Source organism: Podarcis filfolensis (assembly GCF_964270895.1).
Source record: "Podarcis filfolensis genome assembly, chromosome: 8".
Taxonomy (NCBI): Eukaryota; Metazoa; Chordata; class Lepidosauria; order Squamata; family Lacertidae; genus Podarcis; species Podarcis filfolensis.
In genome coordinates this window covers 76,748,600-76,820,688 of record NC_139611.1, presented here as the reverse complement: position 1 = coordinate 76,820,688, position 72,089 = coordinate 76,748,600, and the positions used below count along the sequence as shown (strand labels likewise).

Here is a 72,089-nt window from a genome sequence, read left to right as displayed (position 1 = left end):
AAGGGAGTTAGCAGTGTAGATCAGCACCATAGAGAGCAAGGACTGCTGGGTTACCAAGAGAAAGTAGGGGAGAGTCAAGTCAAGAGATTATTTCTTGTGATGTCATACAGATAAATTATGTCATGTAGTAAAATAATGAAATATCCCATTCTAACATGGAAGCTGCATTTCAGCAATACACACAAATTGTGGATCTCTCTCTCTCTCTCTCTCTCTCTCTCTCTCTCTCTCCTCTCTCTCCCTCCCTCCCTCTGTGTGTGTGAGGGTAGGGAAACAGAGGGGGGATTTGCAAAGGGAAGAAATTTCCAGATGAAAATGTTGGGCATGATGTCAAAGTGCAGGGAAAGTGCTAAGAAGGTGAATAAGCTCTTCTTTAGTGGGAGAGGTGGAGAAAATATGCCTTAAAAACAGGACAGAATAGTAAAAGTTGCTTTGGAAAGGAAAGGGAAGATGAAAAAGTATGGCCATAGCAGGAAGAAATTAAATACATTTTACAAAGAAAGACACCTTCAAGTCTACTCCTTGGAACAGATCACATCAACCCACTGGTGAGGATCCAGATTCACTACTACTACTCATTGATTGTGGAAATGTGGGGAGCTGAATGTGATTTGAGTGTCAGACAAGGATCCAGGAGGCTAGAGTTCGAATCTTCACTCAGCCACGAAGCTCACTGGGGGATCCCTCGGCTTAACCTACCTCACAGGAAACTTCTGAGGATAAAATAGAGAGGGGAAAACCATGTACACTACCTTGAACTTATTAGAGGAAGTTGCTGCCGATAAATAAATGAATTAGAAAAATAAGAAATTGACAGCAAGTGAAATTGATAGATAGGTTCATCCCTAGTCCAGGATCCTGTCCTAACACTGGCCAGCCCAATGACTATTGGAAGCACACAATCGGGACCACACCACAGCAACACTCTGGCTTACTGTGGGTTCCAGCAACTGTTATTTGAAATATGCTACTTTTGATATTGAAGGTAGTACATAGCCATCATGCTTAGTAGCTTTAGTAGTCTTATTCTCCATCAATTTATTGAATCCTCTTTAAAAGTCATTGAAATAGGTGGCATTCAGTGCCTCTTGTAGAAAATTCCATAGTTTAATTGTGCTCAGATCTAAGCTTGTGACCAAACAGTGGGAAGAAATTGTCTTTAAGTGAGAGTCTGAATGGGAGGGAAAGTTGGCTGTGGGGAAGGGAGGGTACACCTCCCCACTTCTTGCAAATAATTAAACCAGTGTTCTGAACAATGGCTACAAGAGTTTTAATTAATGAGTGTTTTATTCATTTCATTTCATTCTCTTCTATTACACTGCTTATTAAATTGAACACTTTTTATTTTAAAGTTTTATTATACTATCACCTCCTCCTCTGTGTCTCATTAAGCAAACAGGAAAACCAAATTATGATTATGATGATGACAATTCATGAATCTTTTGCTCCTGTCCTCAGCGGTATCTCTGACATGCAAATATAAGTTTAACAGGACTGGAATGACAGATAACAGCAATGCAGAAACAACTTGTAATAATAATGTTATATATACCTGTTCTGCCAGTGTTCTGCGTACAAATATAGGTAAGATTTGCTTGCCGTTTTGTCTTTTGCTGTTGGATTTGACCCAGGTTAAGATATAGGTGAACTTTAATGGATCTATTAGCATATAGAAGTCTATGCTGGAGGAACTCACCTATGAAAAAAGTGAGGTGAAGAAGCTGTGACACTTCAGCTGTAGATGAATTAGAACTCCCATCAGCCTTAGCTAGCCAGGCTACCAGTCAGGGATGACGGGAGATGCAGTCCAACAACATCTGAAGTAAGGAATGAATGGCTTGCATATGAAAATGGGGAATCTAACATCACCTGATCACAAGCAGTGGCTGAATTTGGGTGCTGATCACCAAGCTTGGAGAACTTGATTTGCATCAACCAGAAATCTCTATTGACCCAAACCAGTGAACTCCACTTTAGTTTTGGTTATCAAACTAGGACAAGAAGCCCGCAATATAAGCTGAATATCCCCTTTGCCGTAAATGACATTAAAATTGAGAATCCTTTCACAGATGTATAAAAACTATTCAAAAGCTGAGGAACCAGGAGGGAGAAGAACATGCTTCACACTTGAGGGTTGATTTGATCCCTTTGCTTGTTCCTGATTCACCCATCCCTTCTACCCAGGAGGGAGTGGGTGCCATTTTGTAGTACACCTCAGTGCCAAAATGCCTTGGGGCAATTGTGGGTGGGATGGTGCTTGCTTGACCATCCCTTCCAACATAACTGCTACATTCTTGGAGGGAGAGCGGTAAGGGGGTAGTAAGGTTGGTGCAATGCAAGTGTCTTGCCAAGTGTCTTGTGTTCAACAACAGGAGTTCAGGGAAGCATGTCCCGAACCTGCAAACTGTTAGGATCGACTAGAAGAGAGAGTGCAGTGTATGGCAGATGTATTGTCAGATGTATAGAAAAAGGCATGATTCTTCATGCAACAAATTTGACCTAAAATGAAATTCTGAATAAATTTCAAATTTAATGCATTTTGCAAATTAATTGTTAACATTAAAAGAGAGGCTGGTTCTATGGATTATGGAGGCAAGAAACTACTGCTTATGGTTGAGAGCTGAACACTTAAATGCCTGCAGAAAACCTTTCTTTTCCATTAAGAATACACTGGTTCTTATTGTATCTTTTATGTATTACAACTGAAAAACATTTTTATATCTCTTTCCTTTTACGATACAGCAGTGCACACACATTTAAATAAATAAACAGCATCTCATTTTAGATTGAATAATACTTTCCATATTGATACTTTGAAAAGTCCTGATTCAGGCAACACAGAATATTGGAACAATTATAATGAATGTGCTTTAGGAGCAATAGACGACATTTCCCCCCCCCCCCCAAATTCTGATAGTTCTTTCAAATACTTTTTCATAGATAAACCTGAAGTGCAAATTGGCAATACATGTTTGTCATCCAGTCATTGTTACATGGGCGATTACAGCTTCACTGCAGCGGATGGTAAATTCTTTGAGATGAAGATGCAATGCTGCAACACTGACCTGTGTAACAATGAAACTCTCAGCTGTAAGTTTCTGCATCATTTTAGAATCATTAACATGTTAGGGCTGTGCACTGGGTTTCTCCAAGGCTTGGATCCTTAGTCAATCAGCCGTAAGTTTCTGCATCATTGTAGAATCATTAACATGTTAGGGCTGTGCACTGGATTTGGCCAAGGCTTGGATCCTTAGTCCAGCAGCATTACTCGGAGGACCTGTGCCTTGTTCAAATGGGGTGAGACAGCCCCAGGTGGCTACAAGTTGGGTTCAGCAGCTCAGGACTATTAGGGGCTCTCAAGGTATGGAGAATAAGGCAGGACGGAGAGGCAGGCATGAGGAGAAAACTGTGAAAAAGAGGGACCTACTAGGCAGCTTTGTCTCTGCCTGAGAAGGGATGGATTGCCTTTCTAGTCAGGCCTCTCCTTCTTCCTGTCCCTTTAAGCAGCACCAGGAAGGATCAGATATATAATTGGATACCTAAGCTCCTGAACATCTCATAAATAGTTTATGGTCCCTTCAAGTCCACTTGCCATTGGCTGTTTCAAACATGGACCTTACAACCCATCTATCTTATCCAAGTGTCCTCCTGAATCACCCTTGAGCTAGTTCTTCACTGTCTTTTAATTGGCAAGAACTACCTTGGCCACCAGTTAAAACGGTGCAAAGATAACACCCTACCTTACAGCATTCTCCAAATTTTATTTATTGAATTTATTAAATTTATGTACCACCCTGTACCTGGGTGCCTCAGGGTAGTTCACAGAAACACTCAGATAGCTCATTGCTGAAGAGCGGAAGAGAGACAGAATCTCTGTACAAAAACGGGGAACTAAGAGCCTATATTTTCAGAGAGGCTACACCATAATCAATGGCATGAATACATTCAGAGATTCATACCCACCCCACTTTGGGTAAAGGTCATTCACCTCAGAGACCAATGCTGACTTTGTCCCATGCTCAGCCCTGAACCCAGATTGTTTCTACAGCATGTTTGCATTCAAGAGCACTTGTGGCTGCCCCAGCAAAACTGTAAGTTCCTAGGGTGGATTCCATTTATATAACACAGAGATACAAAAACAGACAAGGACTTAATTAAGATGCTCACTATACATTTGATCTTGGAAGTTCCTGATCGCAACACGCTGGCTGAAAATGGTCTGCAGTGCCCATCCTGCTTCTCCAAAGGAAGGAAAAAGTGTCAAAGTGAGACCACCATCAACTGTCTTGAGAATGAGACCCAATGCGTTGATTTTAGAGGAGCTTTTAAGAAAGGTAACATTGCTATTCAGTCAGTTGGAAAGGCCTAGCCATTGGCTGGGTCACACAGACTCTGTCCTGATCTCCTCTCCCTTCCTCCCTCTCTTTTTCCATTGGACTTTGCTGGAAAAGTGAAAGGGATCATATCTCTTACTGGCTCCACTCTGCACTCTTCCTTATTGTTTGCCTGCCTGGACTTTGCCCTTTAACTTTCATAGGGTCACTTGCTTGTTTAGAAGCATTCACAGAATCATAGAGTTGGAAGGGACCACCAGGGTCATCTAGTCCAACCCCCTGCAATGCAGGAATCTTTTGCTCAACGTGGGGCTCGAACCCACAAGCCTGAGATCAAGAGTCTTACGCTCTACCGACTGAGCTAAGCAGGATTCAGATTCTGATGTTTATATTAAATACCCTCCTGGACAAAAGAGAAAGTGCATTCATTGCTCCACCCCAGTTGCATCTCAGTCTTTCCACCACTGGGATGCAATGTAGGACAAAATGTGTGCCTCTTTCTCAAGAAGCATATTTATTATGTAAAAGAAATGTAATTAAATTTCCTTAAATTCTGTGACCATGAGCAGTATCTGGCTAACTCAGACCATTAGTGCAAGGATTTATAGTTGTGCAACAGAATTTCCACTCTCTTCTACCTGTAGGTGCTCTGTATCCTCCTTAAAAGCTGCTTCAAAATTTAGCAGTTATAATTTAACTACATTCGGAAAAAGATAAATTGCTTTATATGCATTATAACACTGTGACACCAGATGTCGATTTGGAGTCCTATCTTTCTGCATTGGGATTTCATAACGCATTGAACTGAATCACTGTATTCATGTGCCTGGATCCAGCTTTACATGCACACCTCCCTATCAACAGCATTTCTGAGGAATAATGCTCTTTGGAGAGGTGGCAAATTTACTACACCCTTCCTTCCTGAAAAGAAGAGGGGATTGGGAATGAACAGGGGAGGGGTATTTGGGCTGATTTGCCCCAGGAAGGAAGAGGCAGAGTCCAGGCCATTTGAGCTGCCTCTGCCCTACATCCCCGCCCCCATCCTTCTCCTCCCCTTTGCAGCCTGGCCTTTGCTAGTTTCACTTTTGAGGGCTGAGTAAGAATTCTGATAGGAGTTCCTGGTCAGCTTTTGCGACCCCCCCCCCTTTTCTCCCACTTCATGTTAGATGTGTTTAACATGAAAATAGATATGGTAAAATAAAAGAAGGATTCTCTGGGTGCTTAGGTCACAGTTTGAGACAATGAGGGAGCCTCAGTTGGCATCCAACCATCCTGAGAGACAAGGGAGTGCAACTACAGTTTTTTATGTGGCTGCATCACACTGTTGACTCATGCCAGGATCACACACTCAAGGTTCACAAACAAGGGAGGGAGTGTTGTTTTCAAATATTATTGTGTGGCCACAGCATGTGCCTTTTAACAGGCCCAGGAGATAGCAGGGATAGAATTCCTTGCATTTTAATGCAAATCACCTGGCCACAAGAATTTGATTTTGTTAACATAGTTAATTAGGGAAGTTTTCAGAACCTCTAATTTCATTATATTTTATAAAGATAACCTGTTTATTAATAAACCTCAATGTCTTGCGACTCCTTTGGGTATAATGCCATTTTTGTTTACATCTCAGTAATTTTTTTACCTGAATTCCTAATGTTGAAAATTTTGTATATTCATGTTCTGATGAAATTATAGTTTTCAGATTTCTTAAATATACACTTTTTATAACTAACGTGTTAAAATTCTCATTCACCATCTCAGGCACCATCTCCTGTTCCCTTAGTAAAGGACTAAAGTCAACACTTCTTTCCTTTTTTCCAGATACCTTTTTCCCCAACTATTTCACTTTCCAAGGTTGTGCAACAGCAAATTTCTGTGCCATCCGGAAAAATGGAAGAGTTTTTATTGGAATTAGGAGGTTTATTCTTTCAGTTTATGAAGAAAGCTGTTATAATGCTTCACGAATCTCACACCAGCCTGAACAGGAAGGGTAAATCGGACACTGTAGACCTCCTCGTGTATTCCAAAATCCATGGCAATGAGGGGGAATTGGAGGCCTAGTGGTGAAATCTAGGACTCGGGATCTCTTGTTTCTTGCTTGCTTGCTTTTGGTGGAGGTAAAGAGAAACAAGAGCAGAGAAAAGGGAGTCAGAATGTGGGGATTGTGGATTCTAAATACAAAGAACTATTAAAAAATAGTTAAGTTTTATTATGATCATTATAATGCAAAATAAATGGTTATGAAAAATAAAATGCTGGTTCTCAGATCTGTTTCAGATACAAATGCAGTTATTATTTATTGATTTAGCTGAAGAGAATACAAAAATAAAATACATAAAACTGGATAAAAACATGATATACATTGCACAGCTAAAATCATTATTATAATCAGACAATTTGTTAGATAAGAGGTTTCTCCTCTGAAGAATTTAACAGGGCATTTTTTCAGCCAGAGTTCACTGGAGCTCAGCTCTGGCCCCTCTCATGTGGGTCCCATGGGCAAAAGATGTGAGACATAATATACAGATGATAGATTGGGAAGGATTATGGAAAAGTGATATAAAATTTATGGCACTTAAGGAGAGTTGTATGAAAATGATGTACAGATGGTATTTAACTCCGGTTATACTATCAAAAAAGTACAAAAGAAAAGAAAAGAAGTGTTGGAAATGTAAAAAAGCAGGGGGTACATTTTAACATATGTGGTGGCAATGTAAGGTTATACAAAGTTTTGGGGAAATGATTTATAATGAATTGAAAAAAAAAAAGGTTAAAATAACATTTGTTTAAAAACTGGAAGCTAGCTTTCTTTCTTTCTGTCAATTTTTTTAAATTCATTTTGTAACACAAATAAAAAACAAACAGAAAAGACAAACAATACGAACAAATTCTTGTCATATCCTTATTTTTCTAAACATTGTTAAGTGGGTTTCCCCAAGTCCCACCTATCTAGTTTTCATTTTACTTCATCTTTAGCAGTTTACATATATCATAATTTCTAACCATCTTTTTTTTTAATCACACTTAAAATAACTTCACATTTTATCACTTACAAATAATACCCTATCTTCTACTTCTAACCCTATAGCCTATATCCACTTCCAAAGCTATTCTAAGGTTTAAATATTAACATTTTTTTTCAAATATTCCTTAAACTTCTTCCAGTCTTCTTCCACTGTTTCTTCTCTCTGGTCTTGGAGTCTCCCAGTCAGTTCGGCAAGTTCCATATAGTCCATCATCTTCATCTGCCATTCTTTGATAGTTGGTAAATCTTGTTTCTTCCAATTCTTCACTAACAATATTCTCGCAGCTGTTGTGGCATACAGAAAAAAAGTAACATCATTTTTGGGGATTTCACCCCCCACTATACCAAGTAAAAAGGCTTCTAGTTTTTTAATAAATGTGTTTTACAACACTTTTTTCAATTCATTATAAATCCTTTCCCAGAAGTCTTTTATCTTGGGGCATGTCCACCACATGTGGTAAAGGGTTCCTTCTTTTTCTCTACATTTCCAGCATTTATTATCATGAGTATGATACATTTTTGCTAACTTCACTGGTGTTAAATACCATTTGTACATCATTTTCATCAAATTTTCTCTTAATACATTACAAGCTGTAAATTTGATTCCCTTTTTCCACAATTTCTCCCAATCCACCATCATAATATTGTGCCCCACATCCCTGGCCCATTCAATAATTACAGATTTCACTTGTTCATCTTTCATATGCCATTCCAGCAATAAATTATACATCTTAGATAGGTTTTTGTTTTTGTATCTAGGAATTCCGTTTCCAGTTTGGATTTCTCTGTCTGAAAAACAATTTTCTTATCCATTTTAAACACTTCATTTCTCTGGATTTACTGGAACCAATTGTCTACTTTATCTTTCAGCTGATGATAAGGTTTTAATCTAAATGGTCCCCAACTTCCATCAAAATATCATTATACTTTACCACGTATCCACGTATCTTTCATATTCAACCTTTTATGGGTCTTAGCTTCCAATGGAGATATCCACCTGGGTGTTTTCCATTCTAACAAATCCCTATATCTTATCCAAACTTTGTACAAAGATTTTCTAATTATATGATTATATAATTTGTGAGCTTTTATCTTGTCATACCATAAATATGCATGCCAACCAAATACATTATTGAACCCTTCCAAATGTAGAACATTTGTATCTTCCAAAAGCATACATTCTTTCAACCAGCAAAAGGCTGCAGCTTCAAAATAGATCCTTAAATCCGGCAGGGATTTAATATTTTAAACTTAATTCTGGGGTTTTCCCCCTGCCAGATAAATTTAGATAATACATTTTGCCATTCCTTAAAACAATTCAACTTCTCAATGATAGGAAGTACTTGGAACAAAAATAACAACTTAAACAATACATTCATCTTTATCACAGAAATTCTACCCCAAAACCAGAAGCTTTTTTAATAGGTATAACTGGAATGGATATACTGAAAGAATACAAAAATCTGTTTATGTACATAACAACAGCCTCACGGACATAGATAGCCCAACACTGGAAAGAAGAACAAGTTGCAACCAAAAAGGATTGGCAACTTAAATTAATGGCATATGCTGAAATGGCTAAATTAATCGGAAAACTAAGAAATCAAGAAGACAACAAATATATAAAAAAAGAATGAAAAATGTTCATTGCATATTTACAAAAGCATTGTAAGAAAATTAACACAATAACTTGTTTTACAAAAAAAACCACACCACTTGTAATATTAAGGACAATGTTCAAAACTGGGAATAATTAAGGATAAGGAAATTATAGACATGTACAATAGAAGATAATACAAAAGAACCAGGGGAGGGAATGGAGCAAAGTCAAAGGCTCTGAGTTATCCCAAAATACGGTGTGATTGATTATGCAGAGTGAGGCTTTCCTGCCCCCCCCCCACTCTATTTTGTTCAAGTTACCACTGCTGACAGCTTCCAAAAGGAGAAGCTTTGGAAGCTCAAAGATGGTGCAAATGTATTTATTCTGTTACAGATTCAGCTTTTGAGGAGATCCCCATATTTGTGTACCATAACAGATTTGTGGGTTGACTTTGACTTTGTTTCTTTTAAACTGCTTTTTAATTGCCTTTGTTATTTTTAAAAATGGTTTTAAATTGTTTTTATGTGGGGGTTTTTCGGGGGGTGTTATTTGGCTGTTTCTGTATATATAGTGTTTTTATATTTTAATTTTATCTTGTGAAACTCCCTGAGATGTGTGGGTATAGTGCAGTATATAAATTGAATTTAACAACAACAACAGGTTTTGAGGGCTGGGGGAATCAGTGTACCCCCTTTATTGCAACAGAACCTTGATAGAGAGTTGACTGAATTAATAACCAATATATTGTATTTACAAAGTATTTATTCCAACTGAAAAGTATAAACCTAGATATTTAAAGAATTTCACCTGTTCAGTGATGTGCTCCTCAAGTTGCCACTTGTGTTTTTAAACCTATTGCGCATCGAGGTCCCCAAGCCACCCCAATAACTCACACTCCACACATCAATTTTTGTTTAAGGTATTTGGCATGAATTGGCCACAACTTTATTTAAATACACACACGTGAGTGGTTGCTTAGGCATTGGTTAGAACTAGCTGTCCTTGCCCCAGGGACAGAACTGACTTCCGCATTCCAGCGGAAGCCAGTCAGGGAGAACCATATTGGGGAGAAATGAAGCTGGGCATCAGTCCCTCATCTCTCACCCTCATGCCTCCGGGGGCTTGCATGGCCCAAGTCCGATGCCAGGGACTAGGACAAAAGGATGGCAAGCCCCTGGATTCCTTTAATGGAATTCCCTATGCAGCACACCATTGGAGGGGTAGGCACTTACCCCTCCACCAACCACTTTTAACCAATGTCTAACTGCCACTGAGCCTTAGCTCACCGCCAAACCATTCACAAACCCAACCACTCCTTCAACTTGGCCGCCACCGCACACAACCAAACATCATTCCCACGGGGACTGAGATGTACCCCGTCATCCCTAAAGAGTGCCTCAGCCTGAAAATAATATCGGGATGGGAAATCACATCCCAACACCATTCAAACACCTTTTTTGTTACGGCCAAATTAATATGATTCCTGCCTCTTTCGGTGGCGGCTGGGCAACGACTACCCAACCATATGCGCCGTTGCAACAGTTTTGACCAGAATATTTTAACCGTGGGCACAAGGGCCAGCAACTCCCCCAAGTCACTCAGTATTGTGGCACGTAATGAAAAACAAGCGGAGGAAACCAAATCATTTTCACCCAGCTGCACCACAACCGCCATCGGGGGACCTTCCACTCACACAAGCCTCTGCATCAATGGCAGAAATTCTGCCCACTGCATTCCCCGTCTGGACAGCCAGGACAGCTGCACATGTTGAGGAAGGCCGAGTCCTGGTCCCACTCCAGACTCTGATGCTAGCCCAATGCACTATGCTGTGCCCCACCATCCAGACACGAACAGTTGCTAAACCTGCAGGGTAAAACAAGCAACGAAAATATAAGAATTCAACAAGAATGACAAACATAACCCTTGAACGCATCAGATTTCCAATGACGCAAATCCTTGATTCTGGCCACTGACATGCCCCAATGGACAGCCGTTGTGGCGGCGCCAATGCGAAACGAATGGGGAGCAAAGCCCGAGGCTGAACAGCCACAAGCAGCGATAACTTTCCGCATCACTTCAGCAAATTGATGCCTTGCCAAGGGCAACCCATTCTCATGTCTAAACAATGGACCATCCCCTGGAGCCCTAACGGCCAAATATTTCCTCATATCCTTGACGGGGCAAGGGCCTGCCTCCCCAATTGCAGGGAGATGAATGACTGCACCCCTGCCTAACTGGTCTGTTTCTGAATTCCTAATTTTGAGCCTCAACTCCGAGGAGGACAAACAGACATCCTGCAGAAGCAGGCCCCTTGAACGATTATCCTTAGCAACCTCCAGAACCAATTCACCCACTCTCAAGGCTCTGAAGAAGGATATAGAAAAGGCAGCTGAAAACAGCCGGGCCTCGTACTTAGAGCAGCACACACTCTGCAACTTAGTGCACATCCTGCTCAACAACTTGAATAAGACCGGGTGACGAGCTGTTGGTCGTGGGGTACAAAGTCTACCCCACCCTTCAAGAGCCTTGCGTACGACAAACTTCACACAAGGGTCCTTATTAAAAAAGGATTTACTGAAAAATGCAATAGCCGCTGCTTGAATTCTGAGCGTTTTAGCCACCCTGCCCATCTGAAAGAGGTGTGCCAAGTATCGCAGCACCTGAGACATGGAGGCAGGAGATCCACTTTCCCTCCTGGCCAACCGCCCTGTAAATGACAAGAGGACACAACATGTGAGGAAGCTGAACCCGACATCGGTTCCACCTGAGATCAGGTGAATGTACTCCGACAAGTGGAGGAGGCCATGGGGCCTCTCCTCCCCACTGCTCTGCTAACAGCACCACTCACTGTCCGAGAACAGGCTCGTAAGGCAGGTACGTCAGGGGACTGGGGCAACTGGGAATCCCCCAATAGCCCCCCGGACAATAACGCCTCTCCCCCTTCTCCACTAGATGATGATGAAACTGGAGAAGATGTGCCTGCTGGACGAGAGGGCCCTCCTGAAGAGGGAGGCTGAGAGGAGCAACGTTGAAGGAAACCGTCCATTTCAGCCGCAAAGCGAGATAAGACTGCTGGGTCACCGGACATGCTTGCCTCCAGAGACTGGATGCGACCCACTGGCTGACTTGGGGTGGGTGACGGAAGGGCCTGGGACAGGCCTCTGATAGGCCGCTTTGAAGCAGTGGAAGGCGCAGGCCGGGCTGAGGCCTTCTTTGGAGCCATGCCTGCTAAATCGTAAACAAAACAAAATAAATACAGAATTACTCACGCTCAATGAGGATTGATGTTATTGGTAATAAAAGAACAATATTATCCTGTTGCAAACACTGCCAACACAATAGAACAGCACTACACAACCATTGTAATACCAATTAGCGCCACAGGGTGGCCTCTACTGAGGCTAATAAATTATAAGTCACACTTCTGCAGAATGGCCAGCAGAGGCCCCCACCAGGCCCGAAGCAGTTGAAAGTTGTTGTTTAGTCGTTTAGTTGTGTCTGACTCTTCGTGACCCCATGGACCAGAGAACGCCAGGCACTCCTGTCTACCAGTGCCTCCCGCAGTTTGCTCAGACTCATGTATGTGGCTTCAAGAACACTGTTGAAAGTACAGAACTGTAAAGAAGCCGCAATACCACTCTGAGCCACTAGAGGGGGCACCACCACAGTAACCAGCCAAAAAGGTGCAATACCTAAGGCTGGCCACTAGAGGGCCACCAGAAGTCAATAGGCCAAATGGCACTCCTGAAAATTTTGCCCAGTCACGGTAGTAGAAAATGGTGGGCGCTCCTGACTGCACGCAGAGCGAACAGCTCTCCCCACAGGGGAGCCCCCCCCCCAGGACCAGGAGATCCCATTAGTGCGAAGGCGGGCAAGCTCAGGCCGGGGGAAGCGCAGAAGCACTAAAAATCCCCCCCCCCCGCACAACCGAAGAGCGGTGTGCTAGGGGGAAGGCAGCCTCACTCGCACCTCCTCCGTACCTCAGGAGGCGTGAAAATGCTTTTTATAGGGCCGCGGCTGAGCACAGCCACGGCCAGCGGCCCCGAGAAGTATAACCACCCCCCGAGGGCGGCAGAAGCCGCAAGAGCAAGGTGGAAGGGGCAGTGGCGTAGCGTGGGGGGTGCAGGGGGGGCGGGCCGCACCGGGCGCAACATCTGGGGTTAGGGCAAATCCATGGGTTAGGGGGCGCAAATTACTTGTCTTGCCCCGGGTGCTGACAACCCACGCTACGCCACTGGGAAGGGGGGAAAGCGGGCCAAAGCCCCCGCAAGCCCTCCGATGGCACCCGGACACTCAGCACCACCAAGGATCGCTCCCCAACCGGCGGGAGAAACCATGGGGCGCCGCCAAGGCCACAACAGGCCGCCACAAGCTTCCCCTCCCCACAAGCCCAAACAGGCGCTCCTCTGCTCCCCGTGCCGCCGGCGAAGCTGCAGAAAGGCTGCGAGGCGGCAGCGGAAGCTTCCCCCCTCCGATCAGGCAGCCGAGGGTGCAGAACGGCTCTCCCAAAGCGGATCGGGGCCCTGTGGGGTGGTGGCTGCCCCAGGGCCGGGGGGGTGGGGGGGGACCCCACCCTCAGGCCCAACTGTCCACTTCTTAGTGATTCAACAAATTATAAAAGAAATGGGGGTATAAAAGAAAAAGGAGAAATTCGCTAATTGCGGAGGGGAGGCGGAAGGGAAAGCGACGGGAAGGAGAAAAGGAACAGGCTTTAAGAAGGGGACTTAGGAGGGAGCCGAATAGGATAATAAAAATGTTTTGAGCAAGCTCAATGTTAATACAACCGTCTCCAAGGCTTCCGACACAGGCTCAGAGTCTGATCCGGTGCACGCAGCCCAAGAGAACGCCCCAGGCTGCGTGCCCTGTATTTAAGACCTCTGACCCCTCCCACCATTTAGCAACATAACAATCTCCCCAGCAACACTCCTTGCCCAATCACAGCTCGTGGCCAATTTAACCCAACAACAGTGGGGTGGCCTTCAGGCCCCCACCGCAACACGTGCTCTCTGTTATGGAGAACACGCTTTGGCAAAAATCAAAACATTAACTTTTAGGTTTTATTGTATTATAAAGTCTTTTTTTCCCCAGATGAATACTTCAGAATGCAGAAGAATATATATAGCAGACAGGATGGCTGAAAGTTACAGGATCCTTGGGGTAATCATGGTGAAGCTTCAGTATCAGGATTCAGGTTCAGTTTTCCAGTCAATGGAGTATCGTTTCTCGACACAACATGCTCATCTCTCCTGACATTGAAGTGCAGGCCAGGGGCATGGCAACTGGTCTATCAGTCTCTCCTGGTTGCCTTCAGACAGGATGAAATAGAAAGAGCACCCCCGCCCTTTCCACTGACTGAGCAGTCTGGCAGGATACATTGGTCATGCATGCAACAGGCACCAGTAGTATAGGGATACTAAAAGGACCCCTGGCCGTTAAGTCCAGTCACGGACGACTCTTGGATTGCAGCGCTCATCTTGCTTTACTGGCCGAGGGAGCCGACGTTTGTCCACAGAAAGCTTCTGGGTCATGTGGTCAGCATGACTAAGCCACTTCTGGCAAACCAGAGCAGTGCACAGTACGCCGTTTACCTTCCTGCCAGAGCGGTACCTATTTATCTACTTGCACTTTGACGTGCTTTTGAACTTCTAGGTTGGCAGGAGCAGGGACTGAACAATGGGAGCTCGACCCATCTCGGGGATTCGAACAGCCGACCTTCTCATCGGCAAGCCCTAGGCTCTGTGGTTTACTACAGATGTTACAGATACAGAAGGATACTACTTCCTGTCAATTGCTTATGTCCTGCTCCTCCTGACTTTGATTGATGATGTCATATGACACGCCACCCCAAAACTCCCATCCCAGAAGTGCCGGCTTCAAGGCCCACTTGGGGGAGGGGACTTAGGTGCTTGGTAAGCGTGTGCAGGTACAAGCAGTGACAAGAAAGATCTGTGGAGGATGGGGTGAATCTTCCTGGATACAGGCAATTGGAGTCGGAAAGTCATAGGGTTGATCTGGTCCACAACTTAAAATGGGCCCAATCTCTGTGGGTCCAGTTTCCTGCATCTGCCCTTCTGGGGCAAATAATGTGTCCACAGCCAAACCTGATCTTCCACATTAATTGGGTGCCTGGCTGTCAGTATGCTTTTGACAACCTGGCACAGACCAAACACTCTTTTAGCAAACTCTGTATTGCTGACAGTTTTTCTACAGTCTTCTGCTGCTGGAACAGACACAGTGTCAGTTGGGGTTGAGAAGGTTGCGAGGATAGTATCTATAACTTACAACATCACAGAGGCTGAATCCCACAGAGTTCCTTAAAAAGATTGCATCCAATATGAAAAAAGAGTTTTGTCTTACATTATAGAAATATAGGATTTCTGGGAAAGCATCCCCTCTCTATTTCCATAGGTTCCTGCTCCTCACTGGGCCAGTCCTTCCCAGTTGGAATCCTTCGGCACCCTTCCTTGGCCCATAAATCCCTCCAAGTCAGCTTCTTCTTCCGAAGGTCACCTGCTGGTTCATTCTTCCTTGGCTTTAGGTCACTCCGGCATTATGAGGGCCTTCCTGAGGATATACTTCTTCCATGCACAGATGGCTTCTTCCTTGACAGATGGCTTCTGGCCAGGCTAAACAATACAGAAGTGTGGGAGCAGTGTACTGGTTGGGAAAGCCCCTTGTTTCTGGTCTGAAAAAAGCAGCAAAAGAAGGTGCTTCAGGCAGGAGGTGTGAGGACTCTGACAGGATTCTAGAGTCCAACAGCCTTCTTCCCAAAGCCTGGTAATCAGTAACTAGGCTTTGGGAAAGAGCCCTCATGTCCCCAGGAGCTGCTTAGGTGGCCCTTCTCTGCTGGCAGGGAGAAATCAGGACACCTTCAAATCAAGGCATAACTCATGAGAGCTTAATGTATTCCATGGCCATTCCGGCCAAATTGGGACTTTTGAGGGGTGTGCATTCGAATCAGATTTAAAATATCTGCCTCCAAGGTGAATGGACTCTTGAACTGTATGAAGAATATCTTCCACTATGATCTGCAACAACTGGTTTTAAGAGGCTTAAAGGCTCTCATGCTGGAGGGAAGTTAGCTATCATGACTACATTTAAAAAGAAAAATATTGAAAAGCTACAAAACTGACAGTTCAAACTTGAATGGTGCCATGGTTGCAAGCGGGATCCAGGTTCACCTGATTTCTGGGAAGAGCATGTGTGTGACATGCTAATTGTTGATTACTTTGTGCCTCATTAGAATTAGGTTGTTTCCATCTCAGTTTTATTATAAAGCCTGAGGGAGGAACACATTTATTTAAAGTACCTGTTTACTGACAGCGTAGGTGTGGTTAGACTGGAAGAGGCATCTGGCTGAATCCCACAGAGTTCCTTAAAAAGATTGCATCCAATATGAAAAAAGAGCTTCGCGTTACAACATAAAAAGTATAGGATTTCTGGAAAAGCATGCATTCTCTATTTCCATAAATTCCTGCTTCTCACTGGACCAGTCCTTCCCAGTTGGGGTCCTTGGGCACCTATCCTTGGCCCATAAATCCCTCCAAGTCAGCTTCTTCTTCCATAGGTTGCCTACTTGGCTTTTGATTACTCTGACATTATGTGGGCCTCCCTGAGGATATGCCTCTTTTCACAGTTGGTTTCGACTAGTGCCCAGGCTGAACAATACAGAGGTGTGGGAGCAGTGCAATGGTTGGGAAAGCCCCTTCTTTCTGGTATGAATGAAGCAGCAGAAGGAGGCACTTGTACGGATTCTGACAGGAGGACTCCGACATCGTCCTACAGTCTAACAGTATTCTTCCCAAAGCCTGGTAAATAGTAACTAGACTTTGAGAAGGAGCCCTCATTCCCCAGGAACTGCTTCCGTGGCCCTTCTCTGCTGGCAGGGAGAAATCAGGACACCCTGGAATCAAGGCACAGCCCATGACAGCTTAATGAATTCCATCGCCATTTTGACCAAATCGGGACAGTTGAGGGGTATGCATTCAAAGCAGCTTGAAAATACCTTTGCCTCCAAGGTGAATGTACTCTTCAACTGTAAGGAGAATATCAGAACATTTACACCTCAAAATGGTCAGAGTAGAAGGCCATAGGATTGGCATAAAAGTCCATTGCCTTTTAAATATGACTTTTTGTATGTTGTGTTTTAAAAAGGCTAAGGTACCTGAACATACAAAGATTGTTAGGCCCAGCCAGTCTCTTCCACCACCTGTTCTAACTTTTTTCTCATTTCACTTAGTTGAGAGATGTGTCCTCTTGTATTGGGGTTAGATGACCTAACCTAACTCTGGTGATTTATATCAGGAAATACCATACTTCCCCATTCCAAACTATTGATTTGAAAGATACACATTTCAGAACCAACTTTTTATTTCACACAATCCTTTATATTTATCATAATAAGCATAATGACACACTATAATAAAGCCCTATAATACACTATAATACACTACAATATACAGCACTATATAAAGCTATGGTTTTCCTGGTAGTGATGTATGGAAGTGAGAACTGGACCATAAAGAAGGCTGATTGCCGAAGAATTGATGCTTTTGAATTATGGTGCTGGAGGAGACTCTTGAGAGTCCCATGGACTGCAAAATCACATCTATCCGTTCTGAAGGAAATCAGCCCTGAGTGCTCACTGGAAGGACAGAACCTGAAGCTGAGGCTCCAATACTTTGACCACCTCATGAGAAGAGAAGACTCCCTGGAAAAGACCCTGATGTTGGGAAAGATGGAGGGCACAAGGAAAAGGGGACGACAGAGGATGAGATGGGTGGACAGTGTTCTCGAAGCTACCAGCATGAGTTTGACCAAACTGCGGGAGGCAGTGAAAGACAGGAGTGCCTGGCGTGCTCTGGTCCATGGGGTCACGAAGAGTCGGATACGACTAAACAACTAAACAACAACAACACAGCCCTTTTTCTCTGTATCCTACTTCCCATTTACCTCCATCAACAGCAAAAAATGAAGAGACAGAGATCCTGAGGCCTGACTCTCACCACTAGGCTTCCAACTCCCCAACTGCACCATTGCTGTGAATTCTTGAATTCACAAGAAGGAGATTTATGCTGAACCATAATTACCCATCAATGTGAGGTTGGTGTGAGATATGTGAAGCATTATAATAGTTATTTCAATTGGAAAAGAGTTTGAGGCAGGGGAGATAAAGGGAAGTGCCAGATAAACCAAAACTCCAAAATATACTTTGAAGAAGTTGCAATACAAAACTATACAGATTTATCTAGGAGGAAGACCCATTGAAATCAGTGACACTTACATCAAGGAAGACAGATATAGAATTGCATTGTAATCCCTTTGAAATAAATGCTTACTACTTCCACCAACAGTGCATAGGAGTGTGTTGAAATCTGTACGCCGCCTCCAATCCTTCCAGCCAAATATATTTATTGGTGAGGGATGGGGTGGAAACTTGAGAAGCACCTTTGGCTATCAAGGAAGGAGTTGCATTGCTCAGTAGGCCTAATATAAATAATGAAGCAAAGAGAAGGACACCCCAAGATAGATAGCTTAGTGATGAATGTGCCTTCTGTGCTGTGTATGGTTAAAAATACCTTGGTTGGTGGTATAGCGGGAAATGAGGATATTGCTCTGTGTCTAAGAGCAGTGGAAAGAGAAGAAGGAAATAGGCAAAAAGCTGTCTTTTAAACACAAGGTGAACATGCTGGATCAGGACAATCACCCATCTAGTCCAGCATCCCAACCGATCCCTGTCGAAAGCCTGCAAGCTGATCAAGACTGTGACAATATTCTGTCCATCAAAAATCCCCAGCACCAATTATTCAAAGGCAAAAGTTCTTTTTACAGTAGAAGTAGAACATAGGCATTGTGGGAAAACATGCCCTCTCTGAATTTATCTAATCCTCTTTTTAAGTCATCTGAGTTGGTGGACATCACTGCAGCCTATTAGTTGCCATATCTTGAAGGGCAAAACGAGCACAGCCAGAGCTGCTGTTAGCCTGCCAGACAGCGAAAGAGGCATAAGGGCCCAGTGGGAGTGGCCTTCCGCCCTCCTGTCATGATAGTCCTGTACCCATGGACATCTGAACAGCCACTCCAAGAAGGATGCTGCTGTACTTCAGGGCTCTTCTTATCTTTTGAAAATGGAGAATGGGATTTGAAGCAGGTATAAACAACTAGCTAGGCTCTATTCAAGACAATGTGGCTAAGGACAGTCATCAGCAAACAGATCAGCTGAGTCAAAGTATCTCCTCCCCCCCCCCAATCTGACACAATTAGAACAAGGAGGAGCATAATATGATTTAATTAGTTCTCAGTAATTATCTTGGAGTCACTGTATTCCATTCAGTGCATACCAGTGTGTCCCTGGCACCTTTCAACAGTCCTGAGCTATGCCTAGCTTTGCCACCTGAGCAGTCACCTGAGCTGTACCTTAAGGCTTTCATTGCAATTTGATTAGTATATTGCTCTGTCCAACTCTGTAAGACTCAACTTCAAGTAAGAGCAAAGAGAGTATATACTTTTATTCATCAAAGACCAAGCAACTCTCCATAGACCTTGGATGTGATAGTATTAGCAGTTTGTGCACATGTCTGTAGCAAATGAGTGCTACAATCAGGCACTAAAGAATATGGTTGGTGGTCTCAGCCATTGTGGGAAGATATTTAAAAATATTATCACAAGCCATTCAAGCACTTAATGTTTGCAGCAGAACAACCAAAGAAACAAATTACAGTATTTGTTCTGCTTTAATGATGGACAAAGTCATATGGCCTCAATGGACTTTTCAGCCTCCTTACAACAAGTTGCTCCCTTTGAACTGTCCATTGTCCTATTGTCCTGCAGTATCCCTACCAGGGGGAACCGACACCTTCCCTGCTGCCCTGCACCAATACATATGGCAGCTGCCTCTTTTGCTAAGAGACAATTGCCTGTATTCTCACTATCCAAAACCTTTTAGTATTTTTTAAGGAGTTTCTGCTTTAAAATTGCTATATAGATACAGCTTTATAAAACTGAGTGGCATGCTGTTAAAATAATAATAATTTTAAAATCCAGATAACTAAAAATAAAAAATAAAAATGAAGAGCTGTAGTTGCCTGGCTGCATAAAAGAACAATGTCTCAGAGGAACAGATTGTAGGACAGAGATAATTGCATAAGGTACAAGTGGATTTTATAGAGTCCAGAGGTGGATGTACTTCTACACCCATTGTGTTAGGAGACTGGGCATAAAGAGAGGAGACAAAAAAATACTGTATCAGATTCAATTGGAGCCACTTTATTAATTATTACTGAAAAACTCTGAACCACATAGGTGGGAAAGACCACATGTGCACAGTATGCAAATCATCTGTTAGGCTCCAATGCTTTTTGGGAGGCCTACCCTGGAGGGAGGACAGGTAAGTGAATCTTCTGGAGGAACTGCAAACCAAATTTGGACAAATTCAGAAAATGAGGGCAGGTGAGGATTTTGTCTAACTCTTGTATGGAAGCGCCCCCCCCCCCCGACTTCCAGCCACTAAATGTGGCTTCCTGAGAAAGGATGGGGAGAAAAGGACTAGATGGACCCCTAGATGGTTAAGTCCAGTTTAATTTCCTTTGGGGTGTGGATCTCATCTATCTGGGTCACCCCAGTCACTCTTTGCCTATTTGGCTCTCAATTGCCTTCACCATTTAAATTGTAAAGTATCTATCTCAGAAAAGTAATCAGAAGCTTCTATCAGCAACTAATGAGATCATAACTAATGAGCCTTGCATTTCAGTATCTCCCTCTTTATCTTTGTAGTGAAAAAACAACTCCCATTCCTGGACCTCACTTTTGTTCCCAAGTGTTCCCTGTGACATGAGTCCATGGCCTATAAATTCCTCCAAGTAAGCCTCTACCTGCGTCAATTCCCTTGTTGATCCATCTCTGCTCTGAGTCTCCTAATCTTTCTAGAATGCTGAAGGCACTCCTGAGTGCATGCCTCCTCTTGGCCCTGCTTTCTGCAGGTAAGATGGGGAACATCTGATGATCTTTAGAGGATACTGAAGAAAACTTGCTTCGTGAGAGGGAAAGGGAGTTAGCAGTGTAGATCAGCACCATAGAGAGCAAGGACTGCTGGGTTACCAAGAGAAAGTAGGGGAGAGTCAAGTCAAGAGATTATTTCTTGTGATGTCATACAGATAAATTATGTCATGTAGTAAAATAATGAAATATCCCATTCTAACATGGAAGCTGCATTTCAGCAATACACACAAAATGTGGATCTCTCTCTCTCTCTCTCTCTCTCTCTCTCTGGGTGTGGGTGTGTGGAGTGGGTGCGGGTGTGGGTGAGTGAGGGTAGGGAAACTGAGGGGGGGGGATTTGCAAAGGGAAGAAATTTCCAGATGAAAATGTTGGGCATGATGTCAAAGTGCAGGGAAAGTGCTAAGAAGGTGAATAAGCTTTTCTTTAGTGAGAGAGATGGAGAAAATATGCCTTAAAAATAGGACAGAATAATAATTCCATTGGAATGGAGCGTAAAAGTTGCTTGGGAAAGGAAAGGGAAGAAGAGAAAGTATGGCCATAGCAGAAAGAAATTAAATACATTTTACAAAGAAAGACACCTTGAAGTCTACTCCTTGGAACAGAGCACATCAACCCACTGGTGAGGTTCCAGATTCACTACTACTACTTGTTGATTGTGGAAATTTGGGGAGTTGAATGTGATTTGAGTGTCAGACAAGTATCCAGGAGGCTAGGGTTTGAATCTTCACTCAGCCATGAAGCTTACTGGGGGATCCTAGACCAGGCACTTTCCGTCAGCTTAACCTACCTCACAGGAATCTTCTGAGGATAAAATGGGGAGGGGAAAACCATGTATACTACCTTGAGCTTCTTAGAGGAAGTTGCTGCAGATAAATAAATGAATTAGAAAAATAAGAAATTGACAGCAAGTGAAATTGATAGATTGGTTCATCCCTAGTCCAGGATCCTGTCCCAACACTGGCCAGGCCAATGACTATGGGAAGCACACAACCGGGACCACACCACAGCAAAACTCTGGCTTACTGTGGGTTCCAGCAACTGTTATTTGAAATATGCTACTTTTGATATTGGAGGTAGTACCATTGTGCTCAGATCTAAGCTTGTGACCAAACAGTGGGAATAAAATGTATTTAAGTGAGAGTCTGGATGGGAGGGAAAGTTGGCTGTGGGAAAGGGAGGGTACACCTCCCCACTTCTTGGAAATAATTAAACCAGTGTTCTGAACAATGACTACAAATGACTACAGGAAATTGCTCTGCATCCAAAGCAATGGACTACAGGAAATTGCTCTAAAAAGCAATGGACTACAGGAAATGAAACAATGACTACAGGAAATTGCTCTGCATCCAAAGCAATGGAAAAAGAAGAAGAAGACAGGCAAAAAAAGAGCACAGCCAGAGCAGTTTCTAGCGTGTCAACTGGGGAGAGAGGCATGAGGCTACAATGGGAGTGAGGTACTGCCCTCCTGTCATAATAGTCCTGTACCCTTGCACAGGAGGGGAGAGACTTCATCAGGCAGGACCTCCTTCCATCTGCCTTGCCCCACCCTCCAGTCTCTGCTTCTCATTTTGTATTGTATTATGTTGTGCACTGTGGTTTGCTGTTGTTTTATTGATTTGAGTTTAGAAATTACTTATTGTAACTGATTGAGTGGATTTCTGTTTAATTTTGAAATGCTGATATTTAATATTATTCTATATTATTTTAATGAATGTTGAATGTTATTTTATTTGCATATTGTATATCGTATTATGCATATTGTCTTATTTATATGATATTAGCCACTCTGAGCCTGGCTTTGGCTGGGGACAGCGGGATACAAATAAAATTTATTATTATTATTATTATTATTATTATTATTATTATTATTATTATCTGATCAGCTGCTCCAAGAAGGATGCTGTAGTATTTCACAGTTCTTCTCATCTTTTGAAAATGGAAGATGGGATTTGAAGCAGGTATAAACAACTAGCTGGGTTCAATTCAAGACAATGTGGCTAAGGACAGTCACCACTAAACAGATCAGATGAGTCAAAGTATCACTCCCTGTCCCAACAATCTGACACAATTAGAATAAGGAGGGACAAAGTTCCATAAATTGATTTAATTAGCTCTCAGTGATGATCTTGGAGCCATTGTATTCTATTCAGTGTGTACCGGTGTGTCCCTGGCACCTTTCAACAGTCTTGAGCTATGTCTAGCTTTGCCAGCTGAGCAGTCACCTGAGCAGTACCTTGAGGCTCTCATTGCACTTTCATTAGTGGCCTGAAAGATCAGAAAAAGTATTTCGCTCCTTCCAACTCAGTAAGACTTCACATCAAGCAAGAGGAAAGACAGAGGCACTGGCTCGGAAAAGACCTTTATCCATGAAGGACCCAGCAACTTCCCATAGACCTTGGATGTGATACTATTAACAGTTTGTGCACATGTCTGTAGCAAATGAGGGCTAGAGGTAGGCACTGAAGAATATGGTTGGCCGTCTTAGCCATTGCTGTTAGTTGTTCTGCTTTAATGATGGGCATAGACAGATGACCTCAACTGACTTGGTAGCCTTCTTTGAACAAGTTGCTCATTTGGAGCTGTCCGTAGTCCTGCAGTATCCCTACCAGGGGGAGTTGACACCTTCCCTGCTGCCCTGCTGCCCTGCACCAATTCATGAGACAGCTGCCTCATTTGCTGACAGATAATCTTCTGTACTCTCACTATCAAAAACCTTTCAGGATTCTTTAAGAAGTTTCTGCTTTAGAATTGCTATGTAGATACAACCTCATAAAACTGAATTGTATGCTTTTAAAATAATAAAAACTTAAAAATTAAGATTACTAAAGAAAAATTGAAGAGCTATAGTAGCCTGGCTGCATAAAACAACAAAGTCTCAGAGGAGCACTGTTTTAGATTCAATGTTCTGCAGCAGATTCAACTTTAGCTACATTATTAATTATTACTAAAAAAACACTGACCACATGCACACAGTATTCAAATAATCAGTTAGGCTCCTGTGCTTTCTGGGAAGTCTACCCTGCAGGGAGGAAGGCTAAGTTAATCCTCTGGAGGAACTGAAAACCAAATTTAGGCAAATTCCGAAAATGTGGGCAGGACAGGATTTTGTCTAACTCTTGTATGGAAGCAGCCCTCCCCAAGACTGCCAGCTGTATACTATAGCCTCCAACTGTGACTTCCTGAGAAAAGACAGTGAGAAAAGGACTCACTACTTGTTAGGTGAACTTTGGGTATCAGGTGAAGGTGATGGTAAAGGAAAATGACCCCTGGACGGTTAACTCCAGTTGAATTTGACTTTGGGGTGCGGCACTCATCTCCACTTTCAGGCCGAGGGAGTTGCTGTTTGCTTGCAGACAGCTTTATGGCCCATGTCGCCAGCATGACTAAATCACTTCTGGTGCATAGAGGACTGTGATGAGTGCCTGAGCGCACATAAACACCATTTACCTTACCTCAGCTGGGGTATCTATTTATCTACTTGCACTGGTATGCTTTTGAACTGCTCATTTGGAGGATTTGGGACAGAGCAAGAGGAGCTCACCCATAGTACTGATTCAAACCGCAGACCTTCTGATCAGTAAGCCATTGAAGTTCATTGGTTTAGGCCTCAGCACCACCTGCATCCCTTTGGGTATTAACCCAACATGTACACCTAGGTCCCACTGCTCCATGTTTTCCCAACATTTTCGTGGCAGGTCAGAATCCCCCGCAAGGAATTAAAGATTGGCAGATGTCTGAAGTGTGCCCTTAACCCCATAAAAGCCATAGAATGCCTAATGTTTTTCACCCCAACCTCATCACCTGCCAAGATGCAGAAGAAGCCAATGGGACCAATTTCTGTCTACTTTCTTTTTTCAGTAGCTCTCCATCTCATCAGCTTTGTTCTTATGTATTTCCTCTGGAGAAAAAATAAAAAGCCTCCCCCAAACAGAATTTCCTTTACTTCCAGATACATATCCTTACATTCTACGTCTGTCTTACTTGTCTTCACATGAAGAGATTGATTCACCACCCCCACTCTTTATCTGTGTGGTGCACTAACAGCTTTTGGGGGTAATTTGGAGCTGAACCAACAATGTCTCTTCCTCAAGTGGCCTGGTACCTCCCACTTGACTGGTTCAGAGAATGGCCATGTTTGTGTAGCTCCCTAATGCAGGAAGCTCCATGGCCACTGATGGCTCCAATCAAGACCTTCCTCATCATTGTGTGGGTGACTAATTCATACCTGGCACTCTCTCAGTCATTGGCACATTCAACTCCTGAAGTCTCACTTCATCCCTTTTATCTTTTGGAAACCACGGCCAAGAAAGCAGGATCAGTTTTACTGCTTAAAGCCTCTATTGCATCCATGTGCACCCACAGCCCTTTCCATATGTATCTATTATCCAGGCTTTTCCTGACGGAGCATCTCCACCCCTGTCATTAAGTCCAGACACTGAGATCCAGCTCTCAGGGCCTTCTGGTGGTTCTCTCACTTTGAGAAGTGAGCTCTGAGGGAAGCAGGCAGAAGGCCTTCTTGGTAGTGGTGCCGACACTTTGCAATGACCTTCCATCAAAAGTCAAGTGGATAAGTAACTATAAAACCTTCAGGTGACATCTGAAGGCAGCCCTGCATAGGGAGATTTTTATTGTTTGATATTTGATTATGTTTCTGTATATGTTTGAACTGACCCAGAGTAGCCAGGGTGACCTAGTCAGATGGGTGGGGTAAAAAAATTTAAAAATTATTATTATTATTATTTAGAGGAAGAAATCTGAGAAGCTTCTATCAACAACTAATGAGATGTTAGAGAAATAATTCAGACAATTCCAAGAGTGAGCTTATATTTTTCGTATGTCCCTCTTCATCTTTGTAATGAACAAACAACTCCAATTCACAGACCTCCCTGAACTATTTGTTCCCAAGTGTTACTTGCAACATGAATCCATGGCCATTAAATATCTCCAAGCAAGCCTCTACCTGCATCAATTCATTTGATGATCCTTCTCTGCTCTGAGTCTCCTATTCTTTCTAGAATGCTGAAGGCACTCCTAAGCGCATGCCTCCTCTTGGCCCCACTTTCTGCAGGTAAGATGGGGGACATCTGATGATCTTTAGAGGACACTGAAGAGAACTTGCTTCTTGAGAGGGAAGGGGAGTTAGGAGTGTAGATCAACACCATAGAGAGCAAGGACTGCAGGGTTACCAAGAGAAAGTAGGGGAGAGTCAAGTCAAGAGATTATTTCTTGTGATGTTATACAGATAAACAATGTCATGTAGAAAAATAATGAAATATTTAACATGAAAGCTGCATTGCAGCAATACAGACAAAATGTGGATCACTCTCTGTGTGTCTGTGTGGTGTGGGGGGGGGGTAGGGACACAGAGGGGGGATTTGCAAAGGCAAGAGATTGCCAGATGAAAATGTTGGGCATGATTTCATAGTGGAGGGAAAGTGCTAAGAAGGTGAATAAGCTTTTCTTTACTGAGAGAGGTAGAGAAATATGCCTTAAAAATAGGATAGAATAATAATTCCACTGGAATGGAGAGAAAAAGTTGCTTAGGAAAGGGAAGGGAAGAAGACAATGTATGGCCATAGCAGGAAGAAATTAAATACATTTTACAAAGAAAGACACCTTCAAGTCTACTCCTTGGAACAGAGCACATCAACCCACTGGTAAGGATCCAGATCCACAACTACTACAGTGGTACCTCGGGATGCGAACAGGATCTGTTCCGGAGCCCCGTTCGCATCCTGAAGTGAACGCAACACGCATCCATGCGTCTGTGCATACGTGGGTCGTATTTTTCCACTTTCGTGTATGCGTGTATCGTCATTTTGACCCCCTGCGCCTGTGTGCGCGGCGAAACCCGGAAGTAACGCACACCGTTACTTCCAGGTCGCCACAGAGTGCAACCCGAAATACTTAACTTGAAGCACATTTATCCCAAGGTATGACTGTACTCATTGATTGTGGAAATGTGGGGCGCTGAATGTGATTTGAGTGCCAGACAAGGATCCAGAAGGCTAGGGTTTGAATCTTCACTCAGCCACAAAGCTCACTGGGGGATCCTAGACCAGGCACTTTCCCTCAGCTTAACCTACCTCACAGGAATCTTCTGAGGATAAAATGGGGAGGGGAAAACCATGTACACTACCTTGAGCTTCTTAGAGGAAGTGGCTGCAGATAAATAAATGAATTCGAAAAATAAGAACTTGACAGCAAGTGAAATTGATAAATTGGTTCATCCCTAGTCCACGATCCTGTCCTAACACTGGGCAGCCCAATGACTATGGGAAGCACACAATCAGGACCACACCACAGCAACACTCTGGCTTACAGTGGGTTCCAGCAACTGTTATTTGGAATATGCTACTTTTGATATTGGAGGTAATACATAGTCATTATGCTTAGTAGCCTTAGTAGTCTTATTCTCCATCATTTTATCGAATCCTCTTTAAAAGTCATTGAAATTGGTGGCATTCAATGCCTCTTGTAGAAAATTCCATAGTTCAATTGTGCTCAGATCTAAGCTTGTGACCAAACAGTGGGAATAAAATGTATTTAAGTGAGAGTCTGGATGGGAGGAAAAGTTGGCTGTGGGAAAGGGAGAGTACACCTCTCCACTTCTTGGAAATAATTCACCCAGCGTTCTGAACAACGGCTACAAGAGTTTTAATTAATGAGTGTTTTACTCATTTCATTTCATTCTCTTCTATTAAAATGCTTATTAAATTGAACACTTTTTAATTTAAAAGATTTAATTCATGATCACCTCTTCCTCTGTGTCTCATTAAGCAAACAGCAAAACGAAATAATGATGATGATGATGATGATGATGATTCATGAATCTTTTCCTCCTGTCCTCAGCGGTATTTCTGGAGTGCAAATATAAATTTAACGGGACTGGAATAACATCTAAAGGCAGTGCAGAAACATCTTGTAATAGTAATGTTATATATACCTGTTCTGCCAGTGTTCTGCGTACAAATATAGGTAAGATTTGCCTGTCTTTTTGTCTTTTCTGTTGGATTTGACCCAGGTTAAGATATAGGTGAACTTTAAGGGCTCTACTGCATATAGAAGTTTATGGTGGGGCAACTCACCTTTGAAGAAATTGAGGTGAGGATGCTGTGGTACTTCAGCTGTAGATGAATTAGAACTCCCATCAGCCTTAGCTAGCCTGGCCACCAGTCAGGCATGATAGGAGATGCAGTCCAGCAACATCAGAAGTAAGGAATGAATGGCTTGCATATGAAAGTGGGGAATCTAACATCACCTGATCACAAGCAGTGGCTGAATTTGGGTGTTGATCGCCAAGCTTGGAGAACTTGATTTGCATCAACCAGAAATCCCTATTGAGCCAAACCAATGAACTCCAGTTTAGTTTTGGTTATCAAACTAGGACAAGAAGCCTGCAAAATAAGCTGAATATCCCCTTTGCCGTAAATGACATTACAATTGAGAATCCTTTCACAGATGTATAAAAACTAGTCAAAAGCTGAGCAACCAGAATGGGAGATGAAGATGCTTCACAAATTCATGGCTCCTTATCCCCCCTCAAGTAATTTTGACAGAATTCTCAGTGATGAAATGATGAGGAAGCAACCAGCATGAAGGAAGTATTCCTGTAGTTCACCTCTTATAAAGGGTTTTAGTTACCCAGCTTGATTCAAAGTGGGTCCCTCCACCTTGATGGTCTTTTGTTCCTACTTCAACCATTGGTTCAGGTTGATTTGATCCTGGTTAACCCACTCCTTCTACCCAGGAGGGAGTGGGTGCCATTTTGTGGTTCATCTCAGTGCCAAAATGTCTTGGGGCAATCCTGGGTGGGATGCTGCTTACTTGACCATCTGTTCCAACATCACTGCTACATTCTTGGAGGGAGAGGGGCAAGGGGGTAGTAAGGTTGGTGTAATGCAAGTGTCTTGCCAAGTGTCTTGTGTTGGGCAACAGGAGCTCAGGGAAGCATGCCCCGAACCTGCAAACTGTTCGGACCTACTAGAAGAGAGAGTGCAGTGTATGGCAGATGTATTGTCAGATGTATAGAAAAAGGCATGATTCTTCATGCAACAAATTTGACCTAAAATGAAATTCTGAATAAATTTCAAATTTAATGCATTTTGCAAATTAATTGTTAACATAAAAAGAGAGGCTGGTTCTATGGATTATGGAGGCAAGAGACTACTACTTGTGGTTGAGAGCTGAACTCTTAAGTGCCTGCAGAAAACCTTTCTTTTCCACCAGACCATTAAGAATACACTAGTTTATTGAAATCTATCTATTTACTTTTAATATTGTATCTTTTATGTATTACAACTGAAAAACATTTGATATCTCTTTCCTTTTACGATATAGCAGTGTGCACAAATTTAAATAAATAAACAGAACCTTGCTTTAGATTGCCAAATTGAATAATACTTCCCATATTGTTACATTGAAAAAGTCCTCATTCCGACAACACAGAAAATTGGAAGCATTATAATGAATGTGCTTTAGGAGCAATGGACCACATTTCCCCCCAGATCCTGATAGTTCTTTCAAATTCTTTTTCACAGTTAAACCTGAAGTGCAAATTGAGAATACTTGTTTGTCATCCAGATATTGTTTCTCAGGCGATTACAGCTTCACTGCAGCGGATGGTAAATTCTTTGAGATGAAGATGCAATGCTGCAACACTGACCTGTGTAACAATGAAACTCTCAGCCGTAAGTTTCTGCATCATTGTAGAATCATTAACATGTTAGGGCTTGTATCCTTAGTCAATCAACAGTACTCAGAGGGACCTTCTAGGCAGCTTTGTCTCTGCCTGAGAAGGGATGGGTTACCTTTCCAGCCAGGCCTCTTCTTCTTCCTGTCCCTTGAAGCAGCACCATGAAGGATCAGATATAAAATTGGATACCTAAGCTCCTGAACAGCCCATAAATAGCTTATGGTCCCTTCAAGTTCACTTTCAATTGGATGTTTCAAATATGGACCTTACAACCAACCTATCTTATCCAAGTGTCCTCCTGAATCACCCTTGAGCTAGTTCTTCTCTGTCCTTTAATTGACAAGTACTACTTAAAGCAGAAGGGATGGGGGTGGGGCTGTGGGTTAAACCACAGAGCCTAGGACTTGCCGATCAGGAGGTCGGTGGTTCGTATCCCCGCAACGGGGTGAGCTCCCGTTGCTTGGTCCCTGCTCCTGCCAACCTAGCAATTCGAAAGCACATCAAAGTGCAAGTAAATAAATAGGTACTGCTCTGGCGGGAAGGTAAATGGCGTTTCCGTCCGCTGCTCTGGTTCTCCAGAAGCAGCTTAGTCATGCTGGCCACATGACCCGGAAGCTGTACGCCGGCTCCCTCAACAAATAAAGCGAGATGAATCATAGAATCATAGAATCATAGAGTTGGAAGAGACCACAAGGGCCATCGAGTCCAACCCCCTGCCAAGCAGGAAACACCATCAGAGCACTCCTGACATATGGTTGTCAAGCCTCTGCTTAAAGACCTCCAAAGAAGGAGACTCCACCACACTCCTTGGCAGCAAATTCCACTGTCGAACAGCTCTTACTGTCAGGAAGTTCTTCCTAATGTTTAGGTGGAATCTTCTTTCTTGTAGTTTGGATCCATTGCTCCGTGTCCGCTTCTCTGGAGCAGCAGAAAACAACCTTTCTCCCTCCTCTATGTGACATCCTTTTATATATTTGAACATGGCTATCATATCACCCCTTAACCTCCTCTTCTCCAGGCTAAACATGCCCAGCTCCCTTAGCCGTTCCTCATAAGGCATCGTTTCCAGGCCTTTGACCATTTTGGTTGCCCTCCTCTGGACACGTTCCAGTTTGTCAATGTCCTTCTTGAACTGTGGTGCCCAGAACTGGACACAGTACTCCAGGTGAGGTCTGACCAGAGCAGAATACAGTGGCACTATTACTTCCCTTGATCTAGATGCTATACTCCTATTGATGCAGCCCAGAATTGCATTGGCTTTTTTAGCTGCCGCGTCACACTGTTGGCTCATGTCAAGTTTGTGGTCAACCAAGACTCCTAGATCCTTTTCACATGTAGTGCTCTCAAGCCAGGTGTCACCCATCTTGTATTTGTGCCTCTCATTTTTTTTGCCCAAGTGCAATACTTTACATTTCTCCCTGTTAAAATTCATCTTGTTTGTTTTGGCCCAGTTCTCTAATCTGTTAAGGTCGTTTTGAAGTGTGATCCTGTCCTCTGGGGTGTTAGCCACCCCTCCCAGTTTGGTGTCATCTGCAAATTTGATCAGGATGCCCTTGAGTCCATCATCCAAGTCGTTGATAAAGATGTTGAATAAGACCGGGCCCAAGACAGAACCCTGTGGCACCCCACTAGTCACTCTTCTCCAGGATGAAGAGGAACCATTGATGAGCACCCTTTGGGTTCGGTCAGTCAGCCAGTTACAAATCCACTGAGTGGTAGCATAGTCAAGACCGCATTTTACCAGCTTCTTTACAAGAATATCATGGGGCACCTTGTCAAATGCCTTGCTGAAATCAAGGTAGGCTACATCCACTGCGTTCCCTTCATCTACCAGGCTTGTAATTCTGTCAAAAAACGAGATCAGGTTAGTCTGACATGACTTATTTTTCAGAAATCCATGCTGACTATTGGTGATCACAGCATTCCTTTCTAGGTGCTCACAGACTGTTTGCTTAATGATCTGCTCCAGAATCTTCCCTGGTATTGATGTCAGACTGACTGGGCGGTAATTATTTGGGTCCTCTCTTTTCCCCTTTTTGAAAATAGGGACAACATTTGCCCTCCTCCAGTCTGCCGGGACTTCGCCTGTTCTCCAGGAATTCTCAAAGATGACTGCCAGTGGTTCTGAAATCACATCTGCCAGTTCTTTTAATACTCTTGGATGCAGTTCATCTGGCCCTGGAGACTTGAATACATCTAGACTAGCCAAGTATTCTTGTACTATCTCCTTAGTTATTCTGGGCTGTGTTTCCTCTGCTGAATCATTTGCTCCAAATTCTTCAGGTCGGGCATTGTTTTCTTTATCGGAGAAGACTGAGGCAAAGAAGGCATTGAGGAGTTCAGCCCTTTCTGTGTCCCCTGTTTGCATTTCACCATCTTCTCCTCTGAGTGACCCCACTGTTTCTTTGTTCTTCCTTTTGCTACGAACATACCCATAAAAGCCTTTTTTGTTGCTTTTAACCTCTCTAGCAAGCCTGAGTTCATTCTGTGCTTTAGCTTTTCTGACTTTGTGTCTACACGTGCTGGCTATTTGTTTGAATTCCTCTTTGGTGGTTTCCCCCCTTTTCCATTTTTTGTACACATCCTTTTTTAATCTTAACTCAGTTAAAAGTTCTTTAGATAGCCACCCTGGCTTCTTTAGGCACCTTCCATGTTTCCGTCTCATTGGTATTGCCTGAAGTTGTGCTTTTACTATCTCCCTCTTAACAAACTCCCAGCCATCATGAACTCCCTTTCCTTTTAGTATTACTGTCCATGGGATCTCACCCAGCACTTCCCTAAGTTTTATGAAGTCGGCCTTCTTAAAGTCGAGAAATTGAGTCCTAGTATGCTTGGCTGCTCCTTTCCGCTGTATAGTAAACTTCAGAAGAGCATGATCACTCGCGCCTAATGATCCTTCCACTTCTACCCCACTAACCAGGTCATCAACATTGGTTAGGACCAGATCTAAAATGGCTGTTCCTCTTGTTGCTTCTCCCACTTTCTGGACAATGAAGTTGTCTGCAAGGCCAGTGAGGAATCTGTTTGACCTTATGCTCTTGGCTGAGTTTGACATCCAACAAATATCCGGGTAATTGAAGTCCCCCATTACTACTATCTCCCTTCCTTTTGCATGCTTGGCCATCTGTTCCAGGAAGGCATCATCTATGTCCTCCGTTTGGCTTGGGGATCTATAGTAAACTCCCACAATGAGGTCACTGTTATTCTTCTCTCCCTTAATTTTGACCCAAATGCTCTCACTTTGGCTTTGAGGTTCTAAATCTTGGATCTCTTCACAGGTATACACATCCCTGACATATAATGCCACTCCTCCTCCTTTCTTGTCTGGTCTGTTTCTCTGAAATAGATTGTATCCCTCCATTATTACATTCCAATCGTGGGACTTATCCCACCAGGTTTCAGTGATTCCTATTATGTCATATTTAGTTTGCTGTACCAAGAGCTCAAGCTCATCTTGTTTATTTCCCATACTTTGCGCATTAGTGTACAGACATTGAAGTCCATTAATCATTCCCCCGTGTCTCTTATTTAAGGATTTTTTCCTCCCACCACTAGGTCTGCGTGCTGTTTGCTCCATTCGGTCTATGACATTTGGATGATCATCTTCATCAATTGATAGACTCCTACCTTCAGGAGCACTGTCTCCCTCCCCCACATTAGTCAGTTTAAAGCCCTCCTGATGAGGTTTCTGAGATTTTTTGCAAAAACATTCCTCCCAACCGTTGTGAGGTGCAGCCCATCGCTTGCCAGAAGTCCATCTTCAAGAAACTGCATTCCGTGATCTAAGAATCCAAACCATTCCTGTTTACACCATTTGCGAAGCCAGTTGTTCACTTCCACTATTTTTCCCTCTCTCCCTGGGCCACGTCGTTCAACTGGGAGGACAGATGAGATGACAATTTGTGCATTTAATTGCTTCAGTTTCCTGCCCAGAGCCTCGTAATCTCTTTTGATCTTCTGGAGGCTATTGCTTGCAGTGTCATTGGTTCCCACATGAACCAAGAGGAAGGGGTATTTGTCAGTGGGTTTTATGATTCCTTGCAGTCGTTCAGTTACATCTTGGATCTTAGCCCCGGGGAGACAGCACACTTCCCGAGACATCTTGTCAGGCCCACAGATCACTGCTTCTGTTCCCCTCAGTAGGGAATCCCCTATCACCACTACACGCCTCCTCTTAGGTCTGGTCGGGGTTCTTCCGTGAGCTGTCCGTTCCAAGGTCGCCTGCACATTCCCTGAGGACTGCCTTTGCTGCTCGTCTTCATATACCTGATCGACTGTAATGAGGGAGAGATCCTCAAATGGAGTCTGCTCTTCGTCTTCCATGCTAGGAGAAAGGACCTCAAAGCGATTGCGTATTTCTAAACAATCAGAGCGAACCCTGGGCCTCCTACTTCTTTGAGTCACGTTTCTCCATATATCTGGCTCCTGTGTTGGTGAACTAGCCTCCTTCTCAGGGGAGTCCCCTGTCTCCTCCTTGGTGGAGACGGTGTGCTCTGTTGCTTCCAAGAAGAGCTCCAGCTCTCTAATTCTTTGGAGCGTAGCTACACGTTCCTCCAGTTGCTGGACTTTGTCTTTTAAGAGGGCAATCAACATGCAATTGCTGCAGGTAAAGCTGCCTGCAACCTTTGGCAAGATGGCAAACATTGCGCAGGAACCACAGGCGACTGCAGCTGTTCCCTCACCCTCCATCTTGAGAAGGTGTCGTTGGGGGTGACTACAGCGGTCCTCCATCATAAAAAGCGTGAAGACAGGACAAATAAATCCCCCCCAAATAAACCTATATCTCCCCCAACAAACGTTTGAGACTAGCTCCCCTAAATCTAAAAGATGGATCAAACTGCGCGCGCCACTAGGCGCGCACCGCTGCCCTACAAGCTCTGACAAGCTCCTCCCACAGCTAATCACCTACCTCAACAGAAGCCCTGCCCCCTCTGACCTTTGCACAGAGAAAGCAGCTAATCAGCCACAAGAAACTCACACAAGAAAACCCTTTTTGTTCCTTCTTCAGCAGCTGCCCTACAAGCTCTGACAAGCTCCTCCCACAGCTAATCACCTACCTCAACAGAAGCCCTGCCCCCTCTGACCTTTGCACAGAGAAAGCAGCTAATCAGCCACAAGAAACTCACACAAGAAAACCCTTTTTGTTCCTTCTTCAGCAGCTGCCCTACAAGCTCTGACAAGCTCCTCCCACAGCTAATCACCTACCTCAACAGAAGCCCTGCCCCCTCTGACCTTTGCACAGAGAAAGCAGCTAATCAGCCACAAGAAACTCACACAAGAAAACCCTTTTTGTTCCTTCTTCAGCAGCTGCCCTACAAGCTCTGACAAGCTCCTCCCACAGCTAATCACCTACCTCAACAGAAGCCCTGCCCCCTCTGACCTTTGCACAGAGAAAGCAGCTAATCAGCCACAAGAAACTCACACAAGAAAACCCTTTTTGTTCCTTCTTCAGCAGCTGCCCTACAAGCTCTGACCCTAGTGGTCACGACTGGCCCTAGTGGTCAGGGGTTCCTTTACCTTTTTATCTAACCCATCAGTTATAATTGTGCAAATATAAGCCCCTACCTTACAGCATTCTCTAACATTTATTTATTGAATTTATTGAATTTAGGAACCACCCTGTACCTGGGTGTCTCAGGGCGGTTCACAGAAACTCTTGGAAGCTCATTGCTGAAGAGCAGAAGAAAGACAGAATCTCTGTACAAAAATGGGGGACTAAGAGCCTATATTTTCAGAGAGGCTACAGCATAATCGATGACATGAATACATTCCGAGAGATTAAAAGGAAAATAAAGTTCACACTCCCCACCCCACTTTGGGTAAAGGTCATTCATCTCAGAGACCAATGGTGACTTTGTCCCATGCTCAGCTCTGAACCCAGATTGTTTCTAGATCATGTTTTCATCCAAGAACACTTGCAGCTGCCCCAGCAAAACTAAGTTCCTAGGCTAGATTCCATTTACATAACACAGAAATACAAAAACAGACAAAGACATTAACATGCTCACTTTACATTTGATCTTGAAAGTTCCTGATCGCAACATGCTGGCTGAAAATGGTCTGAAGTGCCCATCCTGCTTCTCTAAAGGAAAGAAAAAGTGTAAAAGTGAGAAGACCGTCAACTGCCTTGAGAATGAGACCCAATGTGTTGATTTTAGAGGAGCTCTTCATAAAGGTAACATTGCTATTCCGTCAGGGTGAAAAGGCCTAGTCATCGCCTGGGTCACGCAGACTCTGTCCTGATCTCCTTCTGTCCCTTCCTTCCTCTCTTTTTACATTGCACGTTGCTGGAAAAGTGTGTGGGGTCATATCTCTTAGTGGCTGCACTGCACTCTTCCTTAGTGTTTTGCCTGCCTGGACTTTGCCCTTTAACTTTCATAATGCCACTTGCTTGTCTAGAAGCAGGATTCAGATTCTGATGTTTATATTAAATACGCTTCTGGACAAAAGGGGAAAGTGCATTCATTGCTCCACCCCAGTTGCTCTTGATCTTTCTACCACTGGGATGCAGTTCAGGACAAAATGTGTGCCTCTTTCTCAAAAAGCATATTTATTGGGTAAAGAAATGTAACTAAATTTCCTTAAATACTGTGACAATGAGCAGTATCTAGCTAGATGCTCTGTATCCTCCTAAAAGCTACTCGCGATCAACAGTGTTTTTGAGGAATAATTCTCTTTGGAAAGGGACCAGATTTACTACACCCTTCCTTCCTGAAAAGTAGAGGGGATCGGGAATGAACAAAGGAGGGGTATATGGGCTGATTTGCCCCAGGAAGGAAGAGGCAGAGTCCAGGCCATTTGAGCTGCCTCTGCCCTACATTTCCCCCCCTCATCCTTATCCTGCACTTTACAGCCTGGGCTTTGCTAGTTTCACTTTTGAGGGCGGAGTAAGAATTCGGACAGGAGTTCCTGATCGGCTTTTGGAAACCCCCTTTTCCGCCAGTTCATGTTAGATGTGTTTAAACACATATATGGGAAAACAAAAGGAGGATTCTCTGGATGTCACAGTTTGGGACAATGAGGCAGCCTCAGTTGGCATCCAACCATCCTGAGAGACAATGGAATGCAACTCCAGCTTTTTATGTGGCTAGATCACACTGTTGACTCATGCCAGGATCACACACTCAAGGCTCACAAACAAGGGAGGGAGTGTTGTTTTCCAATACTGTTGTGTGGCCACAGCATGTGCCTTTTAACAGGGCCAGGAGATGGCAGAGATAGAATTCCTTGCATTTTAATGCAAATCACCTGACCACAAGAATTTGATTTTGTTAACATATTAATTAGGGGAGTTTATAAAACCTCTAATTTCATAATATATTATAAATAGAACCTGTTTATTAATAAACTTCATGTCTTGAGACTCCTTTGGGTATGATGCCAATCTGAGTCATTTTTTTACTTTAACTCCTAATGTTGAAAATTTTGTACATTCATGTTATGATGGAATTATGTTATTTCTCAGATTTCTTAAATATATACTTTTTAAAACTAACGTGTTAAAATTCTCATTCACCATCACAGGAACCATCTCCTATTCCCTGGGAAAAGGACTAAAGTCAACACTTCTTTTCTTTTTTTCCAGATACCTTCTTTATCACCTTTTTCACTTTCAAAGGTTGTTCAACAACAAATCTTTGTACCATCCGCAAAAATGGAAGATTTCTTATTGCAACTGGGAGATTTGTTCTTACAGTTACCGAAGAAAGCTGTTATAGTGCTTTACGAATCTCAAACCAGCCTGAACAGGAAGGCTAAATGGGACCGTGTAGACCTCCTCCTTGTGTATTCCAAATTCTTTGGCAATGAAGGGAAATTGGAGGCCTGGTGGTGAAATCCAGGACTCGGGATCTCTGTTTCTTTCTTGCTTGCTTTGGTAAAGGAAAACAAGAGCAGAGAAAAGGGGGTCAGAATGCGGGAATTGTGGATTCTAAATACAAGGAACTCTGTAGTGTATGATTAAAAAAAATTCATTATGATCGTTATAATGCAAAATAAATGGTTAAGAAAAATAAAATGCTGGTTCTTGGAACTGTTTCTTTCAGATACAAATGCACTTATTATTTATTGATTTGGCCAAGGACATTACTAAATATAAAATACATAAAACGGGATGAAAACAAAATAATATACATTGCACAGGAAAAGAAATCATTATTAAATTCAGAGGTTTTGTTAGATAAGAGTTTTCTCCTGAAGAATTTAACTTTAGGGTAGGTGCTATTCATGGTGAGCTCTGGCATTTGTAAATCTAGAAAAACAGCACTGATCCCTACAACCCCCCCCCCCCAAATCGTCCTGTCTTTTTATAATTATGGTTAGTTTTAGTTTTTCTTGCATTACCAAGTCTTCTTTCAGATGAATATTTCAGAATGGGGAAGCATATATAGCAGACAGGAAGCTTAAAAGTTACCGAACCCTTGTGGCAGTCATGGTGGAGCATCAGTATCAGGATTCAAGTTCAGTTTTGCAGTCCATGGTTTATCTTTCCTGGACTCAGCCATCTCATCTCTCTCCTGACACTGAGCTACAGGCCATGGGTATGACAACTGGTCTGTATGTCTCTCCTCGTTGCCTTCAGACAGGGTGCCATAAAAAGTGCCCTCCACCCCCGCAAAAAAATTCCACTGACTGAGCGTCATGCAAACAATAGGTATCGGTAGTATAAAGCTATTAGGGGTCTTTACTCCCCCACCCCCAATAAAATGTCTGAGGGAGCTGGTCCCTTCCAAACTTGATGGGCATGGCAACTGGTCTGTCTGTCTCTCCTAGTTGCCTTCAGGCAGGGTGCCATAGACACTCCCTCCCCCTCAAATCCACTGACTGAGCAGCCTTGCAAGATACATTGGTCTTGCATACAACAGGCATCAGTAGTATTTGAATACTACCTCCTGTCAATTGGTTATGCCCCACCCCTCTAGAGTTTGATTGAAGATGTCATATGACACTCTACCTAAAAGGTCCCATTCCAGAAGTCCCACCTCCAAGGGCCACCATGAAATAACTTGGGGGGGGGGTCCACATAACCCTTCTATCTGTGTTGATGGCTCACCACTGCTGCCTTCAGGTAAGCAGGGACCACCCCCTCTTCTAAGGAGGCATTAATCACCTTCCTGACCCGGTCAGCTTTCCCCTTCCTGCTAATTTTCCTCAGACCAGAGGGGCAAGGGGCAATGTCCTTGTTTCTTACCTACTGAAACTCATCCAACACAACAGGGTAGACCATGCTCTGGACATCCCTTGAGATTCATCTGCTGTAACAGAGGAGTCAGGTTTCCAGTGGGTGCAAGCAATTTCATCCTCAAAATGCAAACAAGTCACAGCATTGACAAGTCACAAGCACCCTCCCCAAACCCCAAAGACAGCCCCTCCCCATTTTCGCCTTGGAGCTTTCCTTTTCTCACCCAGCCTCTCACCCTGGGAGATGTCCACTTCTCCACCTCTCCACCTGGTAACTGGCAGCCGGTTGAGTCCCCCCCCCCCACTTGTCAGCACATTAAGCCTTTTATTTTATTTTTTAAACTCAGACCACTGCTTTCATATCATGTGTTTGAGATATGTATTGTAGTAATGCCAAATTCCCAGAATAACAGAATGTCACCACTCTTGCTAACAATACTTCCCTTACCAAATAGGAATAAAAAAAAGTTAGAAGAAGGTCACTTAAGAATTTGGGAACATTTGGGGAAATATGTACACAGAAAACAACAAATCTGACGCAGTCTAACCTAGTATATTTTAACACCACTTTCTGAACCTCAAAGAGATGTGGCAGCGAACAGTGCGTGCACATCCCTTGTGGGTCACATCTTCTACTCTGATCTGCAACAACTGGTATTAAGAGGCTTGATGGCTCTCATGCTGGAGGGAAGATAGCTATCATGACTACATTTAAAAAGAAAAATACTGAAAAGCTACAAAACTGACAGTGCAAACTTGAATGGTCCTATGGTTGCGAGCAGGTTCCAGGTTCACCTGATTTCTGGGAAGAGCATGTGTGTGACATGCTAATTGTTGATTACTTTGTTCCTCATTAGAATTAGGATCTTTCAATCTCAGTTTTATCATAAAGCCCGAGGCAGTAACACATTTATTTAAAGTACCTGTTTACTGAAAGTGTAGGTGTGGTTAGACTGGAAGAGGCATCTGGCTGCTTCCCACAGAGTTCCTTAAAAAGACTGTATCCAAAAGAAAAAAAGAGCTTTGTGTTACAATATAAAAAGTATAGGAATTCTGGGAAAGCATGCATTCTCCATTTCCATAATTTCCCGCTCCTCACTGGACCAGTCCTTCCCAGCTGGAATTCTTGGGCAACCTATCCTTGGCCCATAATTCCCTCAAGTCAGCTTCTTCTTCCATAGGTTACCTGCTTGGCTTTTGATCCCTCTGGCATTATGATGGCTTCCCTGGGGATATGCCTTTTTTCACAGTTGGTTTCGACTAGTGCCCAGGCTGAACAATACAGAGGTGTGGGAGCAGTGCAATGGTTGGGAAAGCCCCTTCTTTCTGGTATGAATGAAGCAGCAGAAAGAGGCGCTTGTGCGGCTTCTGGAAGGAGGCTCTGACATTGTCCTACAGTCCAACAGTATTCTTCCCAAAGCCTGGTAAACAGTAACTAGGCTTTAAGAAGGAGCCCTCATTCCCCAGGAGCTGATTTCATGGCCCTTCTCTGCTGGCAGGGAGAAATCAGGACACCCTGGAATCAAGGCACAGCCAATGACAGCTTACTGAATTCTGTGGCCATCCTGGCCAAATCGGGACTGTTGAGGGGTATGCATTCAAATCAGCTTGAAAATCACTTTGCCTCCAAGATGAATGTACTCTTCAGCTGTAGGGAGAATATTAGAACATTTACAACTCAAAATGGTCATAGTTGGAGGCCATAGGATTGGCGAAAAAGTCCATTGCCTTTTAAAAATGACTTTTTGTATGTTGTTGTTTTAAAAAGGCTAAGATACATGAACATACAAAAATTGTTAGGCCCAGCCTGTCTCTTCTACCACCTGTTCTAACTCTTTTATCATTTCACTTGGTTGAGAGATGTGTCCTCTTGTATTGGGGATAGATGACATATAACCATGCATTCAAAAACTGTCAAAACTGTCAAAGACAGCCACCCAATCTTAAACAACTCCTTACCCACAATAATACTACAACCAGACGTAACACGGACACTGGCACCAGAGCCTGCAATAAACCCAGATGCCAACTTTGCTGCCACATACACCCGGACAACACCATTACTGGCCCCAACAACATCACACATACCATCTCGGGACTATTTAATTGCTCATTGTCTAACATTGTATATGCCATCAAATGCCAACAGTGTCCCTCAGCTCTCTATATTGGACAAACAGGCCAAACCTTACGCCAAAGAATAAATGGACATAAATCGGACATCAAGAATCACAAGACAGAGAAACCAGTAGGAGAACACTTCAATCTCCCAGGACATTCTATACAAGATCTCAAAGTAGCTGTTTTACTACAAAGGAATTTCAGAAATAGACTGGAAAGAGAAGCTGCTGAATTGCAACTCATTACCAAACTTAAAACCATGGAGAGACCTGGTCTGAACAAAGACATTGGATTCTTATCTCATTATACATGACAAAGCCATTTTTCACCTTCTCACCCCTTGCTTTTTCCTGTAAGACCTATTGCAGTCGTTAAGAGTCGTCAACAGGCTCATCACAGCTATCTGCCAATCACCCATTCCCACCACCCTTCTGAGTAATACCCCTCCTCACCTTCTCACTATATAGAAGGATCTGGCAACTTCTGTTTCAGTATCTGAAGAAGTGTGCATGCACACGAAAGCTCATACCAAGAACTAACTTAGTTGGTCTTTAAGGTGCTACTGGAAGGAAAAAAATTTTTTTGTTTTGACTATGGCAGACCAACACGGCTACCTATCTGTAACTGTCAAACCTCTGCTTGCCTTCTGTTTTACATTAAAAACAAAACTCTGATGCTTTCTATCAGGATATACCATACTTCCCCATTCCAAACTATTGATTTGAAAGATACACATTTTAGAACCAACTTTTTATTTCACACAACCCTTTATATGTATCATAATAAGCATAATGACACACTATAATACAGCACTCTTTTCTCTGTGTGCTGCATCCCATTTCCCTCCATCAACAGCAAAAAAGGAAGAGACACGGATCCTGAGGCCTGACTCTCACCACTAGGCTTCCAACTCCCTGTGCACCCCAATGCTGTGAATTCTTGAATTCACAAGAAGGAGATTTATGCTGAACCATAATTACCCATCAATGTGAGGTTAGTGTGAGATATGTGAAGCATTATAATACTTATTTCAATTGGAAAAGAGTTTGAGGCAGGGAAGATAAAGGGAAGTGCCAGGTAAACCAAAACTCCAAAATATACTTTGAAGAAGTTGCAATACAAAACCAGACAGACTTATCTGGGAGTAAGACCCATTGAAATCAGTGACACTTACATCAAGGAAGACAGATACAGAATTGCATTGTAATCCCTTTGAAATAAATGGTTACAACTTCCACCAATAGGGCATAGGAGTTTGCTGAAATCCCTATGCCGCCTCCAATCCTTCCAGCCAAATATATGTATTGGTGAGTGGAAACTTGAGAAGCACATTTGGCTATCAGGGAAGGAGCTGCATTGCTCAGTAGGCCTAATATAAATAATGAAGCAAAGAGAAGGACACCCCAAGATAGACAGTTTAGTGATGAATGTCCTCTGTGCCTTCTGTGCTGTGTATGGTTAAAAATACCTTGGTTGGTGGTATAGCGGGAAATGGGGATATTGTTCTGTGTCCAAGAGCAGTGGAAAGAGAAGAAGGAAATAGGCAAAAAGCTGTCCCTCACCCTTTTAAACACAAGGTGAACATGCTGGATCAGGACAATCACCCATCTAGTCCAGCATCCCAACCGATCCCTGTGGAAAGCCTGCAAGCTGGACAAGACTGTGACAATATTCTGTTCATCAGCAATTCCCAGCACCAATTATTCAGAAGCAGAACTTCTTTTGACAGTGGAAGTAGAACGTAGCCATTGTGGGAAAACATGCCCTCTCTGAATTCATCTTATCCTCTTTTAAAGTCCTCTTTTTAAATCCTGTTTTTAAGCTGGCCACACTGCAGTCTATTAGAGTTGCCATATCTTGGCATATCTCTCTTGCCATATCTCTCAATCACTGGCACATTCAACTCTTGAGGTCTCACTTTGTCCCTTTTATGCTTTGGAAACCATGCCTGAGACAGCAGGATCGTTATACTGGTTAAAACCTCCATTGCATCCACATGTACCCATAGCCCATTTCATTCTTTCGAGCATGCTTGAATGGATCTAGTATCCAGTGTTTTACTGAAGTAGCCTCTCCACCCCCATCATTCAGTCCAGACACTGAGATCTAGCTCTAAGGGAATCCTTACTTCGCTGAGAAAGCCATTTCTGAACTTGAGAGGAGAGGGGGTTGCGGGCCACCCCATCCCACACACGCGGGGGCTGGCCTTCTGCCCCCGCGAGAACAAGGGAATCCTGAAAGCTTATCGAAAACTGAGGAGAGCTTTAACCCCAAAAGGGGGAGTGAAGGAACTGTTGCTGCTGTTGATGTTGATGTTCCTGTTCTGGCTTCAACGGATGTTGCTGACAAGGGGAGTGAGGCTCGGAGTTATAGCACCCGCACTGCTACTGCAAGTGAAGAACAGGCTGTTGCTTTGAACGTTGTCCGTTATTTCAATTGTGGACAGACTGGGTATCTTCAGCGGAATTGTAAGAAGCCACGTCAACAAAAAGGAGCTAAGGGGAGCTCTGCAAAGCCTGAGGCGTCAGGCAAAAGTCGTACCAAGTCCCAGATGAAACCTGCAAAGGCATTGCTGTCAACAAAAGCCACACCAGAAGTGGGAAACACTTTTGTTTTGGACACAGGAGTGACGCAACACATGACGTCGCGCAGAGAACTGTTTTCTACATTTAAGAAGCAAAGCTTCACTGTGAAACAGGCCAATGGCCAGGAGCTGGAAGCGACCGGGTTTGGAACTGTGTATCTTGAAAGTCTGAACTTGACTATCAACAATGTGTATTTGGTTCCTGATTTAAAGTTCAATCTGCTGAGTGTTTCGCAGATCACAAAGAAAGGACTGACTTTGTCCTATGATAGAGAAAGCTGCAAAATCTTCAAAGATGGAGAGCTGTATCTTTCCGCCAGAGAGAAAGATGGACTGCATTTGTTGACTTTTGATCAAAGTGATTGCATAACTTGTAATGCATCTGAATCTAACATGATTTCTCTTGCACGTATGACGAAGGACGTCCAGAAGGCGACCAAAGTTAACAGTGCATTTCAGCGAGTGTATGCTGATGTGATTGGTCCTCTAGCACCATCTAGAGGCAATGCAAGATATTATCTTGTGTGTGTGGATTATTTCACTCATTATGTGTGGATATACATATTGCAGAAACCACAAGAAGCCTTAGAAAGGTTTAAAGAGTTTTGTGACAAGGTTAAGACTGTTCATGATGCTAACATTGATTGTCTTTTCACAGATGAAAAGCCAGTTTTTCTTTTACAGGATTTTCAGGATTTCCTGGATAAGAAAGGGATAAGGCACAAGACTGCTGTTTCTGCAGGAGCATGGAACAAAAGTGTCTGTGTGCAAGTGAACAAAGAATTGCAAAATGGGATGAAGGCGCAATTGCTGAGTTCACATTTGCCACATGAGTATTGGGCGGAATCGCTATTGTGTTTTTGTTACTTGTGGTTGAGAATGGTTTCAAAAGGTTTGGGATGTTCTCCTTTTGAAAAGCTATTCCACAGAAAACCTTCTGTAGCCCATTTTAAGGTTTTGGGATCCCAAGTCAGGACTGAAGCTCCAGGTGGAGTAAAGAATGCCAGAGGCATTTTTGTGGGTTATGAAAAGGGTCTCTACAGAGTAATTTTGTCTGAATCTGGTCAGGTGATTCTCACAAAATTTCTAGAGAGTGCTCCTGAACAGGAGAGAGTAATTGTTCACACATTTCCCACAGAGGACAATTCAGATGATGATGATGATTTTACTGATTACAGTGGTACTGAGAGTGACAGTGATAGCTCAAGGAGCTCAGTTGACACAGTCATTGAGAGGAAATCTCACACAATGGCTAGACCTTCACAGGTGAAGGATGAACCACTGTTTACTATTGGAACTGGTTCTCCAAAGAGTCCTGAGACTGAACCAGTGAGCAGAGAGGATCAGCACCTCATACGCAGGTCTGAGAGACTTACAAAGGGTGTACCACCCAAGAGGTATTCAGAAGAGTTTGCTAACTCAGCTGTTGCATGTGTTACTATTGTTGACAACTCAAGACAGGTTGAAGCTGTGTCTAAGTCAGAGACAAAGACACAACAGGGAGTTGCTAAGTGTAACACTACATTCCCTAGCCAAGGTAATGCAGATGCACTCATTCCTTGGAAGTCAGACAACCAGAGAGGTACACTGGGGAAACCAGTGACGGGTAGTTCCAAGGATGGAACTGAAACAACAGGGGATTGTTATATGTATAACAACTGTTTGTTTTCTTCTCTGGATCAAGCTATGTTCGCAGCGCACATTGATTCATATGGTGGAGTATGTTATGATATGAAAGCAATGCAGCTGCAAAGTGCTAGCTTGAAAAGTAAACATGATGGGAATGTTGGGACTGCCCGTGGGAAACAGAGGGACAGTCAATTCACAGTGCGAAGCACCGGAATTAGCTCAAAGTGTAATATGAGCTCTTCTGTTTGTTCCTGTCCAGGAAGTACAGGAAGTGTTTGTCACTACACTGCTGGAGTTTGAAGAGAGCAGTCATGTTTTTTGTGATGCTGCAAAGACAGAAATAAAGGCATGTAAATACGTTTCTGTCTATCTCTTTCCCCTGCCAGGGGGGGGGGCAGGAAAGAGGGGGTGTGTTCTTCTCACGTTTGAGAAGAATCGCCTATCAAGACCTTGCCTGCGCTTGCTGGGGAATGCAGCCAGGGAGGTCAACAGGGAATCAAGCCGGGTGCCTGGGATTGTTGCCAGTTTCTCCTGATATGGGCTTGAATTCCCAACAAACCCTTCCCGGTCTCCATGCTGGGTAGTCGATAGGAGCCAATGCCTAAGGCCAATACCTTTCAATTCCTGTAATCAATAAAGTTGTGGCCTTTTATGCCCATTAACCTTAAATAATGTGTCCGGTGTCTTCATTTCACATGGGGGGAGGGGATTTGCCACACAAGTGAGGTTAGAGGGAGCTAGGCAGAGGGCCTTCTTGGTACTGGTGACCACATTGTGGAATGACCTCCCCTCAGATGTCATGAAGATAAGTAACTATCAGACCTTTAGAAAACGTCTGAAGGCAGCCCTGTATAGGGAGGTTTCTAATGTTTGATGTTTTATTATGTTTCTGTATATGCTTGAAGGTGCTCAGAGCGGCTAGGGTGACCCAGTCAGATGGGTGGGGTAAAAATAATAAAAATATTATTACTATTAGGATCTCATTTTGTAGCTGGCTTCTGGGCTTTTGCCCTTGCCTATTTGGCTCTCAATTGCTTTCTAGAGTGTCTTCACTAGTTAAATTGTAAATGATCTATATTGAAAAACAAATCTGAGAAATGTCTACCAACAACTAATGAGATCATAGACAATTCCAACAGTGAGCTTTGAATTTCAGTATGTCCTTCCTTATCTTTGTGGTGAACAAACAACACCCATTCCCGGACCTCACTGAACCATTTGTTCCCACGTGTTGCCTGCGACATGAGTTGATGGCCTATAAATTCCTCCAGGTAAGCCTCTGCCTGCATCAATTCCCTTGTTGATCCACCTCTGCTCTGAGTCTCCTAATCTTTCTAGAATGATGGAGGCACTCCTGAGCTCATGTCTCCTCTTGGCCCTGATTTCTCCAGGTAAGTTGGGAAACATTTAATGATCTTTAGTGGACAGTGAGGAGAATTTGCTGCTTGGGAGGTGAAGGAAGTTAGGGGTACAGATCAACACCATAGAAAGCAAGGACTGATGGGTTACCAAGAGAAAGTAGGGGAGAATTAAGTCAAGAGTATTTCTTGTGATGTCATACATATAAATGATGCCATACAGATATAGAATGAAATATCCCATTCTAACATGGAGGCTGCATTTCAACAATACACACAAAATAGTGGATCTCTCTCTCTCTCTCTCTCTCTCTCTCTCTCTCTCTCTCTCTCTCTCTCTGTCTGTGTGTGTGTGTGTGTGTTTATAGATATGTGTGTGTGTGTGTGTCCACACAGACACACAGTTTGGCAATTAAAAAAGAGACAGAAACAACGTACTATTACAAATATTGTATCTGATGGAAAATCTGTGAAAAACCCTGCAGATGTAAGAAAATGTTTTCAGAAATATTTCAAACAGCTGTATAAAAAAGTAAGGAAGATAAATATAAAATTGAGCAATTTCTCAAAGCAAATGAAATGGAAAAAATTCCCAAGGATAAAAGGTTCCTACTTAATGCTATGATTACAAGACAGGAGGTTGAGATAGCAATAAATGAGATACAGCTAGGTAAAGCCCCAGGACCAGGTGGTCTTTCTGCAAAATATTACAAAATTTTGAAAGATTGGTTAATTCAGCCATTAGCAGATGTGTGCAATAAAATTTTAAGAGGGGACAAAGCACCTGAAACCTGGAAAGATGCTTTTATAACCCTGATTCCAAAACCAGATCAAGATAGATCCGATGTAAAAAATAACAGACCGATCTCATTACTTAATGTGGACAATAAAACTTTTGCAAATATATTGGCCAACAGATTGAAAAAGGTTCTAACAGGTTATATTCATAAGGACCAGGCAGGTTTCTTGCTAGGGAGACATATGAAAGATAATATTAGGAATATAATTGATGTATTAGAAAGGTTGGAAGTGAAAAGAAATTGTAAAGCAATGTTAATGTTTATAGATGCTGAAAAGGCCTTTGACAATGTTTCCTGGTTATTTATGGAAAAAAATCTGGAAAGAATAGAGGTTGGACAGGAATTTTTAAACCAGAATCTTCATTTTTATTCTTGGCCTCTTGCCCCACCAGACAAATCTTGCTAGTGTCTTCTGCCAATCCTTAAATTGTTTTAATCCTTTTATCACTGGGATTGATTGGAACAAGAATAACATTCGGGGTAGGACATTCATTTTAATTACTGATGAAGAATATAAGTAAGAAAGGCCTATCTTTTCTAAGATAATTTTTCCTCATTTTATTTCCTCATTATCTAATTCCCCCCCCCCCCAAAAAAAAAAACTTTGGTTTTGCTCTTATTTAGTTTGAATCCTGCTACCTGCCCGAACTCCTGTATCAATTCCAGTGCTTTTATTGCACTGGTTTCTGGGTCCTGTAAAGTTAACACCAAGTCATCAGTAAAGGCTTTTAATTTATATTGCTTGAATCCTACCGTTAGTTTCTGTTTGCTACTGAGCAGCTGCTTGGAGTCACAGGACTCTGTTTACATTCCAGAGACAGTCCAGGCTATCGGAAGTCTCACAGGAGACAGGATATGACGTTAGTGGTTTCCTGATTTAATAGAAGAAAAGAAAAGATAGGCCTTGCTTTTGCAAAAAAAAGTTAAGTATCTGGGTGTGAATTTATCAGTGAAAATTTTGATATTATATAAAGATAATTATGAAAAATTATGGAATGAAATTAAGAGAGATCTTGAGATATAGTCAAATTTAAAACTTTCATTGATGGGCTGAATTTCGGTGGTTAAGATGAGTGTATTGCCAAAGATGCTGTTTTTATTCCAAGCTTTGCCAATCATTGATAATGTTAATTGTTTTAAAGAATGGCAGAAGACACTGTCTAAATTTATCTGGCAGGGGGGAAACCAGATGTATAATCTGTTGTTGGAGTGGCATACAAAGGATGAACAAGTTAAATCAGTAATGATTGACTGGGCAAGAGATGTAGGACATAATATAATGTTGGAGGATTGGGAGAGGTTATGGAAGAAAGGGGTTAAGTTTACTGCATGTATGATGTTAAAAGAAAATATTATGAAAATCATGTATAGGTAGTACTTAACCCCAGTAAAACTAGCAAAGATTTATCATAACAGTGATAATCTGTGCTGAAACTGTAAAGAAAAAGAAGGTATCTTTTTCCATATGTGGGGGACCTGCCCCAAGGTGAAAGACTTCTGGGAGAAGATTTATAATGAATTGGAAAAAAACGTTGAGATATACATTTATTAAGAAACCAGAGGCCTTTCTTCTTGGGATAACAGGTCTGGAATTGCCCAAGAAAGATGTTAAATTATTTTTATATGCCACGAGGGCTGCTCGAATATTACTAGCTAAGAACTGGAAAATACAAGAATTACCAACTGTGGAAGATTGGCAGATGAAGATGGATTTCTTGGAGCTAGCTGACCTTACTGGAAGAATCCACGACCAAAAAGAAGAGGAATACCAAGAAGATTGGAAGAAATTTAAAGACTATTTGAATAAATATTGTAACATAAAAAATTAGAAATCACTTGAAAGTACCAAATAGGCCTAGGATTAAATTAGGATTTATTAAATAAATGGGGTTCAGAAAGTAAGAAAAATGAATAAGTTAGATTAAAAATTGGAAATATTTTGGTTTAAGAATGATATTGGGAAGCTGTTACATAGAGATACATGGAAATTCAGAAGGGAGGGAATGGAGGAAGTCAACCAATATGTAAATAAGTATGGATCTTTAAAGGATTAAGTTTGCTCTTATTGTTTATTTCTTTTATGGTGGTGGATAAGATGTCTATTGTATTGTTTTCTTTTTTTGATGCATTTTCTATTTCTTTTTTCTTTTTTCTTTCTTTTTGTGTTATTTGTTCTGTTATGTGGCATAATTGTGGAAAACTTAATAATTTTTTTTTATAAAAAAATAAATAACCTACCTCACAGGAATCTTCTGGAGATAAAATTGGGAGGGGAGAATCATGTACACAGCCTTGAGCTTCTTGGAGAAAATGGCTGCAGATAAATAAATAAATCTGAAGAATTAGAAATTGAGAGCAAGAGAAATTGATAGATCTATTCATCTCTAGTCTAGGAACCTGTCCTCACACTGGCCAACCCAACCTCTTGGAAATAAGTAAGACAGGTTAACCTCCCAACCTCTTGGAAATTATTAAAACAGTGTTCTGGATGATAGCTTCAAGAGTTTCAATTACTTAGTGTTTTGTTTATTTTATTTCATTCAATTAAAATGCTGATTAAATCAAACCCCTTATAATTTAAAAGTTTTAATTCACTCACACATCCTCCTCTGTGTCTCCTTAAGCAAACAGCAAAACCAAATAATAATAATGTTAATAATAATAATAATAATCCATGAAGTAATATTTTCTTCCTGTCGTCAGCATTACCTCTGAAGTGCAGATATAGATTGAACAGGACGGGACTGACACATAAGGGCTATGTTGAAACAACTTGTGAGTCTTTTCAAGATTCCTGTGTTGCCAGTGCTCTGCGAACAAATATAGGTATGATTTGCTTGACTTTTTGTCTTTTGCTGTTGGATTAGATCCAGGTTAATATAGTTGAACTTTAAGGGCTCTACTGGCATATAGAAGTTTATGGTGGGGCAACTCACCTTTGAAGAAATTGAGGTGAGGGAGCTGTGATACTTCAGCTGTAGATGAATTAGAACTCCCATCAGCCTCAGCTAGCCTGGCCACCAGTCAAGGATGATGGGAGATGTAGTCCAACAACATCTAGAGGATCACAGCTTCCCAATCCTGAAGTAAGCAATGGCTGACATAGGAAAATGGGGAATCTAACATTCCCTGATCACAACCAGTGGCTGAATTTGGGTACTGATCTCCAAGCTTGGAGAACTTGATTTGCATTAACCAGTAATCCCTGCTGATCCAAATCAATGAACTCCAGTTTAGTTTTGGTTATCAAACTAGAACAATAAACCTGGAATATAACCTGAATATCCCCTTTGCGATAAAAGGCATTATAATTGAGATTCCTTTCACAGATTTATTTTAAAATAATCAAAAGCTGAGCAATCAGGATGGGAGATGAAGGTACTTCACACTTTCATGGCTCCCAATCCATCCTCAAGTAATTTTGAAATAATTATCAGTGATGAAATGATGAGGAAGGAACCAATATAAAGGAAGTATTCCTGTAGGTTACCTCTTAAAAAGGATTTCCATTACCCAGCTTGATTCAGAGTGGGCCCCATTTTGTAGTTCGCCTCAAGTACCAAAATGCCTTGGGGCAATCCTGGGTGGGATGGTGGTGCTCACTTGACCATATGTCCCAACATCACTGCTACATTTTTGGAGGGAGAGGGGCAAGGGGGCAGTGAGGTTGGTGCAGTGCAAGTTTCTTGTCAAGTGTATTATGTTGGGCACACAGGAGTTCAAGGAAGCATTTCCCCCAACCTGCAAACTGTTATGATCGACTAGCAGAGAGAGTGCAGTGTTGGTCAGATGTCTTGTCAGATGTACAGAAGAAGGCATGAGCCTTTGTGCTACAAGTTTGACCTGAAATGCAGTTCTGCATACATTCCAAATTTAATGCAATTTACAAATTAATTGTAAACATTCAAGTTTAAAAAATGAAAAATCCAATTCCAGCGCTGATATTTAAAAGTATTAATTTACCCCTGCAGTCAATTTATATTTTGTCACTGCAGAACCATAAAAACAGGCTGGTCATTTGGATGAAGTTGGCAGGAGACCTCTGCTTGTGGAAAGGGGCAGAATTCTTAAATGCCTGCAGAAAACTTTTCTGTTCCACCAGGGCTATGCAGATCATTAAGAACACATCTTTCCACATCGGTTAATTGGTATTTATTTATTTTAGAAGACATCTGAAGGCAGCCCCATTCATGGAAGTTTTTAATCTTTGAAGTTTTATTCTGTTTTTCATGTTCTGTTGGAAGCCACCCAGATATTTAATACAGTTTTTATTTTATCTTTTATGAATTATTACTGGAAAATATTTTGATATTTTCCCTTTTATGATATAGCCATGATATAAACAGCACCTAACTTTAGAAAGCCAAACTGAATAATACTTTCCATATTGTTAGTTGGAAAAGGTCCTGATTCAGGCATCAAAGAAAATTGGAGCCATTACAATTAATGAGCCTTAGGAGCAATGGATCTGCATATTTCTTCCAGATCTAGATATTTCTTTCACATTCTTTTTCATAGGGAAATCCCAAGTGCAACTTTCAAATAGATGCTCGTCATCCCACTATTGCTTCTCAGGTGATTACAGCTTCACTGCAGGGAATGGTAAATTCTTTCAGACAAAGAAGCACTGCTGCAACACTGACCTGTGCAACAATGCAACTCTCAGCCGTAAGTTTCTGCATCATTTTAGAATCCTTAGCATGTCAGGGTTGTGCACTGGATTTGGACAAGGCTAGTATTCTTAGTCAATTAGCAGTACTCAGAGGCACTGTGCCTTACTCAAATGGGTTGAGACAGCCCCAGATGGCTACAGGTTGGGTTGAGCAGTACAAGACTATTAGGGCCTCTCAAGGGGTGGAGACGGAGAGGAAAGCATGAGGAACAACTGTGAAAAAGAGGGACCTACTAGGCAGCTACATCTCTCTGCCTGAGAAGGGATGGGTTGCCTTTCCAACTAGGCCTCTCCTTCTTCCTGCCCCTCAAAACAGCACCATGTAGGATCAGATCCTCCTCCTGATAGGTGGGAGAATCTGATCCTGCACAGTGCCAGTGCCCCTTGTCCCAGTCATGTTTTTGCTGGATGTTAAGATATTGTTACACACTGTCCCTATATCCAAGTGATTTGAGATTCCAGAGGTACATGGCATGCTTTAACCCAGGGTATGTGTTTCCTGTGGGACCATAATGCACAACAGACCCTGTGATGTCATTATGATTTATGGTTTATTTATAAATATATACAACCTGAGGCTTAAAATGAAGACATCCACCAGAAGATGTCCTGTCCCTCTCATAGGCACAGCAGCATCCTTACCTTGGCAGCTTTCTTTTCTTGAGAACGGTCACATTCCACTTGTTCTAGATTTGCTAACCTAATTCTGGTCATATTACTACACATGGAGAAGCCTCCATTCCTTTGATGTGTTGCTGTGTTAATCTGTTATTTTAATGACCCACTTTTCCCAAATGGTCACCTCAGAAGTAGATTGGTTCAGAGATAAGTCATGTTGATTTCCTAGGATTAAGAGGTGTCTAAAGAGACACAATTTAAGAATTTTGCCCAGATTATTTAACCCAGTGGATGAGTAAAAACAACAACAACAACAACAAAACTGGTCGAAGAATACAAAGTTCAAGACCTTTATAACACTCCCTATGCACGATTAGCCTGTGAACAATCTATTTCAACCAATATAATTGGATATCTAAGGTCATGAACAGCTCATAATTAATTTATGGTCCCTTCAAGTTAACTTTCAATTGAATATTCCAAAAATGAACCTTACAATCCACCCATCTTGTTCAGGTGTCCTCCTAAATCACCCTTGAGCTGGTTCTGGTCAGTTTTTTAATTGGGAAAATAAGCACTATCTAAGCTGGGAGTTATGAGAGTGCACAAGATAAGTCCCTACCTTACAGCATTCTCTGAAATTTATTTATTTTATTTATTGAATTTATATACCACCCTATACCTGGGGGTCTCAGGATGGTTCACAGAAACTCATGGATAGCTCATTGTTAAAGAGCAGGAGAGAGAGAGAATCTCCATACAAAACCAGGGGACTAAGAGCCTATATTTTCAGAGAGGTTACACCATAATAGATGGCATGAAAACCTTCAGGGAGATTGAGAAGGAAAAGAAAGTTCACAGTGCCCCACCTCAAATTTGGTAAAGGTCATTCATCTCAGACACCAGTGGTGACTTTGTCCTATGGTCAGCCCTGAATGCAGATTGTGCCTTGATCATATTTTATTCAAGAGTACTTGCAGCTGCCCAACCAAAACTGTAAGGCCCTAGGGTTCTTTTCAAAAATATAACATACAGATACAAAGACAAAGTGATTAACATGCTCACTATACTTTGGATTCTGGCAGTTCCTGATCGCAACATGCTGGCTGAAAATGGTCTGCAGTGCCCATCCTGCTTCTCCAAAGGAGAGGAAAAGTGTGAAAGTGAGAAGACCATCAACTGTCTTGAGAATGAGACCCAGTGTGTTGATTTTCAAGGAGCTCTTAATATAGGTAATATTGCTACTCAGACGGGGGGGGGGGGGAGGCCGACTCATTGGCTGGGTCATGCAGATTCCCTCCTGCTCTCCCTTACATCCTCTTCCTTTCCCTTTCATGTTGCTGGAAAAGTGAGAGGAATCATATCTCTCAATTGCCCCACTCTGCATCCTTCCTCATTGTTTTGTTAGAATAACTCAGACCATAACTGCAAGGATATATAGTTGTGCATCAGAATTTCCGCTCTCTTCTGACTGCACCTTGTTTTCCACACCGCTAGCATTCTTTTGAGGCTGCATCACACTGTGGACTCATGCCAGGTTCACACACTCAAGAGTCACACACCAGAAGAGAGGGAGTGTTGTTTTCAAATCTTGCTGTGTGGCCACAGAATGTGGCTTTAAACATGTCCAGGAGATGGCAGGGATAGAATTCCTCCCATTTTATTGCAACTCACTTCCCCACAAGAATTTGATTTGCTTAATCTAGTTAATTAGGCCTATTCTCTGATGCACTAATTTTATTATATTTTATAAATATAACCTGTTTATTAATAATCTTTGTGTCTTGAGACTCCTTTGGGTATGATGGCAATGTTGATTTACATCCGAGATATTTTTTTACCTGAACTTCTGATGTTGAAAATTTTGTGTATTAATATTCTGATGAAATTATGAAATTTTTCAGATTTCTTAAATATATACAGTTTAAAACTAACTTATTAAAATTCTCATTTAGCATCACAAGCACAATCTCCAATTCCTGGATAAAGGTCTAATGTCAACATTTCTCTCCCCCCCCCCCAAGGTCTCTTTCTGCAGCACCATGATATCACTTTCCAAGGTTGTGGAACAACAGATTTTTGTGCCATCCAGAGAAATGAAAGAAGAATAATCAGAATTGGGAGCTTTCTCCTTTTTGTTAAGCAAATAAACTGTTATAATGCTTCACGAATCTCACACCAGCTTGAGCATGAAGGGTGAATAGGACAGTGCAGACCTCCTTGTTTATTCCAAAATCCATAGCAATGAGAGGGAATTGGAGTCCTAGTGGTGAAATCCAGGACTCAGGATCTCTGGTTCTTACTTTTTGATTTTGGTGGTGGAAAAGGAAAGCAAGTGGCACAGAAAAAGGGGTTAAAATTGCCAGTTTGCATTTCTTGATGTAGAAAATATTGATCTGGTGACATCTTTCCTATTCTGATAAATTGAAGACGGCTCTGGAGGCTTCTTTGTGTGAAAGAAACAAGCAGAAGGTTCCTTCAGAGAAGCTTAGTACAGCTGGGTTAAACTGGTTTTGTTATCTCTTCTTCAAGGTCATACTGACTATAGTATGAGGCCAGAAGGAGTCTGGGTTTCACTTTGTCTTTCTATCTATCTTCCTTATATAGTGTTCCGTATATAGTCTTAAGGTTTAGACTTATTATAAGTTCTTGTAAGTTTAAGTTAAGTCTGCTGCAAATGGATTTCTTATGGACCATGCCAATCCTGAATGTATTGGATTTGTGACAATTATGCTCATTTGCCTTCAGTAGCCGCAAAGCTCTGCTGGATGAAATGTTAATTGCCTGTGGTCTATTTTTTGGAAATCCTGAAATGTGTTTAAGTTTTTACTCTGCTAACTATATGTTGGGATCTGCTCTGGATTAATACTGGATAGAATTTCCATGACAGGAATGTGGGGATTGTGGATTCTAACTACGAAGAACCTGGTAGTGTATCATTTTAAAATGGTTGAATTCTATTATGTTCATTACAATAGAAAATAAATGGTTATGTGAAATAAAATGCTGGTTCTCAGATCTGTTTCTTTCACACACAAATGCAATTATTATTTGTTTGTTTAGCAGAAGCAATTACGAAACACATCAAACAGGATGAAAACAAAACAAAACACATTGAACAGTAAAAATCATTATTAAAATCAGATGTTTTGTTAGATGCGAAGTTTCTCCTCTGAAGAATTTAACTTAGGGCATTTTTTTCAGCCAGAGTTCACTGGAGCTCAGCTCCATCATCTCTCAGGTGGGTTCCATTGCCATTCTAAGTGAACAATGGAGAAGCTCTGGCACTGGTAAATCTAGAAAAATAGCACTGATCCCAAAAAACGTTTCTCCTTATAATTGTCACTGTAAGAGCAGAATAGACCACTTTTTCAGAGGTATAAGGGGACATGTCCCTTAATAAAAAGTTAATCATATACCAATCCATCTCTCAATTGGGAGATTTAAATATTTGAACAAAGCTTCTCTTAGGTCCTCATAGATGGGACAAACCAGTAAGTAGTTGGGTAAATATGCAGGCATCTTACCTCCACATAAGGAAACGTTTTCTACGTAGGGGATCCGGTGATAGCATCCTTCAACTATGACAGAGTTCATACACTGGAGTCACAGAGCTGTAAAACTTCAATCCCATTTGGTATTTGTGATGTTGGTTAAGTAGTGAGGGTCAGGGGGCTGAAAGGGACGTTTGGCATACCAAGGTGCAGGATGGTCCCATCCATGTGGAAATGTGTGGTGACCATCATAGGCCACTGGATCCATGAGAGCAGAAGATCCGGCCTCCAAGGAATTCCTTGCCCACTGCCGCTGCCACAGTGGCAGACAGCTGCACTGAATTCCTCAGAGACCAGATTTGCCCCTCCCACATTAATCAGGTCACCTCTTAAGTGACCTCTTAGGCAATAGGAGGTGGTGCTAGTCTCCTTCCATCCTTGTTTCCTGTGGAGATCTTTATTCCTCACCCCTCGCATTGTTCCTGATTTCGATTTTCACTCAACGCTTATTCCCTGGAATGGGGAGGCAGCCTTGCCAAGGAGCACATTTCACCAGACAGACAGAAGTATGATAAGCACACAAATCATGCTTTAACATATGAGATTTCATATGACAAGGTGCCACCTCAATAGCTAACTCACACAGAATGTCCCAAGAAATATCATAATCATCAATAATGCATAGCATTTCTTTATCCCATGATGGAGGCTCTCTATTGTTAAAAGTCAGCATCTCCTTGAAACTTCCATCCCCTTTTAAAATTTAGCCAATACCTAAGGGAAAGGATATGCACTCTGGCCTTCACTGAACAAACACCAATTTACATAGGAGGCAACTCCTGGGGGCAAGGGTCCTTCACTCCCCCCCCCCATAAAATGTCTGAGGGAGCTGGTCCCTCCCAAAGTTGATGGGCATTGCCATTAACATGGTATGCATGCACTGCATTCTGTGATTGATTATGCAGGGCCAGGCTTACCAGCATTTATTATCATGAGTATGATACATTTTTGCTAACTTCACTGGTGTAAAGTACCATCTGTACATCGTCATCAAATTTTCTCTTAATACACCACATGCTGTAAATTTGATTCCTTTTTTCCACAATTTATCCCAGTCCTCCATCATAATATTGTGCCCCACATCCCTAGCCCATTCAATCATTACAGATTTCACTTGTTCATCTTTCGTATGCCATTCCAGCAATAAATTATACATCTTGGATAAGTTTTTCATTTTTGTGTTTAATAATTTCATTTCCAATTTGGATTTCTCTTTTTGAAAACCAATTTTCTTATCTAATAATAATAATAATAATAATAATAATAATAATAATAATATTTTATTTATACCCCGCCCATCTGGCTTCCAACAAAACACTAAAATACAATAACCTATTAAACATTAAAAGCTTCCCTAAACAGGGCTGCCTTCAGATGTCTTCTAAAAGTTTGGTAGTTGTTTTTCTCTTTGACATCTGGTGGGAGTACATTCCACAGGGCAGGTGCCACTATTGAGAAGGCCCTCTGCCTGGTTCCCTGTAACTTGGCTTCTCGCAGCGAGGGAACCGCCAGAAGGCCCTTAGCGCTGGTCCTCAGTGTCCAGGCAGAACGATGGAGGTGGAGATGCTTCAATTCCAGGATTCAGGTTCAATTCAAAATTGTTGTCTCCACCCCCATCGTTCTACCCAGACACTGAGGTCCAGCACCGATGGCCTTCTGGCAGTTCCCTCACTGCGAGAAGCCAAGTTACAGGGGACCAGGCAGAGGGCCTTCTCAGTAGTGGCGCCCGCCCTGTGGAATCTGAAGGCAGCCCTGTTTAGGGAAGCTTTTAATGTTTGATGTATCACAGTATTTTAATATTCTTTCGGAAGCCGCCCAGAGTGGCTGGGGAAACCCAGCCAGATGGGCGGGGTATAAATAATAAATTATTATTATTATTATTATTATTATTATTATTATTATTATTATTATTATTATAGTCCTTTAGGGTCTTCTGAGCTTTATTAACAATCAAATCATTTCTGAGTAAAGCATCATTCATCCACCATCTAAAAGAACCCTGGAGAGACAATTTTAACTCTGTTAACACAGCATTATGATTGGAACAAGTCCTTGGGCTGATCTCAGATTTAGTCACTCTTGGGGTCAAGTCTTTAGTTAGCCATATATAATCCAGGTGGCTAGATGATGGATTTGCTTCTTAAAAAATTTAAAATATTTCTCCATTGGATTCCTCAATCTCCAAATATCCACCAGGTTAAAATTGTCCACCATCTCAAAAAAACCTCTTTGGTAGCCTCCCATCATTGGTAACTTTTTGCCTTTGAGTTCTATCCATCATTGTTGAGACTACCCCATTCAAATCCCCCATCAAGACAATTTTCTAATCCAGGTAGTCCATAAGAATAGCTTGTAATTTTTTTAAAAAATTCCGACTTGCCCTCATTTGGTGCATAGATTCCAAGCATCAAGAGTTTTTCACCTTGTACTGTCAATTCCACTGCAACATATCTTCCATCTTCATCCATAAAAATTATTTTGAGACTGAATTTCTCTTTAACATAAATTACAACAACCTTATCTGAGGTTGACCCTCCTCTCGTGACTGCAGCCATGTTGCGTGGCACCAGAAGCAAAGCTCGGAGGAGGCGGGCCCTGGGAGGGCAGCGGAAGGGGTGGGCTGTGAGAGCGGCTGGGCAGGAGAGGCGGTGGTGTGAGGAGGGTCGAGCCACCTGCGGTCCCTCCTCCTGGCTGTTCGTTCCCGTGTTTCCTGGCGGAGGAAGGTTCAGAGCATGGAGATTGATGAACTTCCATCAGAGGATGGGATGGATTGGTGTGGGATTATACTTAATAGCAAGTGTGGCAGCATTTTACTATGTCTTTGAAATCAATGAGACTTACAACAGACTAGCACTGGAGCATATCCAGCAACCTCCTGAACCTTATCTGAGGAGATAAATTCCTGGCCTAATATTTTATTTTGCAGAATTTGCCTGTAGGTTCTTATTACATGAGTTTCTTGTAAACATATCACATTTAAATTCTGTTTTATCAGCACATGTTGAATTTTATTTCTTTTAGGCCGTGAATTAAGTCCATTAACATTCCAAGATAAAATTCTTGTTAAAATTCATGTTATCTCAGTCCAAATCTGGAGGTCCGATCCCTGCCCCAAGTCCTAATCCTGATCCTGAACCTGCACCTGTGGCTGATCCAACTCCTGCTCCTGTGTCAAATCCAAAATCACTAGCGTTCTTTTCCAAAAATCTTCTCTTTTCTTCAATTGACCTGATTTGATGTTTCCTTTGCTGATATTTAAATGAAAGGCCTTGTGGAAATTCCCATCCCAGCTCCTTATGTGGATGCATCACACTGTTGACTCATGCCAGGATCACACACTCAAGGCTCACAAACAAGGGAGGGAGTGTTGTTTTCAAATATTGTTGTGTAGCCATAGCATGTGCCTTTTAACAGGCCCAGGAGATGGCAGGGATAGAATGCCTTGCATTTTAATGCAAATCAGCTGACCACAAGAATTTGATTTTGTTAACATAGTTAATTAGGACAGTATTCAGAACCTCTAATTCCATTATATTTTATAAATAGAACCTGTTTATTATTTAACTTCATGTCTTGAGACTCCTTTGGGTATGATGCCAATTTTGATTTACATCTGAATAATTTTTTTACCCGAATTCCTAATGTTGAAAATTTTGTATATTCATGTTCTGATGAAATTATGATAATATTCAGATTTCTTAAATATACACTTTTTAAAACTAATGTGTTAAAATTCTCATTCACCATCACAGGCACCATCTCCTATTCCCTGGGTAAAGGACTAAAATCAATATTTGTTTTCCTTTACCCCCTAGGTTTCATAGAGCACCGCACATTCACTTTCCAAGGTTGTGCAACAACAAATTTTTGTGCCATCCAGAAAAATGGAAGAGGTTTTATTGCAACTAGGAGAATACTTCTTTTAGTTTACAAAGAAAGCTGTTATAATGCTTCACGAATCTCACACCAGCCTGAACAGGAAGGGTAAATGGGACAGTGTACACCTCCTCCTTGTGTATTCCAAAATCCATGGCAATGAAGGGGAATTGGAGGCCTAGTGGTGAAATCCAGGACTCAGTATCTCTGTTTCTTTCTTGCTTGCTTTTGGTGGAGGTAAAGGGAAACAAGAGCAGAGAAAAGGGGGTCAGAATGTGGGGGTTGTGGATTCTAAATACAAAGAACTCTATAGTTATCATTAAAAAATAGTTAAGTTTTCATTATGATCATTATAATGCAAAATAAATGGTTATGGAAAATAAAATGCTGCTTCTCAGATCTGTTTCTTTCGGATACAAATGCAATTATTCTTGATTGCTTTAGCTGAAGAGATTTCAAAAATAAAATACATAAAATTGGATAAAAACAAAATAATATACATTGCACAGCTAAAATCATTATTGTAATGAGAAAATGTGTTAGATAAGAGGTTTCTCCTCTGGAGAATTTAACTTTCTTTCAGACAGAGTTCACTGGAGCTCAGCTCTGGCCCCTCTCATGTGGGTGCCATTGCCATTCTAAGAGAACAAGAAAGAAGTTCATGGTGAGCTCTAACAGCTCTTTTTCTAGAAAAAAACACTGATGGGCAAAAGATGTGAGACATAATATAAAGATGATAGATTGGGAAGGATTATGGAAAAGTGATATAAAATTTATGGCACTTAAGGAGAGTTGTATGAAAATGATGTACAGATGGTATTTAACTATCAAAAAAGTACAAAAGAAAAGAAAATAAGTGTTGGAAATGTAAAAAAGCAGGGCGTATATTTTACCATATGTGGTGGCAATAAAGGTTATAAAAAGTTTTTGGGAAATGATCTATAACAAATTAAAAACTTTTTAAAATTACATTTGTTTAAAAACTGGAAGCTTTCTTAATAGGTATAACTGGAATGGATATACCGAAAGAATACAAAAATCTGTTTATGTACACAACAACAGCCACACAGACATTGATAGCCCAACAATGGAAAGAAGAACAAGTCACAACCAATAAAGATTGGCAACTTAAATTAATGGAATATGCTGAAATTGCTAAATTAACCGTAAAACTAAAAAAATCAAGAAGACAACAAATATTTTTAAAAGAATGAAAAATGTTTTTTGCATATTTACAAAAGCATTGTAAGGAAATTAACACAACAACAGTTTTTACAAAACAAAAACAAACAAAAAAACCTTTACATGAAACTGTTGGGAGAGGAAATGGCACACCACCTCATTGAAGGTTGGCTTCTTGGATTGAGTTTAGGATAAAGGAGATAACAAAATAGATTGCAAATATAATTTCATTCCGCAGAAAACTTTGTGTGTGATTGTGTAAGTGAGAGAAGATTCTTAAACAGTGGCTGTATTTGTAGGATTAGAGATTGTGAGGCAGGGGAGATAGAGGGAAGTGCCAGAGAAACCAAAACTCCTAACAATAGCTTGAAGAAGTCACAATACAGAACTATATGCATTTATCTGGGCATAGAACCCATTGAAATCAGTGGCACTTACATCTAGGTAGACAGGTATAGAATTGCATTGTAATCCCTTTGAAAGAACTGGTTACTACTTCCACCAACTGGGACGCGGGTGGGAGTTAGGAGTGCAGACAAGCACCATAGAAATCAAGGGCTTCCTGATCCCTGCCTGATCTGAAATTGTATTATGAGATGACCTGCTTCACCTGGTTGAAAGAATGGTGCACATTGCAGGATCTGGACTTGCTGGACCTAGAAGGGTTTGACAACCGATGGGGTTGGCATGTGTATTTGGCTTATGGGAAAGCTAAAATTCATAGAGGCTTTACAAACCACATTATCAGGAAATCATTGTTTGTTGTATGGGAGAAATACAAAAGCTTGTTAGAACCCAAAATCTCTTGATGGATCTCCCCAATAGAGGCCTGTGCAGTTAAGAGGAAAAATACCCAGGGAATGTGGCCATCATATAAATTACTCCTAAAGGAAGAAGATAATCAATTTAAGTTAAAAAGGTTTGAGGAAATAAGGGAGTACGTAATGGACTGGTTTCAATACCATCAACTATATGAGACATTCAAAATTGATAAACAAAAAGGTTTTGCCACAGAGACTTCTAGATTCAAATCCGATTTAGTAAATTCTAAATCTAAAACACTCTGCAAAGCATACCAACTCCTCCTTGACTGGGAAGTCAAGGAGGAGGAGGTCACTCCAGCTATGGTTAAGTGGTTGCAGGATTTTGGGTACACAATAACCATGAAACAGTGGGAAAATCTGTGGGAAACAGGTTGGAAATTTACAGAGAACTTCCTTAAAATGCAACATCGATGGTACATAACCCCTTGGAAGCTCTCCAAGATGTATAAAAGTGTACCAAGCAATTGTTGGAGGAGTAAAGAAAAACCATGTAATTTATACCACATGTGGTGGCAATGTAAAGGAATCAAGGTGTTCTGGGAGGATATTCATTCCGAATTGGAAAAAATGTTAAAAATATCTTTTAGCAAAAAAACAGAAGCTTACCTACTGGGAATCACAGATTCGGATAGCCCTAAAAAAGCTAAGGAACTTTTTCTTTATGCTATGGTTACAGCAAGAATACTCACTGCGACAAATTGGAAAAGTGACAAAGTCCCTTCTAGACCAGAGTGGACTCAAAAAATGATCGAATATGCGGAATTAGATAATTTATCAGAAAGAATAAAAAAAATCAAAGGAAGTATTTATCTCAAAATGGGAAGTCTTTAAAATTTATCTGAAAAATAGTAATGACAGCTTGAAATCTGTAGCAGCATTTGAATAACTTCAGTAGGAGTTTTAAGTCTGATGGAAAACCTAGGATAGAATAAATAATATCAAAACCAAAACATGTTATACCATGGCAGTGAATAACTGATGAGAAATAGAAGTGAGGAGTAGACGGGAAGTCAGTCCTCCAGAGAGAGCCAGTGTGGTGTAGTGGTTGAGAGCGGTAGACTCTTAATCTGGTGAGTCAGGTTCGCGTCTCCGCTCCTCCACATGCAGCTGCATTATTTTCATAATGAAAAAATAACTATTCTTTAATGATACACTACAGAGTTCTTTGTATTTAGAATCCACAATGCCCACATTCTGACCCCTTTATCTTTGCCCCTTGCTTCCCTTTACCTCCACCAAAAGCATAAAATAAAGAACCACAGATCCTGAGTCCTGAATTTCACCACTAAACCTCCAATTCCCCCTCATCGCCATGGATTTTGGACCCTCCCATTTACCCTTAATGTTCAGGCTACTGTGAGATTCGTGAAGCATTATAACATCTTTTTGGGTAATAAAAAGGGTAAATCTCCCAGCTGCAAGTATTCTTCTGTTTTTTGGGATGGCACAAAAATCTGTTGCTCCACAACCTTGGAAAGTGAAATACTGGTGCGCTAAGAAAACTAGTGGGAAAGAAAGCAAATGTTGACATTAGTCCTTTACCCAGGGACTAAGAGATGGTGCCTGAATTTTAATAAAATGTATATATTTAAGAAATCTGAATATTATCATAATTTCATCAGAGCATGAATATATAAAATATTCAGCATTAGAAGTTCAGGTAAAAAAAAACCCTCAGATAGATATAATTCAAAATTACATCCTCCTCAAAGGAGTCTCAATAAATGAAGATTATTAATAAACAGGGTTTTTTTTATAAAATATGAGATTAGTGGAACTGAAAGCAGACCTAATTAACAAGATTAACCAAATCAAATTCTTGTGGGCAGGTGAGTTACAATAAAATTGGAGGAATTCTATCCCTGCCATCTCCTGGGCATGTTAAAAGTCACATGATGTGGCCACACAGCAAGATTTGAAAACAACACTCCCTCCCTTGTTTGTGAGTCTTGAGTGTGTGATCCTGGCATGAGTATACAGTGTGATGCACCTGCATAAGAAACTGGAGTTGCACTCCATTGTCTCTCAGGATAGTTGGATGCCAACTGAGGCTCCCTCATTGTCCCAAACTGAGATCTAGGCATCCAGAGAATTCTTGTATTTTACCATATCCATTTTCATGTTGAACACATCTAACATGAATCCCAAGAGCCAATGAGGAACTCTCCTGAGAATTCTTACCCAGCCCTCAAAAGGTAAACTAGAAAAGCCAAGGCTGTAAAGGGCAGGAGGAGAATGAGAAGAAAATATGTAGGGCAAAGGGAGCTCAAATGACCTGGAGTCTGCCTCTTTCCTCATGGGGCATGTAAGACTGGATCTAGACACATCACAAAAGCAATTCAGATAGATGCGTTGTAAACTTCATGTAAGGAAGTTCTGTTGGTGAAAGATGGAACTGCACAATGCCATCTGTTGCCACAATGTTATAACACATATAAAGCTCTTTACCAATGTTGCTAAACTGTAAATCCTTGCATTAATTGTCTGAGTTAGCCATATACTGCTCATTGTCACAGAATTTAAGGAAATTTATTGCATTCCTTTTACATAATAAATATGCATTTTGAGCAAGAGGGACACATTTTGTCCAAGACTACATCCCAGTGGTGGAGAGATCCAAATGCAACTGGGGTGAAGCAATGAATGCACTCTTTACTTTGTTCAGAAGGGTATTTTATATACAAATCTTGCTCTGAATCCTTCTTCTGGGCAAGCAAGTGACATTACGAGAGTTAAAGGACACAGAGCAGGCAGGCAAAAGACTAAGGGAGGGTACAGAGTGGGGGCAGTGAGAGATGTGGTCCCTCTCACTTTTCCAGCAACATTCAAGGGAAAGAGAGAGGGAGGAAGGGAGAGAAGGAGTGCAGGAGGGAGTCTAAATGACACATCCAATGACGAGGCCTTTCCCCCATCTGAGTAGCAATGTTACCTATACGAAGATCTCCTTCAAAATCAACACACTAGGTCTCATTCTCAAGGCAGTTTATGGTCTTCTCACTTTTACCCTTTTTCGTTCCTTTGGAGAAGCAGGATGGGCACTGCAGACCATTTTCAGCCAGCATGATGTGATCAGAAACTGACAAAAGCAGAAGTATAGTGAGCATGTTAATGGTTTTATCGAATCAAATATCTTTATTGAGGTCCATAGACCCACAAAACGATTTCAAAACAAGATACAGTTAAAAGAACCAAACAACCAGGTGAAAGAGATCAAGGCAGTCATTTTGTTTGGTCTAGAGTATAATGATCCTTGCTTCTTACAACTTCTGAAAGAAACTTTGCCACGGCCAGTGTAATATAAATTGACCTGTCTTCCAGAAGGTATTTAAAATGGGAAGCTTCTGATTTTCCTGGCAAGTTTGCCAGTAAGGGTTTGGTCAGTTGATCCCTTGCTTGCTTGTACTGCCCACAGTGCAGTAGGATATGCTTCATGTAATCAACGTCCTGAGAACATAAACAAAGCCTTTTCTGATAGGGGATGCCTCTCAGTCTACCATTTAGAACTTCGGATGGGTGGAGGAGCCACTCTGAATCAAGCTGGCTAACTGAAACCCTTTTTAAAAGTTGACCTACAGGAATACTTCCTTTATGTTGGTTCCTTCCTCATAATTTCATCTCTGAGAATAATTTCTAAATTACTTGAGGGCAGATAGGGAGTAATGAAAGCGTGAAGCACCTTCTTTTCCCATCCTGATTGCTCAGCTTTTGATTAGTTTGATTAGCTGAGGCTGATGGGAATTCTAATTCATCTACAGCTGAAGTATCACAGCTTCCTCACCTCACTTTTTTCGTGGGTGAGTTGCCCCAGAATAGACTTCTATATGCTAGTAGAACCCTAGTAGAACTATGTTAACATATGCTATATTCTAGTAGAACTATATATTAACATGGATCTACTCCAACAACAAAAGCCAAAAAGTCATGAAAATCTTACTTATATTTGTACTCAGAACAGTGGCCTCACAGAAATTTTCGTTGGAGTTAGAATGTGTTTTTGAATAGCCAGTATATGTCAGTCAAGTCTTGTTACAGATATATCTGCACTTCAGTGCCTGATTGTAGCCCTCATTTGCTACAGACATGTGCACAAACAGCTAATTCAAACGGCTATTACATCCAAGGTCTATGGGAAGTTGCTGGGTCCTTGATGGATAAAGGTATATTCTGAGCCCCTGCCTCTGTCTTTGCTCTTACTTGATGTGGGGTTTTACAGATTTGGAAGGAGCAATGTATTTTTTCTTACCTTCCAGGCCACTAATCAAAGTGCAATTAGAGCCTCAAGGAACTGCTCAGGTGATTGCTCAGCTGGCAAAGCTCAAGGCTTTTGAAAGGTGCCAGGGACACAATGCTGTGCACTGAATGGAATACAATGACTCCAAGATAATTACTGAGAGCTAATTAAATCATTTTATCGAACTTCTCCCCTCCTTGTTCTAATTGTGTCAGATTGTTGGAACAGGGAGTGATACTTTGACTCATCTGATCTGTTCGGTGATGACTGTCCTTGGCCACATTGTGTTGAATGGAAACCAGCTAATTGTTTATTCCATTCTCCATTTTCAAAGGATAAGAAGAACCCTGAAATACTGCAGCATCCTTCTTGCAGCAGCTGATCAGATGTCCATGGGTACAGGACTATCATGACAGGAGGGCAGTAGACCACTCCCACTGTGTCCTCATGCTTCTTTCCCCTGCTGGATGGTTAGCAACAGCTCTGGCTGTGCTCTTTCTTTGCCTATCTTCTTCTTCTCTTTCTATTGCTTTGGACGCAGAGCAAAACCCTCATTTCCTGCTCATACCACCACTCAAGGCATTTTTAGCCACACAGTACAGAAGGCACAGAGGACATTCTGCACTAAGCTGTCTATCTTGGGGTGATCCTCTCTTTGCTTCATTATTTATATTATGTTATGTTAGACCTACTTAGCAATGCAACTCCTTCCTTGATAGCCAAAGGTGCTTCTCAAGTGTCTCCCCCATCCGCCCCAATAAATATATTTGACTGGAAGGATTGTCCTGGAGAAGGTATTCTAATTTATTTTATTTATTTTGCTTGTGTTTAGTAAAGTTAAAGAAGAAAGAATTCTATTTAATGATTTACCCCATAATTTCATAAATGTCTTACCTGAGATAGTTGAAAGGAGGGGTAAAAGCATTCTTAGTGCAATTCAGAAGCTATGTGCTGTATAATATTTTATGCAGTGCAAAGTTCAATCATAGAACTCACTTCCATAGGAGGCAGTGATGGCCACCAGTTTAGATGACTTAAAAAGAGGATTAGACAAACTCTGGCAGGGAAAAATAACCAACAATGTCTATGTTCGACCTCCACTTTCAAAGGAAGTTTGCTTCCTGCTATAATAGCTAAAGATGTTTCACATGTTTGCACCCCATCCGGCAGCTATGAATAAAATTGGCTGGAAGAATTGGAGGTGGAGGAAGGATTTCAGAACACTGTTGGTGGAAGTAGTAAGCATTTATTTCAAAGGGATTACAATGCAATTCTATACCTGTCTACCTAGATGTAAGTGCCACTGATTTCAATGGGTTCTATGCCCAGATAAATGCATATAGTTCTGTATTGTGACTTCTTCAAGCTATTGTTAGGAGTTTTGGTTTCTCTGGCACTTCCCTCTATCTCCCCTGCCTCACACTCTCTAATCCTACAAATACAGCCACTGTTTAAGAATCTTCTCTCACTTACACAATCACACACAAAGTTTTCTGCGGAATGAAATTATATTTGCAATCTATTTTGTTATCTCCTTTATCCTAAACTCAATCCAAGAAGCCAACCTTCAATGAGGTGGTGTGCCATTTCCTCTCCCAACAGTTTCATGTAAAGGTTTTGTTTTTGTTTTTGTTTTGTAAAAACTGTTGTTGTGTTAATTTCCTTACAATGCTTTTGTAAATATGCAAAAAACATTTTTCATTCTTTTAAAAATATTTGTTGTCTTCTTGATTTTTTTAGTTTTACGGTTAATTTAGCAATTTCAGCATATTCCATTAATTTAAGTTGCCAATCTTTATTGGTTGTGACTTGTTCTTCTTTCCATTGTTGGGCTATCAATGTCTGTGTGGCTGTTGTTGTGTACATAAACAGATTTTTGTATTCTTTCGGTATATCCATTCCAGTTATACCTATTAAGAAAGCTTCCAGTTTTTAAACAAATGTAATTTTAAAAAGTTTTTAATTTGTTATAGATCATTTCCCAAAAACTTTTTATAACCTTTATTGCCACCACATATGGTAAAATATACGCCCTGCTTTTTTACACTTCCAACACTTATTTTCTTTTCTTTTGTACTTTTTTGATAGTTAAATACCATCTGTACATCATTTTCATACAACTCTCCTTAAGTGCCATAAATTTTATATCACTTTTCCATAATCTTTCCCAGTCTATCATCTGTATATTATGTCTCACATCTTTTGCCCATCAGTGTTTATGTCTAGAAAAAGAGCTGTTAGAGCTCACCATGAACTTCTTTCTTGTTCTCTTAGAATGGCAATGGCACCCACATGAGAGGGGCCAGAGCTGAGCTCCAGTGAACTCTGGCTGAAAGAAAGTTAAATTCTCCAGAGGAGAAACCTCTTATCTAACACATTTTCTCATTACAATAATGATTTTAGCTGTGCAATGTATATTATTTTGTTTTTATCCAATTTTATGTATTTTATTTTTGAAATCTCTTCAGCTAAAGCAATCAAGAATAATTGCATTTGTATCCGAAAGAAACAGATCTGAGAAGCAGCATTTTATTTTCCATAACCATTTATTTTGCATTATAATGATCATAATGAAAACTTAACTATTTTTTAATGATAACTATAGAGTTCTTTGTATTTAGAATCCACAACCCCCACATTCTGACCCCCTTTTCTCTGCTCTTGTTTCCCTTTACCTCCACCAAAAGCAAGCAAGAAAGAAACAGAGATACTGAGTCCTGGATTTCACCACTAGGCCTCCAATTCCCCTTCATTGCCATGGATTTTGGAATACACAAGGAGGAGGTGTACACTGTCCCATTTACCCTTCCTGTTCAGGCTGGTGTGAGATTCGTGAAGCATTATAACAGCTTTCTTTGTAAACTAAAAGAAGTATTCTCCTAGTTCCAATAAAACCTCTTCCATTATCCTGGATGGCACAAAAATTTGTTGTTGCACAACCTTGGAAAGTGAATCTGCGGTGCTCTATGAAACCTAGGGGGTAAAGGAAAACAAATATTGACTTTAGTCCTTTACCCAGGGAAGAGGAGATGGTGCCTGTGATGGTGAATGAGAATTTTAACACATTAGTTTTAAAAAGTGTATATTTAAGAAATCTGAATATTATCATAATTTCATCAGAACATGAATATACAAAATTTTCAACATTAGGAATTCGGGTAAAAAAATTATTCAGATGTAAATCAAAATTAGCATCATACCCAAAGGAGTCTCAAGACATGAAGTTTATTAATAAACAGGTTCTATTTATAAAATATAATGAAATTAGAGGTTCTGAATACTGTCCTAATTAACTATGTTAACAAAATCAAATTCTTGTAGTCAGCTGATTTGCATTAAAATGCAAGGCATTCTATCCCTGCCATCTCCTGGGCCTGTTAAAAGGCACATGCTATGGCTACACAACAATATTTGAAAACAACACTCCCTCCCTTGTTTGTGAGCCTTGAGTGTGTGATCCTGGCATGAGTCAACAGTGTGATGCATCCACATAAGGAGCTGGGATGGGAATTTCCACAAGGCCTTTCATTTAAATATCAGCAAAGGAAACATCAAATCAGGTCAATTGAAGAAAAGAGAAGATTTTTGGAAAAGAACGCTAGTGATTTTGGATTTGACACAGGAGCAGGAGTTCAGGAGGTTGCTGGATATGCTCCATTGCTAGTCTGTTGTAAGTCTCATTGATTTCAAAGACATAGTAAAATGCTGCCGCACTTGCTATTAAGTATAATCCCACACCAATCCATCCCATCCTCTGACGGAAGTTCATCAATCTCCATGCTCTGAACCTTCCTCCGCCAGGAAACACGGGAACGAACAGCCAGGAGGAGGGACCGCAGGCAGCCCGACCCTCCTCACACCGCCGCCTCTCCTGCCCAGCCGCTCTCACAGCCCACCCCTTCCGCTGCCCTCCCAGGGCCTACCTCCTCCGAGCTCTGCTTCTGGTGCCACGCAACATGGCTGCAGTCACGAGAGGATATAATAATAATAATAATTAATAATTTATTATTTATACCCCGCCCATCTGGCTGAGTTTCCCCAGCCACTCTGGGCGGCTTCCAAAAGAATATTAAAATACTGTGATACATCAAACATTAAAAGCTTCCCTAAACAGGGCTGCCTTCAGATTCCACAGGGCGGGCGCCACTACCGAGAAGGCCCTCTGCCTGGTTCCCTGTAACTTGGCTTCTCACAGTGAGGGAACCGCCAGAAGGCCCTTAGCGCTGGTCCTCAGTGTCCAGGCAGAATGATGGAGGTGGAGATGCTTCAATTCCAGGATTCAGGTTCAATTCAAAATTGTTGTCTCCACCCCCATCGTTCTACCCGGACACTGAGGTCCAGCTCCGAGGGCCTTCTGGCGGTTCCCTTGCTGCAAGAAGTGAGGTTACGGGGAACCAGGCAGAGGGCCTTCTCCGTAGTGGGACCCGCCCTGTGGAATGTACTCCCACCAGATGTCAAAGATTAACCCAAAGGGTGCTCATCAATGGTTCCTCTTCATCCTGGAGAAGAGTGACTAGTGGAGTGCCACAGGGTTCTGTCTTGGGCCCGGTCTTATTCAACATCTTTATCAACGACTTGGATGATGGACTCAAGGGCATCCTGATCAAATTTGCAGATGACACCAAACTGGGAGGGGTGGCTAACACCCCAGAGGACAGGATCACACTTCAAAACGACCTTGACAGATTAGAGAACTGGGCCAAAACAAACAAGATGAATTTTAACAGGGAGAAATGTAAAGTATTGCACTTGGGCAAAAAAAATGAGAGGCACAAATACAAGATGGGTGACACCTGGCTTGAGAGCACTACATGTGAAAAGGATCTAGGAGTCTTGGTTGACCACAAACTTGACATGAGCCAACAGTGTGACGCGGCAGCTAAAAAAGCCAATGCAATTCTGGGCTGCATCAATAGGAGTATAGCATCTAGATCAAGGGAAGTAATAGTGCCACTGTATTCTGCTCTGGTCAGACCTCACCTGGAGTACTGTGTCCAGTTCTGGGCACCACAGTTCAAGAAGGACATTGACAAACTGGAACGTGTCCAGAGGAGGGCAACCAAAATGGTCAAAGGCCTGGAAACGATGCCTTATGAGGAACGGCTAAGGGAGCTGGGCATGTTTAGCCTGGAGAAGAGGAGATTAAGGGGTGATATGATAGCCATGTTCAAATATATAAAAGGATGTCACAGAGAGGAGGGAGAAAGGTTGTTTTCTGCTGCTCCAGAGAAGTGGACATGGAGCAATGGATCCAAACTACAAGAAAGAAGATTCCACCTAAACATTAGGAAGAACTTCCTGACAGTAAGAGCTGTTTGACAGTGGAATTTGCTGCCAAGGAGTGTGGTGGAGTCTCCTTATTTGGAGGTCTTTAAGCAGAGGCTTGACAACCATATGTCAGGAGTGCTCTGATGGTGTTTCCTGCTTGGCAGGGGGTTGGACTCGATGGCCCTTGTGGTCTCTTCCAACTCTATGATTCTATGATTCTAAGAGAAAAACAACTACCAAACTTTTAGAAGACATCTGAAGGGAGCCCTGTTTAGGGAAGCTTTTGATGTTTAATAGGTTATAGTATTTTAGTGTTTTGTTGGAAGCCAGATGGGCAGGGTATAAATAAAATATTATTATTATTGGATAAGAAAATTGGTTTCCAAAAAGAGAAATCCAAATTGGAAATGGAATTATTAAACACAAAAATGAAAAACTTATCCAAGATGTATAATTTATTGCTGGAATGGCATACGAAAGATGAACAAGTGAAATCTGTAATGATTGAATGGGCTAGGGATGTGGGGCACAACATTATGATGGA

The 72,089-nt window shown here is 41.7% G+C and overlaps 1 long non-coding RNA gene across 2 annotated transcripts; it reads left to right on the top strand.

The window, feature by feature from the left end:
* Positions 1-23,162: 23,162 nt before the first annotated feature.
* On the top strand, positions 23,163-37,665 carry LOC310769166. 2 transcript variants are annotated; one of them, XR_014551469.1, is made up of 6 exons: positions 23,163-23,405; positions 25,834-26,021; positions 27,734-27,931; positions 29,494-29,643; positions 35,677-35,823; positions 37,234-37,665. It is a non-coding gene; the product is annotated as an uncharacterized lncRNA (long non-coding RNA). The 2 variants fall into 2 exon arrangements; XR_014551470.1 differs by having other exon boundaries at positions 23,164-23,405; positions 35,260-35,823.
* The last annotated feature ends 34,424 nt before the right edge of the window (positions 37,666-72,089 follow it).